Source organism: Nicotiana tabacum, chromosome 19 (assembly GCF_000715075.1).
Source record: "Nicotiana tabacum cultivar K326 chromosome 19, ASM71507v2, whole genome shotgun sequence".
Lineage (NCBI taxonomy): Eukaryota > Viridiplantae > Streptophyta > Magnoliopsida > Solanales > Solanaceae > Nicotiana > Nicotiana tabacum.
The window spans coordinates 47,814,217-47,886,305 of record NC_134098.1 but is presented as its reverse complement, the minus strand read 5'-3'; the positions used below and the strand labels follow the sequence as shown (position 1 = coordinate 47,886,305).

General features: G+C 39.2%; 2 protein-coding genes across 4 annotated transcripts; both read left to right on the top strand.

The window, feature by feature from the left end:
- Nucleotides 1–35,724: 35,724 nt before the first annotated feature.
- On the top strand, nt 35,725–69,882 carry LOC107773950 (transcription factor PIF1-like). 3 transcript variants are annotated; one of them, XR_012702670.1, is made up of 10 exons: nt 35,725–36,299; nt 36,400–37,282; nt 40,254–40,352; nt 40,452–40,517; nt 40,611–40,676; nt 42,889–43,275; nt 43,677–43,755; nt 44,051–44,169; nt 44,262–44,435; nt 69,462–69,882. XR_012702670.1 is itself a non-coding variant. In XM_075237716.1 (9 exons), exons 7-9 carry the CDS (start codon nt 42,889–42,891, stop codon nt 44,053–44,055), a joined length of 471 nt encoding a protein of 156 aa, XP_075093817.1. In that variant the 5' UTR covers nt 35,725–36,299; nt 36,400–37,282; nt 40,254–40,352; nt 40,452–40,517; nt 40,611–40,676; nt 42,133–42,221; the 3' UTR covers nt 44,056–44,431. The 3 variants fall into 3 exon arrangements, 2 of the variants coding, with proteins under 2 accessions (XP_075093817.1, XP_075093814.1); XM_075237716.1 differs by lacking the exon at nt 69,462–69,882 and adding an exon at nt 42,133–42,221 and having other exon boundaries at nt 44,051–44,431; XM_075237713.1 differs by lacking the exon at nt 69,462–69,882 and having other exon boundaries at nt 44,051–44,431.
- LOC107773949 (uncharacterized) lies at nt 36,211–40,379 on the top strand. Its single transcript, XM_075239060.1, has 5 exons — nt 36,211–36,299; nt 36,400–36,836; nt 36,981–37,282; nt 39,690–39,845; nt 40,254–40,379. The coding sequence occupies exons 1-5, from the start codon at nt 36,211–36,213 to the stop codon at nt 40,377–40,379; spliced, it is 1,110 nt and encodes a 369-aa protein (XP_075095161.1).
- Nucleotides 69,883–72,089: the final 2,207 nt, after the last annotated feature.

Here is a 72,089-nt window from a genome sequence, read left to right as displayed (position 1 = left end):
GCTAGATAAGCCAAACAACCCTTCTCGGCAATATGTCAAGCCTTCATAAAAGAGATAACCCAACTAGATGCACAGACAGACAAACCCTTCCACTCTAATCTAGGCAACTCTAGTATCGCCAAGGTAACAGTCTTGGCATGGCAATCAAGAATGGCATTATATAAAGATAACCAGTCTCAAAGTCGGTCATATCGATCAATAGAAGATCCGCTCTAGTCTTATAAGCATAGAAGGTAACAATGTAGGACCGATAGATCCGATCCACAATAATACAATCATCCACTGGCGTGGACACATATACAGGAGTACCCAGGGACTCACGAGGAACACCTAGGAAATGAGCAAATAGAGATGAAACATATAAATATGTAGACCCTGGATCAAATAGTACTGAAGCATCCCTACCGCAGACAGAAATAATACTTGTGATCACAGCATCTGAGGCCACTACATCTGGTCTGGCCGAAAAAGCATAGAACCTAGCTGGAGCGCCACCTGATTGGCCTCCATATGTTTGACCTATACCTCTAGGATGGCCCTACCCACTTTCCCTCCGCTCTGGCGGCCGGACGGCTGGTATGGCAGCTGGTACTGTAATCATAGGCTGCTAACTCTGCTACACTGCATTACCCTAAAGCTTGGGGCAGAACCTCCTCACATAGCCAAGATCTCCGCACTCGAAACAACCTCTCGGTACGGCGGACTGCTGACTTAAAGTCTTACCATGATGGCCTGAAAGCCCAGTGGAGGAACCCTGAATAGCTGGTGGGTGGTAGGAGCTCTCTGGAATGGCGCTGAAATAAGGTTGCATTAGAGCACCCCGAGGAGGCGGCGTCGCTGGATATGTGGGCCTGCTAGACTGACCCCTCACAAACTGACCCCTGCCCCCAGCCGCGGCACTATTGAACTCTCCAGGATATCGAAACCGATTATCCCTCGTCTCCTGCTCTCGACTCCGCTGACGGACACCCTCAATCCTCCGAGCTATCTCTATAACTAGCTCGTAAGAAGTCCCCATCTCAACCTCTCGGGCCATAGTGGCCTGGATACTAGAGTGATAATCGGCAACAAACCTCTACACTCTCTCTACATCAGTAGGAAGTATCATAAGTGAATGGCGAGACAACTCAGGGAATATCACCTCATAGTCGTTCACCGACATCTGCCCCTGCCGGAGCTGCTCGAACTAAAATCGCAACTCTTCCCTCTGAGAGGGTGGAATATAGCTATCCAAAAATAGGCGTGTGAAATGGTCCCAAGTCATGGATGGAGAACCTACTGTTCTGCCGAGAAGATATGACTGACACCATCTACGGGCCCGTCCTTCCAGCTAAAAGGTGGTAAAATCCACCTCGTGGGACTCGAATATCCTCATGTTGTGCAGATTGTCCCGGCACCGATCAATAAAGTTCTGGGGGCCTCATGTCGCTCACCTCCAAAGACATGAGGATCTAGCCTAGTCCATCTGTCTAATAGCTTCTGCGAATCGCCGGTCGCAGCTAGTCTGAGCTCAAGTATAGCTGCTGTAACTAGCTGAGCTCTGCCTACGGGTAGTGGGGCAACGCCCACGTCGATCCTTTGGAAATCCAAATCAAGGAAAGACAGTAGGGATCTGTGCTCCCCCTCCCGCCAGAGATGTGGCTGGGTACGCTGGAAATAAACCGGCCCGAGTCATAGAATCCATGAACCACAGCATACAGCCCATGATCTCCTAGAATCCTGGTGCAGACGTGAAATCCACTAGGGTTAGCTCTGCTGCAGGCACCTTGTCCTGCTTCTCAATAATAGGGTCCTCTACTGGATCCACTGGTGGCACAATTGGAACAACTCTAGGACATCCTCCTCCTCTACCACGAGCTGGAGCCCTCCCCCATCCTCTACCTCGGCCTCTAGAAATAGGGGGAGCAACTCCTCCATGATCGGGTACATCTGTCGTGCGCGTCCTCACCATCTGGGAGAGAATAAGAGAAAGATACTTAGCACAACATCAACTGCACGATAGGAGATGAATAAAGAATAGTTTCCTAACACCCTATAGCCTATCGAAGATAAGTACGGACGTCTCTGCACCTATCCGCAAGACTCTATTAGGCATGCTCATAACTTGTGAGACCTACGTGAACCTAATATTTTGATACCATATTGTCACGACCCACTTTATCCTATAGGTCATGATGGTGCCCAAGAAGTTAAATAAATAAGCCAAAATGGCCTAAGTCCCGTATTCAATGGACCCTTCTGCCTCTAGCAATTTTCGCTTTTGCGGACGATCGACCGCTATTGCAGATCCGAATATGCGAAAAAAGTATCGCAGATACAGCACTCCCCTAGTTAGCATACTTCCGCATCTACGGACAATGGCCTGCTTCTGCGAGCCCGCGTCTGCAGCGCACGTATCGCACCTGCGACATTGCCCGCTCCTGCGCTTGCCTTCTTTGCACCTGCGCTTTCGCAGGTGTGGTCCTTGCTATACTCCTAAGATCCCTGGGCAGCCCATGCCAAGCCGCTTCTATGGTCGTTGGCTTGCTTCTGCGAGCTCGCTCCTGTGGCTAGCTCCTTGCAAGTGCGATTGCACCAGAAGCTCTGTTGCTTCGACCATTTTCTCCAAGTCCAAACGACTTACGCGCATCTTCTTAATAGCATCTGGGGCCGCCGAGGCCTCGTCCAAACATACCAACAAGTTTGAAATAATAAAACGGATCTGCTCGACTTCACGAAACATGAAAAACAATACCAGAACTAAGAATCACACTCCAAACCACGTCAAATCAACTTATGAACTTCAAGTTCTTCCAACTTGGTCCGAATGCGCCGAATCATACTTAAACTACTCGGAATGATACCAAATTTTGTGTGCAAGTCTTAAATTATCATACAGAACTATTTCCGGGCTCGGAATCCCAAAGGATCTCGATAACACCAAAGCCTACTCCAAACCAAATTTAAAGAACTTTAAAATTTTCAATAAGCCAACTTTCAACTTTAGGCGCCGAAACGCTCCCGAATCATCAAAAACCAGATCCGAACACATGCCAAGTCCAAAATCATCATACGAACCTATTGGGACCGTCAAATCCTGTTTTTGAGGTTTATTACTAGGAATGTTGACCCAAGTAAAACTTACCACTTTAAAGCCAATTTTAAGGTACTAAGTGTTCCGATTTCAACCCGAACCCTTCCAAACTAACCATTCCCGCAAGTAATGAAACAGTGAAAGCACATACGGGGTATCTTATTTAGGGAAACGGGGATCTAAAAAGTAAAATGACCGGTCGGGTCGTTACAACAACCCTAATATCTGGACAAATAAAAGGTGCTTTACCAAGTAACACCGAGAAAAATCCAAAGGAACACCTCAAAGCCATTCTGCGGTCAGGTAAAACTCTTGATGATCCATATACAGATAGACAAGGAAAGCCACAAGAAGTCGAACAGGTAAATGAAGGTGAGAATAAAATAAATCTTGAGCTTCCAAAAGAACAAAAAGATAAAGAAAAAAGGTACAAGAAAATAAATTGATGACAAATCCACAAACTCTAGCCCTCACTTTTCCCCAAAAGTTGAAAAGAGAAAAACTTGACAAACAGTTCTCAAAGTTTCTAAAAATTTTAAAACAGCTTTACATTAACATACCTTTTACAGATGCTTTGAAGCAAATGTCGGCATATGCTAAATTTCTTAAAGAGATTTTGTCAAGTAAAAGAAAATTGAAAGATGTTTTGGTGGTGAAGCATATAGAAAAATATAGTGCTATACTTCAAAATAAGCTTCCACAGAAACTTGGTGATCCAGGCAGTATTACAATTCCTTGTACTTTGGGAGGTGCTCATTTTGAAAAAGCATTATATGATTGAGGTGCTTCAATTAATCTAATGCCTTTTTAATTTTCAGAAAATTAGAACTTGGTGAAATGAAGAACACTGGTGTGTCTCTGCAATTGGCTGTTCAAAGTACTAAAAACCCGAAAGAAAAACTTAAAAATGTCCTCGTTAGAGTTGATAAATTTATATTTCCGATAGATTTTATAATACTTGGAATGGATGAAAACACTGGGATACCATTGATTTTAGGCAGACCATTTCTTGCAACAGGAAGAGCAATAATTGATGTCCATCAAGGACAATTAATTTTGCGAGTTGATGAGGAAAGAGTGACTTTTGATATGCATAAAATAATAAAATATCCTGAGGATGAGTCATCGTCATCTTGTTTACAAATTGATTTGTTGAATGACCTTGCAGATGAATATAAAGATGATCAGTTGATTACTAATTAATTGGAAAGATGTTTGGCAAAGTTAGGTACCACAAGTGATGATGACACCACAATCAGAAAAGAAGCTGAAATATTGGACAAGGATTCAGAAAATGAGAAGGTCTCCTCAGAAGAAGTTCAACAAAAACTTGAACTCAAAAATCTTCCTTATTATTTGAAATATATGTTTCTTGAACCAGAATTATTTTCAGTAATTATTCCATCTTCTTTGACTGCAGAATAGGAAATAAAACTAATTGGAGTTTTAAGAGAACATCAAAAAGGCTTAGGGTGGACTATAGCTGACATCAAATGAATCAGTCCAGCTATTTGCACGCATAGGATCCTTATGGAAGATAATTACAATCCAATAGCCAAACCCCAAAGGAGACTGAACTCAGTAATGCAAAAAGTCGTCAAGAAAGAAGTTTTGAAATTTCTAGCGGCAGGTATCATTTATCTGATATCTGACAGTCCTTGGATAAGTCCAGTTCAGGTAGTACGAAAGAAAGGAGGTATGACAGTAATAAAAAATAAAGATAACCAACTCGTGCCTACCAGAACAGTCACAGGGTGGATAGCCTGTATTGATTATAGACCACTTAATGAGGCTACAAGAAAAGATCATTTTTCTTTACCTTATATTGACCAAATGCTTGAAAGAGTTGCATTTCATGATTTTTACTATTTTTTGACAGATATTCTGGGTATAATCAAATACCAATTGCTCCTGAGGATCAGGAGAAAATCACATTCACATGCCCCCAAGGTACGTATGCTTACAGAAGAATACCATTTGGACTATGTAACGCTCCTGCTATATTTCAGTATTGCATGTTGGTAATTTTCTCAGATATGACTGAAAGGTTTCTTGAGATCTTCATAGATGATTTCACACTTTTTGGTAAGACATTTGAAGATTGTCTCAATCATTTAACTTTGGTGCTTAAAAGATATGAAGAGAAAAATCTAGTTCTTAATTGGAAAAAATATCACTTTATGGTAACAGAGGAAATTGTTTTAGGACATAAAATCACTGCTAAAGGAATAGGAGTTGATAAGGTTAAAATTGATCTTATAGCAGGATTACCTCCTCCTGCCACTATTAAGAAGTTTCTTAGGGATTGCAGGTTTTTATAGAAGATTCTTAAAAAAAAATTCAAAGATTTCAAAACCTTTGACTAACCTATTGATGAAAGATGTGAAGTTTGAATTTTCAGATGATTGCAGAAAGGCATTTGAGATTCTCAAGAAACGGTTGACTAATGCTCCAATAGTTGTTTCTCCTGATGGGAGCCAACCATTTGAAATAATATGCGATGTAAGTGATATAGCAACTGGAGCAATATTGGGACAAAAGAGAGACAAGATTTTCAGTCCTATTTATTATGCCAGTAGAACCCTCAATGAAGCTCAAAAGAATTATGCCACAATGGAGAAGAAGCTATTGGCAGTAGTATTTGCATTTGAAAATTATCGTTCCTATTTGATAGGAACAAAGGTTACAGTATTTACTGATTATGCTGCTTTAAAATACCTCTTAGCAAATAAAGGCAGTAGACCTAGATTGCTAAGAAAGATACTTCTTTTGCTAGAATTTGATCTTGAAATAAAATATAGGAAAGGTTCAGAAAATCAGGTAGCAGACAATTTGTCACATTTGAAAAATCTTCCAACTGAGACAACAAATATCAAAGAGGAATTTTCTGATGAGCATGTCTACACAATCACAACAGTTACAAATCAAACACCTTGGTTTGCTGACATTGCCAACTACTTAGTTGGAGGATGGATCCCAAATGATTTATCTTACGAACAAAGAAAAAATTTCAAAAAAAAATAAGATATTATTTTTGGGAAGATCCTTACTTGTTTAAATTTTGTGCAAATGGTATGATCAGGAGATGTGTACCAGAAATAAAGATGAATAATATCCTAAGCCACTATCATGATGGAGCTGTAAGAGGACACTATGGAGGAAGACGAACAACCGCAAAAGTACTTGAAGCTGGGTTTTTTTGGCCCACTTTATTCAGAGATACAAGAAATTATGTCGCCACTTGCGACAAATGCCAGAGAAGCGGTAACATTTCAAAAAAGGATGAAATGCCTCTTAACTCTCTCCTTGTGTGTGAAATATTTGACGTTTGGGGCATTGATTTTATGGGTCCTTTTCCTCCTTCAAACGGTTGTGAATATATTTTAGTTGTTGTTGACTATGTCTCAAAATGGGTAGAAGCAATGGCCACTAGAAAAAAATAATGCTCATGTTATTTGTGCTTTTCTCAAGAAATATATATTTTCTAGATTTGGAACTCCACGAGTTATCATAAGCGATCAGGGAACTCATTTTGTAAATAAACAATTTGCTAGTTTGTTGTTAAAATATGGAGTAACTCATAAAACAGGAAGTCTATATCATGCTCAAACAAGCTGGCAAGTAGAAGTTTCCAACAGAGAATTAAAAATAATTTTAGAAAAAACTGTTGGTTCTTCTCGAAAATATTGGTCTTTAAAATTGGATGATGCTTTATAGGCATACATAACTGCTTTCAAAATTCCCATAGGCACATCTCCTTATAGACTAGTTTTTGAAAAAGCTTGTCATTTACCCGTGAAACTTGAACATAAAGCATATTGGGCTATAAAGTTGTTAAATCTAAATTTGCCATATGCATGTAAAAATCGTCTGTTGCAGCTTGATGAATTGGAGAAGTTCAGACTTGAAGCATATGAAAATGCTCAATTGTACAAAAAAAAGACAAAAAAATGGCATGATAACTTCATTCGCCATAAGGAGTTTATAGTTGGAGACCAAGTTCTTTTGTACAATAGTCGGTTGAGATTATTCCCGGGAAAGTTCAAGTCACGTTGGTCAGGACCATACACTATAACAGAAGTGACCCCCTATGGTGCCATTGAAATACAACATATAGATGGGGTAGACAAATTCAAAGTGAACGGTCATCGTTTGAAGCCTTATGTCAGCAGAATCTTTGACAAACAAGCTTCAACAATCCTTTTTGCTTAAACATTTTTTTATAAGTAAGTCGAGCTGACGACGTTAAACTCAAAACTATTTGCTTCAGCTCTCTTTAATATTTAAGTAATTATTAGTACTAACATATAATATTTATTTATATGCTAAAATTACTTTTAAAACGTTTAAAAAAATATTTTTTTCATGTTTAAACTATATATTTAAACGAATAGGTATATAGTATGTATTAATAAATTTTGTCATGAAAAAAAAACATATTTCCATGGTACGACAAATAAAACTTTCTCTTGTCATGACAGAGAAGAAGATTCTTAACCACAATCTTGCCTTTGTTATAACAGAAAAATCCCGTGACACGAGGGAAAAGGAAATGAGGCCAGAACCGAAAAAAATTCAAGGAAGCTCCTTTTTCTACTTTTACTTTTAATTTGTTTATCATGAGAACATGACATTAATTAAGCTTGGGGTAGAGGAATATATTCGTTATATATGTGTTTCTTTTAAGTTTTTTCTGTTAAAAAAAGGTTAAAAAAAGTATGTGTTACAACTGAAAAATATGTTTTTAGTAAACTTTAAAAAAAAATGGAAAAAATAAAATTTGAGTTACCTTATTAATAATGTAACTTATTTGACTTGAAAAGCACGAGACTTAGAAAAAGACGAACTCGATTAAGTACCATTCATGAGTTTTATGATTACTTTTCTAAGCTCATACTTATTGATGATTGAAATCATAGATTTCGTTCGTCCCAAGTGTATCATGCGGTTAGCTTATATTGTCTAGTTCTCCAGTTTATTTGAAAATCTAGAACTTGTCTTGAATATGGTTCGAGAAAAAATTCTAGGTAGATTTTAGAGTTGAGAAATGAAAGTAGGCCTTCTTTGTTGATCCATAGCCTAAATTGACCTACCTTAATGATTTTTATCCCTAGTTAGCCTAGTTGAGCTTACATAAATTATCACTTATTTTGTTGGTCGTCAAGATTTAACCCTTAGTCTGTTTGTTGTTATGACTTGTTCTTTGTTCACACAATTCCCATTTGGGCACTTTAAGAGTTGATCTAAATATAAAAACCTAGGCGTGAGGTGCAATTATGAAAATAATTGGTGAAAGAATAATTGTTTGAGTTTGTCAATCTTTTGAGATGTTGTCATGAGAACTGAAAAAGATAGTTGCTTCTTAAATTCTAAACTAAAAAAAGAAGAAGAGAGGATAGAAACAAAGAAATGTTGTCATCTCCATTAAAACAATAAGAAAAATTGTGAAAGGAATGAAACAAAATAGAGATTATTGTTTAAATGAGAGCAAATGCAATTGTGCTTAAGCGATAAAATAAAGTGTAGTGTCCATAAGGAATTTGAGTCACTATTATCCATATGTATCATACCTATCCCTAAGCCTACATTACAACCTTGCAAAAGTCCTACATGATCTCAACTCAAAGACTCCTACATTAGTGGAGAACCACATGATAGTCAAGCTTATGGCAATTTCCAGTAGCTTGAGGTATTTCTTTATTGAGAGTGAGCGAATTTTTCTATCTATGCCCTTTTTTGTTCTACATCTATATATTATGTGATATATGGACATCTCTTTTCATTTGGTGAGACACACTAGGGATTAGAAAATATTATGATTTCAGTTCTCAATAGATAAATGTGAGTACGGTTAAAAGTTATTTGAACAAGTGGATAAGTCTTAGTTAATTCTTCTCTGTCGAAAGTTTTAATAATTTTGCTTAAAGTGTTTAGCTTTATGTTTTCGTTTTTTTTTGTTCGAAGACGAATAAATATTTTAAGTGGGAGAATTTGATAAAATAAAAATATCATGCATAAAATAAGTAATTATTTAATTCCTAATACTAATAGTTTTAATTTTCTTTGCAGGAATACTATATTTTAATAACAAATTCTGTCGCGGTCCAAAATCCAACTAGTCGTGATGGCACCTAACCCAACCCGCTAGATAAGCCAATTACCAACTATCCAAATCCAATGAAATTAATAAGGCAATTAAATAAAAGAAAATATATAAAACTAATACATTTCTCCAAGAACTGGTAGTACAAATCATGAGCTTCTAAGAATAGAGTATACAAAGCTGGTATGAAGTAAATATATCATCTATTCGAAAAGTACATAAACAGAGTTTTATGAATCTAAGGCTACCATGAACAAGTGGCAACAATAACCGGAACGCAGGTATATCTTCAGATCCATCTCCCAACGAACACAGCAACATCAGCAGCCAACATCTGCACGCAAGGTGCAAAAATGTAGTATGAGTACAACCGACCCTATGTACTCAATAAGTAACAAACCTAACTTTAGGTTGAAAGTAATGACGAGCTTGTACCAAGGTCGGGTCTAAAACAATAGCCAACAACAGTCCATAACAACGTAAAGCAAATAATACAAGAAGTAACTCAGAGATAAAAATGCTCAGCAAAATCATGATTTCTGAAAATAGTTCTGCCTTTCACGTACATCAGTGAAAACCCAAATCATTTACCGAAGTTGCCAAAAATATGAGTAAGTTTGAAAACAGTAATTTTTTCCAAAATCCTTTCAATGATAATTAAGATGTCTCATTTTCTTTCCGGATAATCAGTGTAAAACAAATGCATCACTATGCCCATCTGTCAATATGTGTGAGAAATCATGAATGATGTGATACCGTACATCATGAGGAAAATACATCTCTATGCCTTTAAGTCATATGTGCATGTCAATGCAATGTATCTCAGAGATGAACTCATGTGCTCACATTCTCAGAGTACTCAATCTCACTTTCTCACACGTTCCACTCATCATGCCCAATCACTTGGTACTGTATATGGCCAATCCGACCCAGGAAAGATCCATCCCGGAATATACACATCAACTGATCATCAGTCACTCAGTACCAAGTAGGGCCAATCCATCCCATGGAGAAGATCCATCTCCAGGTATATAATACTTCGGACAAGATCCATGTCCAGGGAAGATCTATGTCCAGAGAAGATCTATCCCTCAACAATATCAACCGCACTCACTGGGGGTGTGTAGACTCCGGAGGGGTTCCTTCAACCCAAGCGCTATAAACCGCACAGATAACTCACGTGATGCACGGACAACTCCATGAAATAGTAAAGCCTATAAGACCTGTTGCAGGCGGGCAACCCCGATCCACATAATAATAATAATAATAATAATAATAATAATAATAATAATAATAATAATAATAATAATAATAATAATAATAATAATAATAATAATAATAATAATAATAATAATAATAATAATAATATATAAAGCCAACATGGCCTGCTGCGGCATGCAGCCCGATCCCAAAAATATCCTCACAGTCAGGCCCTCGGCCTCCCTCAGTCATCAATCTCTCCAGTCTCTCTCTCATGGGCTCACAATGTCATGAAAATAGCCCAAAAATGATGACATGATGTATCAATAAATAACAACAGAGACTGAGATATGATATGCAATAAAATGAATATGACTCAGTAAAAATTTTCAATTTTAAAAAAATAATTCACAGCAATATGACCTCTGTGGGTCGCAATTATACTGGCACATAGCCTCAACATGATTTTTAATATGATTCTCAGCTAAATTTCTTCAACATATAAAACTACATAGAAAATGCCAAGATTATTTGACTACAAAATTCTACGAAAATAATTACGTCACAATTTCTATGGTGCACGCCCACATGCCCGTCACCTAGCATGTGCGTCACCTTCAAACAATTCACATAATACGTATATTTAGGGTCCGTACCCTCAGCTCCAAGATTAGAAGAATTACTTACCTCGAACAAGACGAATCCAATGCCGAGCAAGCTAAACAATGCTCCCGAAATCCCATTCTGCGCGTATCAACTCCTGAACAGCTCGAATCTAGCTACAATAAATTTGATTTAGTTCACACAATTTATAGAAATTAATTCCATATCAAAATACTAATACTTTCCCACAAAATCCGAAATTACACTCCAAAAATCGCTCGTGGGGCTCACGTCTCAGAATCCGACGAAACTCACAAAATCCGACAACCCATCCAATTATAAGTTCAACCATACTAATTTCACTCAATTCCGACTCTAAATCAATATTTAAAACTCAAAAATTCATATTGTGAACTTTAGGCCAACACCCCCAATTTCCTCTTTAAATTCATCAACCAATTGCAAAAAATGAAGATAGATACATGGAATATAATCACAAGGGAGTTAAGAACATTTACCCCAAGTTGTGTGAAACATTCCTCTCCACAATCGCCCAAACCGAGCTCCAAAATTCGAAAATGGTAAAAAACAATCATGAACCCTCGAACTTAAAGGGTTCTGCCCAGCACTTTCGCAGATTCGAACAAGAGGTCGTACCTGCGACCCTCACTTCTGCGAAAACAACTCGCTTATGCGAGAATAGCTTGGCTAGCCCAGATCGCTTCTGTGATGCCTAGGACCATACCTGCGGTTGCGCTTTTGCGCAACAGGCACCGCACCTGCGAAGACCCTCGCTTATGTGTGTGTATTGTCTCTTCTGCGACCATCGCACCTGCGAGCCCTTTTTCGCAGGTGCGATCACACCAGAACCAGCAAATCTTCAAAAATTCTTCAACTTCGAACCTTGGTCCGTTAACCACCTGAAATCAACCCGAGGTCCCCGGGGCCTCAACCAAACATACCAACAAGTCTTATATCCCAATATGAACTTAGTTGAACTCTCAAATCACCTCAAACAACTTCAAAAATACGAATTACACACGGATTCAAGCCTAATGAACTTCGAAATTTCCAAATTCTACAAACAACGCCGAAACCTATCAAATCACGTCCGATTGACCTCAAATTTTGCACACAAGTCATAAATGACATAACGAAGCTATTCCAATTTCCAGAATCGGTTTTTGACCCCGATATCAAAAAGTCAATCCCCCGGTCAAACTTCCCAAAAATTCAACTTTCGTCATTTCAAGCCTAATTCCACTACGGACCTCCAAATAATTTTTCGGACACGCTCCTAAGTCCAAAATACCATACGGAGCTACTGAAATCATCAAAATTCGAATCTGAGGTCGTTTATACATAGATCAACATCCGGTCGACTTTTCCAACTTAAGCTTTCCATTTAAGAGTCTAAGTATATCATTTCACTCTAAATTCTCTCCGGACCCGAACTAACTAACCCGATAAGTCATACAACAACTATAAAGCACAAAAGGAGCAGTAAATGGGGGAACATGGCTGTAATACTCAAAATGACTGGCCAGGTCGTTACATTCTACCCCACTTAACATACGTTCGTCCTCGAATATACCAAGAGTTGTTTCCAAGCCATCAAATCACTATTCCATCTTACTACGCGCGTACCCGGGGGTGATCTCACGTCACCCTATTCTGTGTAAATTGTATAGGCCTGGCAACACAACATAATTGAAAGTCATTAATTTAACCTTAGCCCAAAACCCATGAATTCAATTTTTTCACATTCAGAATTTTCTTATAAGACCCGAATCTCATAGTTACACACTGTATAAGTCCGAACAAGCAGCATCGAGCTATAACTATAACCACGAATATAATCTCCTAACATATTACATAACTCGCATGCTCGTAGCACCATTCCTGATTACAGTAACTACTCCAAAACCAACCAAGTACTAGTATTAAACCCCATATCGAACAAAACCTTATCCCAAAACCTTCGTACACTGCCGATAATGAAAGAAACAGGCAGAAATCTCATGACCTCTTATCATATCAACAAGTCATGGAGCTCCTTCGCCCCAACCAGAACCATAACCACTTCCTAAGCCAACTTTCCATATTATTCTCCCGAATATACCGTAATCGAACCTGATAGTACCCATTCTAGGTCCAATGACCTCATATTATTAAACATAACTATCCCACAGACACGCCACACCAATATAACTCAGAGCCACAAATCGTGCCATTCGTGCACCAATATAGCAACATTCCAAATGTACTCAATCATGGAAAATGACTCAAATGAGAGAACTGCCCTGCAAGATTAACAAGTACCGCCACAAAGAAATGCTGAAAATCCATCACACGATTCTAACACAAGGTTCATACCTTAACATAACTCCGTTGCAACGCGTGACCCCATACTAACGCTGGTCCATATTATATACCTCGAGCCACCCTGCTCAAAATCAATAACCACAGAGAGGCAAATGACACAATGCCACACAAAACCTGAAAGAACATAGCCAATACGCAATCGATCATGCAATACCCAAATACTCATCTCGCTCGAATTCTGCCATGAGGCCCCCAATAAAACCGCACCATGTGTGCATATAACCAATGAATCACAACTCCTCATAGCATAGAAGAGTAACTCACAGATCATTTGAGAACATGAATAAGTTCAACATCAACCGAATGGCACATCCCTCAACAATAGCAGTATGGAGCCAACCATTCCGACTCGGTGTAGAATACACATCCTAATTGGGCCTACCAATGGACCCCCAAATCAACTCTGGTCACTCACAAATAGATAAATAACCCTCCAAAAATCCACAACGACTAAATCATAATACATACTATCATCTGGTTAGCTTCGGCCATGACTTCACAGTCCACAACCATGAAACAATCTGCTCCTAAAAACTCACAGTCTCCAAATCCATAGAACACACGAATCACCATTTCTGATCCCATCTCCACCACCCGAATGTCTAACACATCTCTCATACACGATCATCCCACGAGGAATACTTCTCCCATTCTTTCGTGCCACATAGCAACAACTTAAAATCAGCAGTCGATCAACCAGGAGAGTGTCGCAATACCTATGAAATATCCATTACCATATTGATCCAACCTACTACCAAGTTGTCCTATTTCTCTGAGTCCCTTCCGAATTTGTCTTCAAATTGATACTTCTCCTCGCTAAAACACCACGATCTTTAACCACAACTCACCTCACGAACCCTAGCATAGAACCACAACGCCCTAAGGCCAATAAGTCGTTGAATTCCCTCTTAAGTACCCCCAAAAGCACCACAATCGAGGCATCCACTCTGAAAGACCTTATGTAAATTTAAAAGTGTCCCCATTTCCTTTTTTATACTGAAATATAGAATCCATAGTCATACAGAATTACCGCAAGTCCCGACACCATCCAATGTAAATAACTGATTCTAGCGATATATGAATCCGAAAATTTTTCAATTGCCACTTATACGTTTTTGAATCCATTAGCACCTTCTCGAGTGTCACCCACTTTGTTCAAATATAAATTGCACAGCCCAAATGGGCTGAAAGACACGTGCCTTATTAGCACGGTACCACTCAAAGAAGTAACCCTGCCTTAATACCACCGATCAAATTCATACTCTGTGCGCGCTACATCCTTCAGAAATAACAGCTCACTCATCCCATGATTTTCCTATACTACCTAAAGTGTCATAACTAGTATCCAGAAATTTCTTTACTCGAGTTATTCTCAAACTCCACCTCTGCAAGTCATCACTGATTCCTAAGTATACCTTAGACCAAAACAAAAATTTGCGACATAACTATGAAATTGAATTGTCAATAGCAGGCTCACCCACTTAGCTCAAAGCCATAAATTAAAATACTTGATAATTCGCAGTACCCATACTCTATTACTGCCATAACATCGCGGTCAGTTCAACGAAAATTCTTCTCAAGCTCATACCACGCCAACCATAAAAATATCGCAATCGTTCGCTAAGCTCGCATTCATTCTCTTAACACTCAATCCAACTTTCTCAACCAGATTCAAATTCAAGTCTCAACACATACGCCCCACTGGTAGAAAAGAAACTCTCTCTATTTGCGTTATAAGGAATACACCTACATAGATTACTCCACAGGGGTTAACCCACCTGTTTAGCCTCAAATTGGTATATTGTTATACCCTTTCGCAGCCACAATTACTATGCAATCACTTAATCTTTTTGAGTCCAAAATTATTAACAAGACATGAGACTTTAATCTGTCCCACAATTTAACAGCGTGAAAGATCCTTCAAAACATTCATACTCGAGATTGTACGTCACATCAAAACGAAAATCAAGCACCCAATGGCCCTTCCTTTACATTTCAAGGAAACACGTATCGTCCCTATAACGACCCAACCAGTCGTTTGACTATTAGAGCACCGTTCCCCTAAATAAAACTTCCCATATATGTTTTTAATGATTTATGAATTGCGGGGATGGTTGGTTCGGGATTTAGAAGTGTTCGAGTTGAAATCGAAACACTTGGTTCCTTAAGTTAACTTTAAATGGACAAGTTTGACTTCGGTCAATATTTTGCGAAAACGACCCCGGAATCGGGATTTGACGGTTCCAATAGGTTCGTATGATGATTTTGGACTTGGGCATATGTCCGAATCGGGTTTTGGATAAACCGGGAGCGTTTTGACGCTTAATAGTAAAAATCAACTATTTGAAGGTTTAAAATTCTTTAAATTTGATTTGGGGTAGGATTTTGAGTAATTGAAGTCCGTTTGGAATTCTGAGTTTGGGAATAGTTCCGTATAGTGATGTAAGACTTGCACGCAAATTTTAGTGTCATTCCGAGAAGTTTAAGTATGTCTCAGCGCATTGGAAGTAAATTAAAGAACTTGAAAATTTTAAGTTTGAATAAATTTGGTTTGGGGTATGATTCTTAGATTTGATGTTGCTTTATACGTTTCGTGAGTTCGAGCGAGTCCGTTTTATGATTTCAAACCTGTTGGTATGTTCGGGCGGGGCCCCGGAGGCCCCGAGTGTTAACCGGACGAGGCTCGGATCAATTTTGGAATTTTGAAGAAGAACTGAAGCCTTTTGTTTCTGGTACGTTCGCACCTACGCCTAGACAGCCGCAGGTGCGACCCTCGCAAATGCGAGCTTCAATCGCAGAAGCGCAAGGGGGGAAAGAAGGCTTGCCATCGCAGGTGCGGAACATTGGGTGCACCTGCGAACGCGCAGGTGCGAGAATTTTTGCGTAGATGCGACCTTGGCCCAGGCGAGTGGAACTCGCACCTGCGAGGAATTTCTACAGGTGCGAAAGCCGCATGTGCGGTAGCCCTCCGCAGGTGCGAAAAAGCTGTTCGGGCAGAATGTTAAAAAGGGGCGAGGCTGAGCCATTTTTGTCCCTGTTTCCTCCATTTTTGGGCGATTTTAGAGCTGTTCGAGAGAGGACTTCAACTAGCAACATGAAAGTAAGTTAATTCTACACCCCTTGAGTTAAATACATAGATTATAGGTAGATTATAACTAGTAAATCTTAGAAATCAAAGACTTAGATGAAAAACCTAGATTTTTATAAAAGTGAGATTTTAACCACGAAAATAGTTATGGAATTGGGTAGAAGTTATATATTTAAGTTCTTGAGATTATGGGTAACGTTTTTATCCGAAAATTTCCAGAATCCGAGCACGTGGGCCCAGGGTGAATTTTAGGAATTTTACTATTTTGGTTAGGGTAATTTATTCAATTGCCTAAATTAGAATTTTTGAACATGTATTAATTATTTTGTATAATATTTGAATAACTTCGGATTTTTCGGCACCGAATTGTGCATTTAACGCAACGTGGTATTTTGAAAGTGGACTTTGAGATGAGCTAAGTCTCTTGTCTAATCTTGTGAGGGAAAAATTACCCCATAGGGATTAAATTGAATAATTGTTGCTAATTGCGGGGGCTACGTATGCACGAGGTGACGAGAGTCCGTGCGTAGCTACTATTAATGCTAAAGTCTGGGTAGTTTAGGACTCAAAGCATGAATTACTTGTGTAAATTATATTCTTTGTTAAATTAATATTAAATGATATATATGAATATATTGTGAATTGTTAGATAAAGATATTAAAGGATGGAAATCTCATATGCTTGATTTTCTGTTTAAATTAATTAATTGTTAACAAAAATTGTTCTTCCTCCCGAATTTATCTTATAATAAATATACTCTCTTTCCGGAGGTACATACGAAAATATCCTCCTTTCTTGTGGAGCGGGCCGAACGCCTCGGCAGGATAGATGCATCTATGGATCATGCCGCACGTCCCTCGGCAGTGTACACGACACTCTGGATCGGGTCGTACGTCCTCGGCAGAAATCGTGCTTAATAATAATAATTACACGATACCTTAATAGTTTATTTCAGCTTGTGAAGCTAATTGATAAATTGGAAATCTTTGGAATTTAATGAATTATTATTCCTGCTTGTTAAGGAATTATTGTTATTCCTGTAAATGAGCTATTTGATAAATTGGAAATCTTTGAAATTTAATGAATTATTATTCCTGCTTGTTAAGGAATTATTGTTATTCTTGTAAATGAGACTAATTGATAAATTGGAAATTTATTTAAAATTGAAGGAATTTAATTAATATATTGAGAATTACTGCATTTGAAGAAATTTAATTATTTCTACTGGTTAATAAAATTACTGTTAACTCTGAGAATCACGTTGATATGAATATTTCTATTTCATGATTATTTAATATTATTGACCCATAGTGAGTGTCAAAGTCGGCTATCTCGTCTCTACCTCTTCGAGATTTGGCTTGATACTTACTAGGTACACGTTATTTTCGTACTCATACTGCACTTGCTGCACCTTTTATTGTGCAGGTACATATATGTCTAGTGGCCTTGTGGGCGCAGAGGTGTGATTAATAATTGTGAGGACGTATGTGAGCTACATTCTGTATTACAATCCGCAGCCAACAGAGTCTCCTTCAGGGTTATTATATTTTTCTTGTCTAATTTGTATTCTAGACAGATACTGTATTTTATTTTTAATTCCCTAGTAAATGCTCATGCACTTGTGACACCGGGTTTTGGGAATGGTTGTGAATTATTTAGAAATTTAGTTGCTAAAAATATTTATCATTTACTCTATGAGTTTTATCTTTACTATTTCATTGAAGAAATTTTTATTTCAAAAATACTAAAATGGGTAATTAAGTTAATTGATTATGGTTGGCTTGCCTTACAGTGGTGTCCGGCGCCATCACGACCTTTTTGGATTTTGGGTCGTGACAACATGGTATCAGAACACTAGGTTCACTTAGGTCTCACGAGTCATGAGCGAGTCTAGTAGAGTCTTGCAGATCAGTACAGAGTCGCCTGTGCTTATCTTCGAGAGGCTACAGGGCTGTTAGGAATACTTCCCTTCTTGATTCCTCATCGTGCGATTCGATTTCTTTGAGGCTTATGCCTACATTTCCTTCATATTCAATCTTATGCGATGTGAAGCGCTTGTTATAAATTGGGGATCGAGGAAATTTTTAATGGTACTATAGATGTAGTGCGGGATGGTTCTCCCTGTGTAATTAATTGGGCTATTGTCGTCGCCTTGCGGAAGGCCGCTCTATCGTTTTAGTTCAGTATCAATACTACCTAAGGTTTTGAAATTTGGCATTGATTGTTACGACGATTCATGCGTTGTTATCGCACAGTGTTTATGTAATGGTAGAATGCTTGTCTATGTGTCAAGGCAATAAATGACTTGAAAGAAGGTTTTCTCAGTACATGATTCAGAGGTTCTATGTTTTAATTCCAGCGAAGAAAAGGCAATCGGACTATGAATGTCCAGGTTTGGGGTTGATGGAGTAACGAAGCTTGATATTTTCGAGTGTGGTAGAATTCTCAATTTTGATGTGGTGTCATCGCCTTGTAAAATGCGTTAAGGTTCGCCGGTGTTATGGTTTTCTTCAACTGGCCTTCACAATGGGGTGTTAGGAATTTGTATAGGGGAAGCAGTCGTTAGAGATCGCGGTGTGCAGTGATTCAGGATCGAAGCAGCGTTTCTAGTATTGATGTCTCGAGAAGGATGATCATCAGAAAGGTTTAAAGCTGGTAACGAGCTATTGGTTCAAGTGCTACAGAGACGGATTTTTAGTAAGGCAACAACTGGGCAGCAAAGGATGAAGAAAGACATGTGGAAGGTGTCTTGTGGTGGTTAAGTTCCTAGAAGGCCAAGTGTAAGAAAACAGAAGTCGAGTAGTTGCTTAAAGGAGAGGGTTTGACCAAAGTGGGAGAGTGAAAAAGTAGCATATGGGTTACGTGGTAGGATAACTACCCGGCTTGAGGAAAGTTTGAAGTGAAGTGGGATTCATGGTGGATAGTGACTAGGTCTACGGGCTTAATTTGGAATATTGGCTGCTATATTGAGGAAGATTTGGTGTGACATGAGAGAGTTGCTTGATATGAAGAAGGATACAACATGACTTTGGATTGGAATGTATTGCCGCACCTTTAGTTGATGTCCACGAGGAGTGAACGGACTGATGCAGCTGTTGAATGAGCTTGGATTCAGGATGATCTACTTATTTCGTAATATTTGCACCCAGTGCAGCGGTGTTGGAATATGTCGGCATGTAATTTCCATGGGTGGGTTATCTCCTGTGAGTAGGTTAGCGGTTGCGTGGTATTGACGAAGTTTCTGCGAAGATTTCTACTGGCTACCCGATAAGAGATTTAATATGTAAATGTGGCTAGTGGTTCAGAGTATTTATTAAAGGTTAATTGAAGGATTTCGAGAAAATTTGGCGAGTTGCGTGTGCAAGATCATATGAACAATGAAGAAAGAATGTCGGTGGATTACAAAATATTTTGTAATTGTAGCTTCAAGCTAAGTGGGAGAGCCCCACCATCTATGATTGGATTGCGTAGTGTCAACTTGTACGGTTTCTGGTTATCGGTGTATTGGTGGATCATTGCAACTAAGGAAAGAAAACATCAGTGGTAATTCGAGCAAAGTATTTGGGGAATGTGTGCAATATTTGACCTTATCGATTCATGTTCAGGCTTTGGGAAGACTCAGAGTTTATGCTTCGTGTAGATGTAATGCACAGGGAAAGTGAGACAGTCGGGTGTTTCCTTGAGAAAGTGTCCATGTGCTAGCAGGGCCTTGGAGTTGATCATGTTTGGGAACAAGTCAGAGCAAGTGACTCTCAATAACGGTCTTAGTGGGTTCAAAAATTTGAAGTGTGGTGCCTAAGGATCACGAGTCCATAGTATGGTTGAGTATCGAGCTTTTGCAGCAGATTATGAAACGGGGCTTGGAGTACTCTGCGTTATCTTCAGGTTGTGGTGTAGCATTTGAGAAATAGAAAAAACAACTTCGGATTCATAAAAGAAGTATTAGAATGGGTGTACCGGTTGAAGATGTAAAAAGTGCGCACAAGAAGGGATATGAGATAATTAGTGGGTTTTGAAACAACGTGGTCTCATGAAATAAGGTCACTCGGGATGAGTGCGGATTTGAGTTCGTGATGTAATGAATGGAAATATTATTATTTCTAAGGCAAGTTGAGAATAAATTGAGAAAAGACGGGTCGGCTAACAATGGTTGAATCAGCATGATGGTGGCAATGATCAGTTCCTTCAGCGCATTGAATTATGCGTGTGATTTATGGCGGTACGTGCGAGGCTTGACGGCCGCCGTAATTGATTTTATTTGGAGGAATTCAAGTATTATGACATGTTATGTGTAGAGGGATCCCAGAAGAGTTATGGTGGTTTAGACTACTACTTGAGGCCGGTATTTTCTGTGGATATGGGAATTCGGTCAGGTGTTGCAATGGTTCTCTTGAAATAAGTTAAGTAGAAAGTTTTTATATGATGAAGTGTTTACCCTATTAGTGGTTCGGGAGTTATGATGGAATTCTTGTACTCCGGCGCATTTGCGTGATTAAGTGCACTAAGTAGCATGGAATTCGAAAGTTAAGGATTCAAGATTTCGGTTCGGTGTTCACAAGGATGTCATGAGCTCGGATGAGCAAGAAAAGGATTTAGATGTTTAAAGTAATATGGTATTGTTTTTGGCATCATCTAAGGTCAGTGTCAGGTGTAAGAGACCTTGTGTATTGATTTGTGGATTCTTGATATGCTTTACAGCATTAGTGTAACCGGTAGCATGGATGTGCAGACTTGTTACCTGGTGCAGAAGGTCGTGGGAGCATGTCTCACGGAAAGATTATGTAAGAGTGACATGTAGTCACTTGATTGAGTGAAGATTGAAACCAAGTATGAAGATTGTGGTAATATCGATGATTCGAGAATTTATGCCTGGAGGGCGCTCGGTTCATTTGGTTGTCGACTGTGGAAGTATTGTTCTGGTTATGATGGCTATTTTTGTATGTTATGGGAAAAGGGTTATTACGAATACTTGAAAGGTTATTAGCCTAGTATAATGCGATCAGAATCGGCTTGAGGTCTTTGGATGGATTTGAATATGAATATGGGCTCTATATCAGGCCGGATGTGTTCATTTCAGCATAGCCGCTCCCTATGGAGGAGTATTCAGACGTTGGATGTCGTTTCATCGTCGGTTATTTCATGTAATACTATATTGTGCCGTGTGAGTTGCGAAACGACTTGATAAATTTCTTATGTGCTGAGGTTCCGCATAGCGATGGTGTTATGTGAGCAGGATGGCTCTCGAAATTCAGATCATATATCGCACCTTAGTTGTGCTTGAGTTTTGTAGCGTATGGCGTTGTCGGTCCTTCCAAGGATGGTATTATGCACTTAGCATGCTTGTGTCCGATGTTTGGATATTTTGGTAAGTAATGAGCATTCTAGCTCGGTAAGTATTTTCTTATAGATTCTTTTTGTGCGGATCGGGTTGCACGCCGCAACAGTGTGATGTTGAGTACAGTTTTCTATATTCTATTTTGTGTGTTTTGTGTCCCATTTTCTGAGGAAGGTTCATGACACTTTTTCAGTTGTTTAATTAGTCACGCGGGTAGAGTAATCCTTCCCATAGTCTGTTTTCCTTATGTATCGCAATCGAGTCCGTAGCTTATTAGCTCATTGTGGCGTCATATGAGACTTTTTGTCATGTCTGAGGTGGCTTATTGCCTCAGCAGCTTATACTAAGTGAGATGAGGTTATTGGATCCGGGATCAGTACGATCAGATTATATGAAGTATAATAAAGAGCAAATACCATTATTTGGTCCATAAGGAGGCAATGGTTCTTGTCAGAAAGAGAAACTCAATAATTTATTGACTCAGCAGTCGGTTATGAATTTCTACACATTTCTTCCATCGTGGAAGTAGTTCAAGAGTTGGAACAGGAATTATAGGTATCATGAGGTGTGTTGTGAACATCAGATTCGTGAAATTTCGGCTATTGTTATCGGAGGATGATATTATGATCATGTGAATGGTGCGGTGCATGGTCTAAATTCAACCAAGGTATGCAACCCTGTATTGGTGCATCGTGTAGTGATTGATACGGTGTTCGTAAGTTGGAAACAGACATGGTGGAGAATTCTGAATGTTAGAATTGGGCTCTAAGGCTTAATCGCCTAAATAAAGGGGAGAATCTTCAGATTGGCTCGAGCTAATGTGCTCAATTGGGTGTGGTAGCACGGGTAGGTGCCCGAAGTGTTAAACTGTGATTTTGGACAACTCCGGAACAGTCCTTAGCACGTTCGAGGACGAACATATATTTAAGTGAGAGAGAATGTAACGACTCAACCGGTCGTTTTGACTGTTAGAACCCCGTTCCCCTAAATAAAACTTTCCGTATATGTTTTTAATGATTTATGACTTGCGGAGATGGTTGGTTCGGGATTTGAAAGTGTTCGGGTTGAAATCGGAACACTTGGTTCCTTAAGTTAGCTTTAAATGGACAAGTTTGACTTCGGTCAACATTTTGCGAAAACGACCCCGGAATCGGGATTTGACGGTTCCAATAGGTTCGTATGATGATTTTGGACTTGGGCGTATGTCCGAATCGAGTTTTGGATAACCCGGGAGCGTTTTGCCGCTTAATAGTAAAAATTAACTATTTGAAGGTTTAAAATTCTTTAAATTTGGTTTGGGGTAGAATTTTGAGTAGTTGAAATCCGTTTGGAATTCCGAGTTAGGGAATAGTTCCGTATAGTGATTTAAGACTTGCACGCAAATTTTCGTGTCATTCCGAGAAGTTTAAGTATGTCTCGGCGCATTGGAAGTAAATTAAAAAACTTAAAAATTTTAAGTTTGAATCAATTTGGTTTGGGGTATGGTTCTTAGATTTGATGTTGTTTTACACGTTCCGTGAGTTCGATCGAGTTCGTTTTATGATTTCAAACTTGTTGGTATGTTCGGGCGGGCCCCTGGGGGCCCCAAGTGTTAACCGGATGAGGCTCGGATCAATTTTGGAATTTTGAAGAAGAACTGAAGCCTTCTGTTTCTGGTACGTTTGCACCTGCGCTTGGACAGCCGCAGGTGCGACCCTCGCAGATGCGAGCTTCAATCGCAGAAGCGGAAGGGGGGAAAGAAGGCCTACCATCGCAGGTGTGGAACATTAGGCGCACCTGCGAACGCGCAGGTGCGAGAATTTTTGCGCAGATGCGACCTTGGCCCAGGCGAGTGGAACTCGCACCTGCGAGGAATTTACGCAAGTGCGAAAGCCGCATGTGCGGTAGCCCTCCGCAGGTGCGAAAAAGCTGTTCGGGCAGAATGTTAAAAAGGGGCGAGGCTGAGCCATTTTTTTCCGTGTTTTCTCCATTTTTGGGCGATTTTGGAGCTGTTCGAGAGAGGATTTAAACTAGCAACATGAAGGTAAGTTAAATCTACACCCCTTGAGTTAAATACATAGATTATAAGTAAATTATAACTAGTAAATCTTATAAATCAAGGATTTAGATGAAAAACCTAGATTTTTATAAAAGTGAGATTTTAACCATGAAAATAGCTATGGAATTGGGTAGAAATTATATATTTAAATTTTTGAGATTATGGGTAACGTTTTCATCCGAAATCTTTGCAGAATCCGAGCATGTGGGCCCAGGGTGAATTTTAGGAATTTTACTGTTTTAGTTAGGGTAATTTATTCAATTGCCTAAATTAGAATTTTTGAACATGTATTAATTATTTTGTATAATATTTGAATAGCTTCGGATATTTCGGCACCGAATTGTGCATTTAACGCGACATGGTATTCGGAAAGTAGACTTTGAGACGAGCTAAGTCTCTTGTCTAATCTTGTGAGGGGGGAATTACCCTATAGGGATTAAATTGAATAATTGTTGCTAATTGCGGGGGCAACATACGCACGAGGTGACGAGAGTCCGTGCATAGCAACTATTAATACTAAAGTCCGGGTAGTTTAGGACTCAAAGTATGAATTACTTGTGTAAATTGTATTCTTTGTTTAATTAATATTAAATAATATATATGAATATATTGTGAATTGTTAGATAAAGATATTAAAGGATGGAAATTTCATATGCTTGACTTTCTGTTTAAATTAATTAATTGTTAACAGAAATTGTTCTTCCTCCCGAATTTATCTTATAATAAATATACTCTCTTTCCGGAGGTACATAAGAAAATGTCCTCCTTTCTTGAAAATTGGAAATTGGAAATCTTTGAAATTTAATAAATTATTATTCCTGCTTGTTAAGGAATTATTGTTATTCCTGTAAATGAGACTAATTGATAAATTGGAAATTTATTTGAAATTGAAGGAATGTAATTAATATATTGAGAATTACTGCATTTGAAGGAATTTAATTATTTCTACTGGTCAATAAAATTACTGTTAACTCTAAGAATCACGTTGATATGAATATTTCTATTTCATGATTATTTAATATTATTGACCCATAGTGAGTGTCAAAGTCGGCCATCTCGCCTCAACCTCTTCGAGATTAGGCTTGATACTTACTGCACGTTATTTTCGTACTCATACTGCACTTGTTGCATATTTTATTGTGCAGGTACATATATGTCTAGTGGCCTGGTGGGCGCAGAGGTGTGGTTAATAATTGTGGGGACATATGTGAGCTGCATTCTGTATTACGATACGCAGCCAATAGAGTCTCCTTCAGGGTTATTATATTTTTCCTGTCTAATTTGTATTCTAGACAGATGTTGTATTTTATTTTTAATTCCCTAGTAAATGCTCATGCACTTGTGGCACCAGGTTTTGGGAATGGTTGTGAATTGTTTAGAAATTTAGCTGCTAAAAATATTTATCATTTACTCTATGAGTTTTATCTTTACTATTTCATTGAAGAAATTTTTATTTCAAAAATACTAAAATGGGTAATTAAGTTAATTGATTATGGTTGGCTTGCCTGACAGTGGTATCCGGCCCCATCACGGCCTTTTTGGATTTTGGGTCGTGACAGTCGCATTCAAATCATCTTGACACATCCCACAGTTACATTATACTCATTACAAAGCCATTCCACCGCTCATCGAGCCACAAATTCCACTTGTAGGGATATTACCGGAGATAGGAGTCCAAATGTACAAGTTACAACTGAAGCTACCGAGCTTAAGTTGCGGTCTAACCCTGGCCTCAAGTCCTCCAGACTGGCCCATTACCAAAACACATAATACTTATCTCAAACCTCGTTCATGGGATCACAAGTCGGCGATGCATAGCTGATACCGAGCGCTCATGCATGCATACGAATGCGTGGAAGGAATTCAAAGAGTTATGTTTCAAGCTGAATCAATATTGCACGATAAATAAAGAAAGATGAAAATTATCCTAAATGCCCTGTAGCCTCTCGAAGATAAGTATGGACATCATCATACCGATCCGCAAGAGTCTACTAGACACTTGCTCATGACTTGTAGAACCTATGAACCTAGTTTTGATACAATCCTGTCACGACCCAAAGTTCAACTAGTCGTGATGAAACCTAACCCAACCCACTAGGTAAGCCAATTACTAACTATCCAAATCCAATGAAATTAATAAGGCAATTAATTAAAAGAAAATACATAAAACTAACACATTTCTCCAAGAACTGGTAGTACAAATCATGAGCTTCTAAGAATGGAGTATACAAAGCTCGTATGAAGTAAATACATCATTTGTTCGAAAAGTACATAAACAGAGTTTTATGAATCTAAGGCTATCATGAACAAGTGGCAGCAACAACTGGAACGCAGGTACATCTTTAGATCTAGCTCCCAACGAACACAGTAACATCAGCAGCCAACATCTGCACGCAAGGTGCAGAAGTGTAGTATGAGTATAACCGACCCCATGTACTCAATAAGTAACAAACCTAACTTTATATTGAAAGTAGTGACGAGCTTGTACCAATGTCGGGTCCACACCAATAGCCAACAACAGTCCATAATAACGTAAAGCAAATAATACAAGAAGTAACTCAGAGATAAAAATGCTCAGCAAAATCATGATTTCTGAAAATAGTTATGCCTTTCAAGTACATCAGTGAAAATCCAAATCGCTTACCGAAGTTGCCAAAAATATGAGTAAGTTTAAAAACAATAATTTTTCCCAAAATCCTTTCAATGATTATTAAGATGTCTCATTTTCTTTCTGGATAACCAGTGTAAAAAAAATGCATCACTATGCTCATCTGTCAACATGTGTGAGAAATCATGAATGATGTGATACCGTACAATATGAAGAAAATATATCTCTATGCATGTATGTCATATGTGCATGTCAATGCAATGTATCTCAGAGATGAATTCATGTACTCACACTCTCAGAGTGCTCAATCTCACTTTCTCACACATTTCACTCATCATGCCCAATCACTCGGTACTGTATATGGCCAATTCGACCCAGGAAAGATCCATCCCGGAATATACACATCAACTGATCATCAGTCACTCAGTACCGAGTAGGGCCAATCCAGCCCGTGGAGAAGATCCATCTCCAGGTATAAAATACGTCGGACAAGATCCATGTCCAGGGAAGATTCATCCCTCAATAATATCAACCATGCTCACTGGGGGTGTGCAGACTCCGGAGGGGCTCCTTCAGCCCAAGCGCTATAAATCGCACGGACAACTCACGTGTTGCACGGATAACTCACGTGCTATATAAAGCCTATAAGTCCTGCTACAGGCGGGCAGCCCCGATCCACATAATAATAATAATATATATTTCCTTCGTTCCAATTTATGTGAACCTGTTTGACTGGGCACGGAGTTAAAGAAAAAATAAAGACTTTTGAAATTTATGGTCCTAAACAATTCAAAAAGGGGTCCAGATTATTTGTGTGGTTATAAAAGCTTCTCATTAAGTAAAATTATAAGTTTAAGCAAAATTATTTCCAAATTTAGAAAAGGGTCATTCTTTTTGGAACGGACCCAAAAGGAAATAAGTTCACATAAACTGGAACGGAGGTAGTATATATAAAGCCAACATGGCCTGCTGCGGCGTGCAACCCGATCCCAAAAATATCCTTACAGTCAGGCCCTCGGCCTCCCTCAGTCATCAATCTCTCCAGTCTCTCTCTCATGGGTTCACAATGTCATGAAAATATCCCGAAAATGATGATATGATGTATCAATAAATAACAACAGAGACTGAGATATGATATGCAATGAAATGAATATGACCGAGTATAAATTTTCAATTTAAAATAAATAATATACAACAATATGACCTCTGTGGGTCCCAATAATACTAGCACATAGCCTCAACATGATTTTTAATATGATTCTCAGCTAAATTTCTTCAACATATAAAACTACATAGAAAATGCCGAGATTATTTGACTACAAAATTCTACGGAAACAATTACGTCACAATTTCTATGGTGCACGTCCACACGCCACTCACCTAGCATGTGCGTCACCTTCAAACAATTCACATAATACGTATATTCAGGGTCCACACCCTCAGCTCCAAGATTAGAAGAGTTACTTACCTCGAACAAGACGAATCCAATGCCTAGCAAGCTAAACAATTCTCCCGAAATCCCATTCTGAGCGTATCAACTCCTGAACGGCTCGAATCTAGCCACAATAAATTTGATTCAGTCCACACAATTTATAGGAATTAATTCCATATCAAAATACTAATACTTTCCCACAAAATCCAAAATTACGCTTTGCCCATGGGGCCCACGTCTCGGAATCCGACGAAACTCACAAAATCCGACAACCCATCCAATTACAAGTTCAACCATACTAATTTCACTCAATTCCGACTCCAAATCGATATTCAGAACTCAAAAATTCATATTATGAACTTTAGGCCAACACCCCCAATTTCCTCTTTAAATTCATCAACCAATTGCTAAAAATGAAGATAGATTCATGGAATATAATCACAAAGGAGTTGAGAACACTTACCTCAAGTTGTGTGAAAATTTCCTCTCCAAAATCGTCCAAATCGAGCTCCAAAATTCGAAAATGATAAAAAATCATGAACCCTCGAACTTAAAGGGTTCTGCCCAGCACTTTCGCAGATGCGGACAAGAGGTCGCACCTGCGACCCTCGCTTCTGCGGAAACAACTCGCTTCTGCGAGAATAGCTTGGCCAGCCCAGATCGCTTGTGCGATGCCTAGGACCGTACCTGCGGTTGCGCTTTTGCGCAACAGGCACCGCACCTGCGAAGACCCTCGCTTATGTGTGTGTATTGTCGCTTCTGCGACCATCGCACCTGCGAGCCCTTTTCCGCAGGTGTGATCACACCAGAACCAGCAAATCTTCAAAAATTCTTCAACTTTGAACCTTGGTCCGTTAACCACCTGAAATCAACCCGAGGTCCCCTGGGCCTCAACCAAACATACCAACAAGTCTTATATCCCAATACGAACTTAGTTGAACTCTCAAATCACCTCAAACAACTTCAAAAATACAAATTACACACGGATTCAAGCCTAATGAACGTCGAAATTTCCAAATTCTACAAACGACGCCGAAACCTATCAAATCACGTCCGATTGACCTCAAATTTTGCACACAAGTCATAAATGACATAACGAAGCTAATCCAATTTCTAGAATCGGTTTTCGACCCCGATATCAAAAAGTCAACCGCCGGTCAAACTTCCCAAAAATTTAACTTTCGTCATTTCAAGCCTAATTTCACTACTGACCTCCAAATAATTTTCCGGACACGCTCCTAAGTCCAAAATTACCATACGGAGCTACTGAAATCATCAAAATTCGAATTCGAGGTCGTTTACACATAGATCAACATCCGGTCGAATTTTCTAACTTAAGCTTTCCATTTAAGAGACTAAGTGTCTCATTTCACTATAAATTCTCTCCGGACCCGAACTAACTAATCCGATAAGTCATACAACAACTATAAAGCACAAACAGAGCAGTAAATAAGGGAACGGGACTGTAATACTCAAAACGACCGGCCGGGTTTAGATTTCATGAGCCACATTTACATGCTATGCCAAGGAGAATTCAACTATAAATAGAGAGGAACGAGCTTCACATTGACAAAATATTCTTGGAGAGCTTCTTCTTTTTCTTGCTTCTTTCAGTACTTTCTTTTCTTCTTTTAGGTATTACAGTATCTTCATTTCTAGTTCCGAATAAAGTATAATATTAGAAATTACTCTAGTTCATGTTTTTAATTAAATAGGGATAATTATTCTCTTGAATATTTCTTTCTATTTTCTTATTTAATGGGCAAGAATATTTCCGTTGTCACTACTAACTGCATTATGGAGTAACTTTTCTTGTGTTGGGAGAATGACAAATCTTAATATTTTTATATAATAGCAGATATTATTCCTCAATTTCACATGCTTGAGCTGAAGCTTTTTATTTAAATTTTATTTGCTTTATAGTTAGATGTTATATAATTTGTTAATATCTATCTATTTCGTACTACATATTAACTTTTTACTAATTCTATAATCGAAAGAGGCGAAAGAAGTAATATAGTTACTTTTGGTTTGATAGATGTTAACTTTTATTTAGTGACATCTAGCTCTTATATGTTAAAATTGATTTTACACTTATTTGTAAATGAAATAGGCGAATATTGTAGTAATCAGTTATAACAAGTAGGGTAACCGAAAGGGACTTACTTAAAAGAGCATGTTTTAGTTCAAGTATATATTTCTGGTTCTTTAATATTACCATTTTAAATTAATTTGTATAACCGAGAGGAGTGCAATTGATTATTCAACTATAGTAATAATATACAAATGTAATCGTGAGAGGCATTTATACATTTCTGAGAAATAGAAATTGAAGGATAAATGTATCTACTGTATAATAAAAATATTAAGTGAAGTAAGAATCCCAACACCTTTTTATTATATTTGTGAAAAATAAAATATTTTAATTACTCTATTCATGCATTTTTAGTTAGTTAATTCACAACTCAACTCTTTCTGATTTTCTCAAATAGTAATTAAACAAGAAACGTCTGTATAATAGATAAACCAATCTATGTGGGTTCGATATCTTTCTATACTATTATTTGACAGAGTACGAGTTAGAATTTTACATACACCAGACACTCGTCAAGAAGACGGTTGCGCAAGCAATTGAGCCTTTTCAGCCTCTAAAGCGGCCACCCGATCATGGAGGAGGGAGTTGTCTTTCTCCAGCTCTCCGATCCTCTCCTCCGGTCTATCCTCTTTTACCTTCGCCGTAGATATATCAATCTTCCGCTCGGCCTGGGGAATCCTATTCGCCAACTCTAACATCTCCGATTTTCTCCGAGCCTCCAAACGGGAAGACTCCGCCTTCTCAAGCTCTCACTTCTTCTCGGCAACTTCGCCATGAAGGACCTCCATTTGTAGCCAGCATTCTTCTAATTGCACGCATAACTCAACCACTAGTACCCAAAGGTCACCGCACTGGGCCTCTACGACCCTAGTGACCTCAAGCTCCTCCTCCCTACTCCTCAACGCCCCCTAGAGGACGTTGCACTTCTCGATGACTCTTACCAGCTTGTCGTCCTTCTCCTTCAGCTCATCACGAAGGGCCTGCAGAACTCCCGGTACTTGCCATGATACTCGAAATATTTATTTTTCAGCCTTGCAAATATTTCCCTACGCTTCTCCTCTCTTCGAGCACTTTCAATCTCCAAAATCACAGTCTGCAAAAACCAAAAAAAAAATGAGTAAGGCAAACATGAAAACATCCCTGCCAACAAAGGCAAAAAAGAAAAGGACAAAACACTAAGCACTCACCCGGAGAGCGAGACCGGCTATGCTCCTCGATAAGGTGACATCGTCCAGTTTTTTTAGGGTCTTACCCTCAATTTCAGAGCAAAGAGGGTTGAGGGCAGGGACCACGTTTTCCGTGTTCTTCAGCAAGTCGCGATCCATAGGGATCACAATGATTCTTGTAGACCCTCTAACCTCATCTCAAGCTGGGTAAAACCCTCCTCCAGCGTTTCAGGTCAGTCACATCAATGTCAGACCCCGACTTGTTGCCTTCATCGGCAGCATCTTTACCCCTCTCGTCAGTCGGCAAAGAAGCATCAACAGTCAGTTGGGATGTCGATGCATCCTCTCGCCTCAAAGTATCGAAGGCATCATCAGCAGATCTCTCCACCTCGGCTACCACCGAAGGCATACCCACTTCGGCTGCCTCCAACCTCGGGGACCCAGACTCCGGCTTGATGTCGTCCCTGATAACTATGGTCGTCGTCTCGCACAAGGAAACATCATCGGCCATTGAATCAACAGCCCGGGTGACCCCGCCGCCAACATCTACAGACCTCCTCTTGCGGGGCATTAAGTCCCCCTCGCTCGGAACATGCTCGTCGTCTTCATCTATGAGACGACGTATGGGAGAGGCTGAGATCTCCGCGGTCTTCGCGGTCTCTACGGCCGCAGAAGGAACGGGACCAGACACTACAATAGAAGGGAGCGAGGTGCGAATAGAACTAGCCGTCGTCGTAGGTGGGGCGGAATCCGAAGGCACGGATGCTTTTTTTTTTTTCGGAACGAACGGGCAGGAGCTCTCGACCTCCTCGAAGGCCCCCTGGCAGATCCTAGGAAAAACACAGGAAAAAGGTAAAGTCAGCAAAGTAAACGGAAAAGAAAGGAGCCAAGACTCCAATAAAATGAGTAACTTACCAGTCGAGGGGGGAGCCGACCCAAACCTTTTGAAAAGACCCGGCCACTCACAAATATCTATGATGTGGGTGGGGGTGGGGGTGAGCCGACTGACCCAACCAGAAATATCCTCGGCCAAAGGAGGAGGCGAGGTCTTGGCTGCATAAGAAAAGAACAAGAGGTCAGAATCCACGACTAAGCAAAATAAACCAAGTACCTATATGCAAGGGAGTTAGGCGCTTACGAGTGCAATTCCAAGCTTCAGGGAAGTCGTCGACGTTGGCCACCACGTCCTCTATTCTAACGAAGAAAACATTGAGCCAGAACTGGCGGTTAGCCTTGTCGTCCATCTTCACCACATGCACTTGCCTCCTCGGTGGCGAAGGTTCAGCATCGTCCCCTTATAAAAGCTGGGGGCGAATAGGTGCATCAAGTATCGAAGTGTGATCTCAACCCCGGCTAACTCCATAAACTTGGTAAGCATCCTTATGAGCTTGTAGACATACGACACGAGTTGAGTCAGGCAAACGCCATAGAAGCGACAAAATTCCTCCGCCAGCGGAAGGAGAGGAAGAGCGTAGCCATCGTGAAAGGGGTAGGCATAGAATACGCAATACCCAGGATGGTGGTCCTGCACCGCATCCCACCCGGGAGGGATCAACTCGACGTGATCGGGAAGGTCGTATTTAGCCTGAAGCTCTAATAAATCAGCCTCCTATATCGCTGACTTAAAGGTTCCGGGTTCGGCTTCAGGCAATTTTAAGAAATCAGACCTGGCGTCGGTATTACGAGGAACTATCTCTTTTACCATCGGGAAGCTTCCGTCCTCAACAGCAGTGGGAACGCTCTCCGCATGAGGAGGAAAATCTATCGCTAGAGGGACTTGGTCAGTTCCCTCCCTGAAGTCAGAAGGTACATTAGACATGTTTTCAACAAAAGAGAGGAAGGTATCAAACAACATAGGATTAAAAACAATAAGAATCGCTGGAACCAAGGGAAAATATGCACAACAACGGAAAAGGAAGAAGAAGATATTGGGTTTCGCTGCAGGAAGTCTGTAAAGTTTGGAATTACACCCTCACGTCTCTATTTATAGGAATTTAGGCGTCTGAACTGAGAAATTGGCTCATCATTACCTGGCAGCGGAATCGAAGCGGCAGGACCATTCAGGAGTCCCACGCAAAACGAAGCGATGCATCGGGAATACGCATCATGATGACGCATGAGGTCATGACGTCACCTTGATTCATGGACAGCACAACTTTATAATGTGCGGCTCATGAAGGGCCACGTTGCCAGCTCGCCTCAATCATCACGACCCGATCAACTCGTCCAATCGTTTCGACCGCAATGAACAGAATCCGCTCATCAAGTCTGCCCGAGACCGGCCTCAATAAGCGGAGGGACTAACTATATGGGTGAAATCCACCCTAGAATATTTAAGATAAGATAACACTAAAGAAAGACTTCTCGAGTCGTCGTTAGTCGAGGTGGACCAGGAAGCAGCAAGACTCATAACCGAAGAGTCGACGAAAATAATAGTTGGGGTCGAGCACCGTTGATGAAGCTGTAACGGCTAGTTTTCAAAATAGGATATTAAAGAGAATATTCTAGTAGATATTCTCTACACTTGTACTATTAGGGATTACTATGAATATGTCTCATATAAAGAGAAAAGGAGACAATGATATGAGGCATGTGATATTCATTTGTAATAAGACACTTTGACAAAAACAATTCTCTTTCTCTCTCACTAAGATACAAACACTGCATTTTCACTAAGATTATTGTCTGTATTATTTCATATTTTTTCATCAGATCCGAGAATAACTCAAGCATTCAAGGATTTGTCTGTCACCCATCATTGTTAGGAAGAACAACCATCTAGTTCATCATTTATTGGGTGAATCATTCATCCTATTTACTTAAATATCATTTATTGTTATTCAATGCCATTAAATGCTACATTGTTGTTAAATTATTTCAACCACGGGCGGATCCAGCTTTAGGGTTGTGGGTTCCCGTGAACCCAGTAGCTTTTGCTCAAATCCTGTATTTGTATTAAGAAATTCATTAAAAATATATAAAAAATCTGATTGGGAACCCAGTTATTATTATTATTATTATTATTATTATATATATATATATATATATATATATATATATATATATATATATATATATATATATATATATATATATATATATAAAACTCGAGATCGTTGTAGGAACCCATAAACTTCAAATCATGGATCCGCCTCTGACTAAAAGTGATTGCATACTGCTATCACTATTCGACCAAATCTATCTGGCTTTATTCCACCCTTGGAAGCTACATCTAGAAATATTATTGTTAACTAAGTTTAACACATAATCACATCAATTTAATTATTTGAACCAAGAGTTATATTTTTTGTCAAACAAGAATAACATACCACTTCTTGAGTTATGCCACAAGAACATAGTAAATCATTTTGAAAAGTCAGCTTCAGAGGACAGAAATATATATTCAATTCTTAGAACACTATTCGAGTGCATATAATCTTCGATATACTTGGACCTAGCTTCAGTGACATATCCTAAGAATTATGCTATAGCACGAAAGCAAGGAGTAGCTTACATTCTCAACCACGTTCCTCATTTTGATTTCACACGACTTTGACAAATTCAACTTTATCCAAATCTTAAAAAAAGAAGAGAAAAAAAGTGGTACTTTACGTTTTGAGATAATGAAAGGACCCAATTACTTAGTATCAAATTTTAATGATTAGTAGTTGAACCATGCGAAAATAATATATGTAGATATCAACAAACGAATTAGAGATCAAAATAATTATTTTAAGAGACAGACAGGCACCGTTAGATGTCATTTTCAGCTTAAAGCCATAATTAAACAAATAAATCTGGACTGCTCACGCCCGAATCAGCTTATAATATTTGGAACATCCACAATAGATAATGCTATTATACAGAGCAATCACTACTTTTTAACTTTTGTGGACTAATTAAAGGTATTTTTTAAGCAATAAGCAACGGTAAGAGTATCTTAGACATGTACTTAGCAGATTATTTTATGGAGCATTACATAACACTTCGACTGTACAACATAAATTATCACATTCCTTTTGGTTATTATAGATGCACTTTTGTTCTAATCATTAAAGTATGTACACATTAAATAATACATTTTACTTGGAAAACCAAAATTATCCAAATATGAAGTCATATATTATGTCTTTATCGGGTTTATCTTATTAACCAATAATGTTAGAGATATTACCGTACAAATTCTAATCTAGGGTGGGGCTCACCAAACAAACGAACGACTCTTCATCCAAGCAAAGCATTCGCTCTGTCACTAAGCAGTTTTAAATATGCTTACATAATCAAGTTAGAAAAACTACTAAACTTTAAACGAGCTGATTCAAAAACCAACATGAAAATTTGAGTCGGTTTTCAATCCAAATACGTATATTGCAAAGTTTCCATATTATTTTCACATTTGTAAGTGTTTTTCCTTTATTTGGGCGAAAATGTAAAAGATCCAAGTTGTGGAGAAAAGAGTACTAGAGTAGTTGATGATAAGCTGCTTGATTGAAACAGGTGGGGAATTGTGTTTATATGACAGTGAAAGAACTGCGTCCGATGCAATAGTGTCAAAAAACAATTTCGTCTTTTTCCTTCCTATTTTTATTCGAAGATTAAAGGCGAGAGAGGAAAGAGAGAGAAGCACCTTATCTATCTTGCAGAAAGGACATTAACAATAAAGGCAAATACCAAGAAACAAAAAGAAAAAAAAAAAAAAAAGGAAAGGAAAGAACAGAAAGAGGAAAGTACTCACACTCACGCCCAAAATCGCCCACCTTCTCGCTCTCCGCTCCTCTCAATCAATCCTCTGTGTCTCTCCATTTTCAACCCCAACAAATCAGAAAAATTGCTACAGAGTACAGTACCATATTAAAGAGTACCAAAAAGGTTGCCTTTTTCATTCTATTTTGAGCTAACTCTGTCTTCTATAGATGGAGGTTGAAGAAGCTTTTTGAATCATTGGGATTTGGTAGATTTATGAGCGGTGTTAATACACTCGAGTGTTATGGTGAGTTTAGGACTGGTTATTGCCGACTGTGTAGTCGATTTCGAAATTTGATCAATTTTCTTTTTCGGGGAAATTTAAGCTGAGCTGCATAAGATGAATCATTCAGTTCCTGATTTTGATATGGATGGTGACTACACTATTCCTACTTCTTCTGGTCTTACCAGACCTAAAAAGTCTGCAATGTAAGCTTTACGCACTTTTTAATGTTTTTTGATTTAAATGAAAGGTTTTCTGATTTATGATTGAAGTGAAGAGTTTTTGCCTTTTATAATGGTTTCACAGGGTGGAAGACGATATCATGGAACTATTGTGGCATAATGGACAAGTGGTTATGCAGAGCCAAAATCAAAGATCTCTGAAGATATCTCACATTAGCAACGGCGGTGGTAGCGATGATGCGCTTATTCCCTCCGAACAAGCTGTCAGTAGAGAGATCCGACATGTAGAGGAAACAACTACACCACAACAGCTGTTTATGCAAGAGGACGAGATGGCCTCATGGCTTCACTACCCACTCGATGACTCCTCCTCCTTCGAACGTGATCTTTACGCCGATCTCCTTTATTCCACACCGAGCGCAACCGTTACAACCGCTGCGCCGCCGCGAGAAATCCGTACGCCCACGGTGGAGATCCGTCCACCTCCGCCGCAACCATCCCCTGCAGCGCCGATTGCAGTGGCTTCTCGACCGCCTATACCTCCTCCTGCTAGACGTCCCGGCACTGAAAGCTGACATCGGTTCCAGAACTTCGGACACTTCTCGCGATTGCCTAGTCGAACAAGGTCAGAACTTGGTCCGTCAAATTCGAGCAAGTCACCTAGAGAATCAACGGTCGTGGAATCAAACGAAACTCCAATTTCAGGGCCTGAATCTAGGGTTTCATACGTAGCGGATAATGTAGTACCGGTTCCCGGCGGAAATGTAGGATGTGGAGCTGTAAATGTCAACGGAACTGCGACTGCGTCAGCGGCAATTAGGGAACCGGCGGCGACATGTGAGCTTTCGGTGACGTCATCTCCCGGCTCAGGAAACAGTATAAACACCAGCGCTGAACCACCGCCACCGCCGTCGCAAACGGCGGCGTTGGCGACACCGACTGCTGCGGCATCGAATGATCGGAAACGTAAAGGAAGAGAAACGAACGATGGGGATGGTCAGAATGAGGTGAGCAGTTAATTTGTTGTTTTCTTCCTTTGTAATTCCCAATTACTCGCACCTGTACCTGTCTATATCGGGTGCTGTCGTTTTTCGTGGCTCGCAAGAATATCTAACTTACGGTGCATTTTAGCCTTAGGATGGATTTTCTCATTGGCCACGTCATCTGCTTATGCTTGACAGGCTCCGAGCCCATTATTTGTGGCTATGGTTCATTTGGGTGTCATAGTCCATGACACGTGTCTAATCACTAAACCAAAAAAATGTTTTATAGCATCTACCATCTAGGTTGGTGTTTGCCGTCAATATTTCGTTGAAAGTGAAAAAAGGTACTTGTTCTTCAAAAAAATCTTTGAATATTTTAAGTACTTCTAAAATGCTAGTTCCTCGTACCAACTTATGTGGTGCGATTTAATTGGGCATCCAATTTAAAAAAGAAATACAGTAATTATTTTAAAATTTGTGATATAAATCAAGTTTTAAATATTTATAATTTTAAATATGAAAAATGATACTCCATCCGTTTCAATTTATGTGAACTTATTTCATTTTTGGTTCATTCCAAAAAAGAATGACTCCTTTATACATTTGAAAATAATTTAGTTTAAACATTCAATTCTACGCTTTTATAATCACACAAATACTCTAGGTCCCATTTTGACTTGTTTAGGATTACAAATTCCAAAAAAAATTATTTTTTTAAACTTTGTGTTCAATCAAACACGTTCACATAAATTGGAACAAAGGGAGTATTCATTTTAAACATAGCAAAAAAAAGAAAAATGCATCCTAGAATTGGGTATTACTCCCTCCGTTTTAATTTATGTAAACATATTTCTTTTTTAGTCTGTGCCAAAAAGAATGACTTCTTTCCTTATTTAAAAATAATTTACTTTTATGCAATGATTTATAGCCACACAATACACTACAAGTTCAAAAGTCTTCTCTCTTTTCTTAAATTTCGTGCTCAGTCAAATGGATTCACATAAATTGAAACGGAAGGAGTATTTGTTTGCTAAATAGGTGACAGTGCACCTCCAGATTTTTTTTTCATTTTAAGCGTAAAGTCACGGGACTGTTTGGACTGTTGTTCCACTTTGTCCCATTGTCTGTGTTAATCATGGAACAGGGAGGCTTCAGAGGGGGCTGTACCTGAATGTGAATGTTTCCTTGAAATCAGCCTAACCCTATGGTGTGCTGACCGTTTGGTGACCCAGCAGTCGCAATAATTAAAATCCCAGTTTCACGAGTACCAAGATACTAGTACGTAAATAAAAGGAATCTTTAATAACCTTCTTAAACTATTTTACGTCTTCTTTTCCACACCTTCACCTTGGGGTCTAATGGCTAATTATAAGATAAGGTTTAATTTAATACAGCAGCGCTGCAAATAGTTAAGTAGTATCATCTAATGAATAAAGTTTGTTTGACAAGTAAGGTAAAATTAGTCCTCCCACAAGGGACTTGGAATAGTTGGGGGCAAATAGTTGGGGGCAGCTTGGAAAAGAATTACTCCATACTCTAATGACTAAGCAAAGGAAAGTTGTGAACTAGTTGCCTCGGAATTCCTTGTCTGCTGGAATAATATAGCACGGTTAGCTGTATACTTCCTCGGTTTCAATTTTGAGTGATGTAGTTTGATTGGGTATAAAATTTAAAAAAGAAAGGAAGACATGAAACTTGTGGTTTTAACATGTCATACGTATTTATTTAGCTATAGGACTTTTAAAATTTATGATTTTAAACATACCATAATACTATTTGTTTGGATATAATGAAAAGTTTAATTATTTTTAAATTTAAAAATATATTATTCTTTTTTAACTTATTGATAAGAAAATAATTATCATTCTATTTGGAGCGGAGGGAGCACTTAATTTCTGCATGTTTCACATTACAAATAACAGCGGTGGTAGTTTGGTCGAATGAGGCAACTTTGAGCTGACAGAGTAGAACTTCCTTTGCAACCGAATTGATCCGACTTCTGCCCAAAGTAATAGAAATTCATTTATTTTTCAGCTCTCTTTGAACTTTGTTAGCTCTCTTTGAACTTTGAAATGTCTGAAAGGGCCTCAGCAGGATTGCATAACTGTTTTAACAAGATACCTCATCAGTTCCATAATCAGTACATCTGGTGAAGCTCACTTCAGAGCTCCTTTTCCTGATTCTAGATTGTATAGAGTGTACTAAGTTGTACCAGGCGAACCTGTAAAGAACTATTTTTTTTCCCTTTGACAGAGTAACAAATTTGTTCCAAGAAGACTCGTAGCATTTTTCTGGATGTATTAATAACATTGATTTCTCACTTTATCCTCTCTTTATTGCTTCGGTGTATTACTTAGCAGCTTTAGTGACACTTGATTAGATTCTAGAGAATGATACAATGAGTAATTGGTAAAATTGATTATTTTCCCAGAAAAAACAAATGAAGTTGATTAAAGAGAAAAAGTGTGATTTATTGAAGTTAAAACACTTTCTGAGGTTAGCGACTACTGGGAGCAAAGGAGAACTCATGAATGCCAAGAAAATGCATGGTGTTTTGGAATATAACTGTAATAACTACAAGGAGGAGGTAGAAAGAACTTTTCAAAAAAAGTTGTGGGGGTCGAGGTACACTGGCAATAGCTGGCCCACTTTTACCTTCTCTCTTCCCGGGAGAGCATATGTGATCTTATTTTTTGAGAGATCACGGTAAACATTTCTGTGATTGTTAACTCAGACATTTGTGATGCCTTGTCTTGCGGGAGAAAGACAAGAAATACTGAAAGTTGAGAACAAATTCTTCCTTTTGAGAACAAATTCTTCCTTTCTGTTGAGTTTACCCCATCATATATAACTGCAAACCTCTGAAGCAGACCAGATGTTCCGATCACTCTTATTTTTGAACATTTGAGTCTGCTTCAAGTATTTTCTTTGATAGATTTATGATGACCCGATTTTGCTGTTAATGCTTCATTAACTTATATCTCAACTGCACTAGGAGGCTGAATTTGAGTCTGGTGATACAAAGAAGCATGCTCGTGGTTCAACATCTACAAAGCGATCTCGTGCTGCAGAGGTCCATAATCTTTCGGAAAGGGTAAGTATTGTGGAATTGTTTATTTGAGGGTGTTGATAATTCAACTGCTTTTTCTTGTTTGACTATTTAATCAACACGCCAATGCACCAATCACCACAGAGACGTCGAGACAGAATAAATGAGAAGATGAGGGCTCTGCAGGAACTGATACCACGCTGTAACAAGGTTTGACCTTTTCTTTGAATTGTCTAGAATGTCTTGAACAGATAGTTTACTGTCCTCTTAATATATTTAAGTTAATCTTTTGTTGAATTTCAGACAGACAAAGCTTCAATGCTGGATGAGGCAATTGAGTATTTGAAATCACTGCAATTGCAAGTGCAGGTATATTTGTTAACATTCTTCTCCGTGTATTGCCTCTTGACACCTCCCAACCCTTTTTTGTTCGATTTCTTAATAGTAAAGGAATTTGACAGTCCTTGCTGAAGAGGGAATAATTTGTTATAGTCCTAAAAGAAAATTGACGCTTAACCACCAGGAAATTGGATGATTTTACACCTCAAGAACCTCATTCTCTTATTACTTGCATCTTAAATGTGAATAATAGAAAGTCAAGATGTTACTAGTAATATCTAAAGCTTATTTACTGTAAATATTAGTGCATTTTTGGTTGCAAGTCGCTAGTCGTTGCTTTATGGTTTATGTATGGTCAAATACTTTTTTTCTCCATTATGCTAAGTTATAATTATGTTGTCAGCATTGTGTATTCAAACTATAGCCTTTCTTTTATAGCACACTTTTTCTTGTTTATCGTATTACTAGGAAGTAGTAATTGTAACTAGATTATTGAGAGTCAATCAGAATATCCTTATTTCGCAGCGCAACGCATTCACAAGTACAGTACATGTGACAAAGTCAAATGGAGCAATCGTACGAGATCTAAGAAATATAGAATCTGAATTACCAGCATTTGTAATTCATGTAGCAGTACATGGACACTTTTTATCAGTAGCAGTATGTGGATAACTCTAATTCAGTTTTTGGATATTGCCTAAATTTTAAGAACTTGCATGCTAGTCAAGTACTACAGCCTTAGTCTGTTTCCTACTTGTACTGTCCTAAATGAAAAATCAAAACTCGTCTTCTCTTTTCTTCAGCACCAGATTTTTGTAAAAGTGAAACCTATTACCCATGCCTTCCTTATGCATCAAATTACATTACATTTTTCATATACTTTATGTATTTATGTGCATATATGTGCACATACACGAACCACCGGTGCGCACGTGTGTTCCCTTATGTTATTCTAAGTATGAAATTATTTGTTTCTGTGTGGTATAACTTATTTAAATGTAGTTGCGAGCGCTGCTTGTGGTTTGATTACGGACTTGTATGGCTATAACTCCGATTCTGTATTTTCATTTTATGCTGTTGATTCCAAAATTGTAATGTACACAGTACACGGTATATTAATGTTCACTATATATCCGCTTACTATTTAGTTTCCAACAATTTATTGCTAAGAGATTGCACTTGCTATGGTTGGAGGAGGAAAATAGAATTTTAATCCACGAAGATGTGGCCTTTTTATATTAAACTCTCATGCTTTATGTGCTAATGTTTTCAGTGTCTAGATTAATTAAGTTAATTCTATGACTCATGTTATTATCCTGGTCTTCTTTTTCTTCTTCGTCGTTTTCTATCTATAAGATTGACAAAAGTCGATTGTTGACCTACTGAGGGAAGGGCTAACTGAATTGGGGCTCATGCTTTATTTGCTAAACTTTTCAGTATCTAGATTAATTAAGTTAATTCTACGACCCATGTTGTTATTATCCAGGTCTTCTTCATCATCTTCTATCTGTAAGATTGGCAAAATCTGGAAGTTGACTTACTAAGGGCAGGGCTAACCAAACTGGGCCACTCTAGGTCATTCACTGCTTTTCCTCAAAAACTGTTTGATAGAATCCTGTTGGGCTCCATTCTGGTGTTAATTCTTCCGCACTTCCATTAATTGCTCAGAAAGAGCGGTTCACCTTGTAAAAGTTTTTTTTTCCTTTGTGGAAATTAATTTGCTCGTTAATCAAATCCTACTCTGTGTGGAGCTGACTGGTTAATTTAGTTGTAGCACACTCTTGATTTAAATTCCATGAAAGGTGCTGAAATGTTATTACTGAATTTTAGTTGGACTTGAATGGAAAGCTTAACACCGTTGCTGGAACAAGAAACCTATGTCATTCAGCTTAGTATATTTTAATACATAGAAAAAATAGATCAATGCACAATATCTTCCAGCGTTACATCGTGAACACTAAAAGTTCTCCCCTCATATTCTCACTGCCTTCTCCTGTTCTAGAAGTGGCATTCATTGCTAAAAATAAGGTTCATCCTTCTCCTTATTGACCTGCATCTTCAGCTCGCAGTTGGTCTGAGCTGATTTACAATGTTCAGCGTCAAGGAAATAATTTCTAAACCTATCTCTGGTTGTGTAATATGCATGCTGAAGCTAGCTGGTGATACAGTCCTGCTTGTTTATCTTAAAAAAGAATTTGTAGTCGAATCAAAACATAGTTTGATCATATCTGCTTGTCTGCAGATGATGTCCATGGGATGCGGCATGGTCCCGATGATGTATCCTGGAATGCAGCAGTACATGCCAGCTATGGGAATGGGCATGGGTATGGGAATGGGTATGGAGATTGGCATGAACAGGCCAATGGTGCCGTATCCACCTCTATTGCCGGGTGCAGCGATGCAGAATGCAGCTGCAGCAGCACGAATGGGTCCTAGATTTCCTATGCCGCCGTTTCATTTGCCACCAGTTCCAGTACCAGATCCTTCCAGGATGCAAGCCTCAAGTCAGCAAGATCCAATGCTACATCCACTTGTAGCACATAATCCCAACCAGCCAAGACTTCCGAATTTTAATGATCCATATCAACAGTTTTTTGGTCTCCACCAGGCACAAGTGCAATTACCACAGGCAAGTCCTTCCTCTTCTACTTGGTTCGTAGTTCATTTATTATCATGCCGACTATGTTCATGTAGAAACCAGTCGACCACCATCGAAAAGTCTAGTTGTTGCATATGGTGATGACAATGTCCATTGTAGAAACCACCAGCTACAAATCCACTCATTGCATCTTGCAATGAGGAATTACTTTCACCATGGTCATAGGTCAATTGCTCTTAGAATATTTTATTGCTAGATTGAACTTCTATAATCTTGCCAAAACGAGTTTTATTAAGTGAATACCTATCGGATGGATGCAGCTTGGAGCCATCCACCAGAGCCTGTTAATTCATGTTTTCCTTTTGATATGCTCCTTATGTTTTCCCTAATGATCTCACCTGTCATGTCTAACGCTTAGCTTTTAAATGCAGAATCAGGCAGTAGAACAGCAGGGTAACAATAAACCCGGCAGCAGGAAAGAAGTTGGAAATCCAGGGAGTCCTCAATCTGGTAAGCTATCATTCAAATTCTATAGCTCTTATATATACCACAGTGGGGTGGTTCATATGCAACAAACTAAGGAGATGAAACTAGAAAAAAATTGCTCGACACTGTCATAGTGCCAAAAAATGCATTCTACACGATTGTTGATGGGTTTATCTTCTGATATATGGGTTTAGCAACAAGTAAGGATAGAACTCAATTGTTCTTTGGCATTGAGAATAATATATTGGTTCAAGTGGATATTCCTGCAGTATTTCAATGGCCTACATACTGACTTTATTCACTACTTATTTATTTGCAGGTTGATTACCTTGGGGCCAGAACGTAAGAGCTTCTCACAAACTAAATTTTGTAGTGTAAGAGGAACATCCACTGCAGTCTGCACCGGCTGGCTGATACAAAATATAGCACCACTAACTTGTAATTATTACTACAGAACTCATTTTGCTTTATATATTGTGGCCCATGAAATCTCATTCCCATTTTAGCATTTGGATATAATTTGTGGCCAGCGTTTAACATCACAAGTGATCCGGCATAAGGAAGATGTTCAGCCGGTGAAGGGGCTTTAAGCATTTCCAGGCTTCACCCCAAATTTTATGTGCGTGCTGCCCCTTTTAACTGCTGCAGACATTGATAAAGATAAACATATTTATGATAATCTCACTCTGGTACACAAAAATGAGGTACGCATCAGCTGCATTGCTTGATATATTCTCTCTCTACTTTTCTGTGACATAACAACTACTACCTTGCAAAAATAAGGTAAGACGAACCACACTCGTTAAGCACAAATCATTTCCGCTAGATACTTCGGATCATCATTTTAAGTTAGGGTGCAAATCAATAGACGCTATCCCATTAATTCACTTCGACAACTCCATTTTATTGCCCGCGTGCATGAGGTATTCTGGGGTAATTTTGTTTATCCGAAAAACGGATAGAGTTGAATTTGTACGTAGTTCTAAGGTTACGTGGTATAGCTTAATACAAATCGTAAGGATAAATAGAAATATCAAATACAGATTGCAAAGAATGCAAAATAAACGAGGTTGGAAAGAAGATGACTTTTGGGACTAAGCAAGATGAATCAATTTATGAAGCTTAAAAGAATAATTCTTCAATATATGAGTATATGCTGCTTGAGTTACAATGTAAGCCAAACAAAAGGCTCCCCTTTACAGAAATGTAGTCATCCTCTTTATAGTGGAGGATCCTACTTTTAGATATAATTAAAAATACATAGTGGGAGACCCATGACAAATCACCTTTTCCATAATTCCTATCAGGATTCTCTCCTCTAGTGGGATTACAATGACTCTTGTCTGTGAGCTCGATATTGACTCGAGTTTTCGGTCTTGACTCGAGCTCTCGATCTTGACTCGAGCTCGATTCTGACTCGGATCCCTGTATTGATTCGGGGTCAGTGTTGGTCGGTCTCTGAATCATAAGCTCGATAACTTTACTTTGCATCATAGTTCGACTTGGATTCGAGCTTGATAATAACATCGAGCTCGACATTGATCGGTCCTTCGGGCTCGAAGCTTGGTGACCTGACTTTGGACCTCAACCTGAAACTATGAAGATGCTTCTCCGATCCAATGTATTACCATTTAAACCAATTCGTACGAAGGACTAACCGATTTTTACCGTACACAGATAGTCCCCCCGTTTCTCGAGAAGGATGTAGCAGGAAACGACATGATTTTACAACGGTTCGATCAGATTATAAGCTGACGTTCACATTGGGCTCGATCATGACGCACGTGATAGCTGTCCTGTCGGTTTAGTTTTTCAAGGCATTTAATGCATGTCAGACGCTGGTCGGCCACCGCTGATATTGAACCGCCATTGCTTTAATCTATAAATAGCCCTTCTTTTTACTATTTATCACTTTTACATCTTCAATCTTCCAAATTTTTCAAGTTCTTTTTCGTACCCTCTGAGTTTATTCGCAAATCTGTGATTCCCCTCTGCAAAAGTCCTTCTTCAAAACTACCAAATCTTTGTCACTTTCTTCTATTCTCGACCTTTAAATTTGAAAATGGCGAAAACATCACAAACCATTCCTCAGAAAGAGAAAGCTTCATCTTCACAGTCTGCCGCCGACGAAACACCGGTAGAGCCACGGCCCGAGGAGTGCGTTCCTGGGGCGTGTGTTCTTACCTCTGATTTTAAGGTCGATAAAGGCTCATCGGTTCCCGGTCGATGTGAGCCAGTATCAAGGTACATGTGTTCGATAACCGAGAGGCACCTCAAACAGCTAAAGAAAGATTGCAATTGGGAGAACAAAGAAATAATAATCCCTTCTTATGACGAAGATATCACCACTTACGTGAAAGGGTTTTTAAGTGTGTATACTTACCCTTTCACGTTAGGTCCCCTCGACTCTGTTATTATTGACTCCTGCCGTCAATACCAAATAACCCTAGGCCAAGTCCATCCTTCTTTTTGGCGGATCATTATTTTGATCCGATACTTTGTGAACAAAATCGAGGGGATGTCGTTCACCCTCGACCATCTCATCCGATTGTACCATCCTCGCCTTTTTCGAGGAGGGTTAATAAAACTTCAGCGTCGGGCTACCAAAGCTATGTTCTCGAGCATAGACGAGGACAGGGATCGAGGCTGGATGGGCAGGTTCGTTCGAGTAAGGACTTCGGACCTGATTCCGACTGAAAAGATACCTTTTCCTGAGGAGTGAAATATGAAGCGTAAGTGTAATTCTGCTATAATTTCTTTCTATTTTGCCCTTTCATTTCTTTTCTCACCGATATTCCCCTTTTGTGATGTAGCGATTCCCTGGATGCCCGACGCAGTTCCCGATCTCAAGAACTGGGTACGAGCTCTGGCTTCAACCTCCACATACGCCGAGCGCTCATGGCGTGATTTGTCAAAGGGCCGATGGGAGGCCAAAAATCATGGTAAGCCCCTTTCTCGTATTTTTTGGTAGTTCGAACGAGATGCTTTCCATATACTTCAATAAATTTTTCCGTATGTAGGTGTGATGTAGGTGTGGGCAAGGATGCAGTTTTGAGGCCCTCGTCCGTCGAGAAAGAGGCTTCGGCGTTTGTTCCAAAGCCGGTGAAGGATAATAAGAGGAAAAGGGCCTCCGTTCCCAAAGATCCAAAACCGAAGAAGAGGACGGCTCGTAATCCGAAGAAGAATACCATTCCCTTGACCATAGAATCAGTTCTGCGTCTAAGGGATAAAGACGAATAAGAAAAAGAAGAAAACGACGGGTCCGCGCTGGCGGTCCGAATGAAGAAAAGCATCGATGCCCCAAAGGCGGCTGGATCGACGGTGATTCATAAGGCTCCGCCTCGAACCGATGAGATATAGGAGGAAGGTTCACGCAAAGTCCCCGAGTCATTAGAAATCGAGGATGCTTCCTACCGAAGTCAACAAATAGTGGGTACATCGGAAGGGGCTGATCCTGAAGCTCTCCGAACTGAGGAGAACGCCCCAAGCGAGTCGCCTAGGGCAATAGTAATCGGAGATTCGCCCACTCTTCCTGCTTTTTCTGAAGGGGCTATTCGGGAAGCCCAAGCTTTGGGGGGCCTCGAGATGAGCCTGTCTCATGAAGAGGAAGACCATTTCCGTGATCTGTTTACCGGGGTCGAGGATGCTGCTGGCCCTAATGATGTTTCGGGCCTTCTCTGTGAAGTGCAGCTAGCTCTGGATCGGGTAAGCTCTTAACTCCCATTGTTGATATTACTTTCATGTTTTGCTATTCTTTCCTAACTTCTTTTCTTCCTTCTTCGCAGGCCGTGGCGGTTCATCGAGAAGCAGGTTCTCGGTCTCGAGCTGAGCTGTATTGGTTCGAGACCGATCTTCAACGGGTCACGGAGGAGAGGAACTCCCTTAAACTCCTCTTAGGGCAAAGGGGAGAGGAAATCAAAGACCTCTGAGTTGAGCTGGCCAAGGCTCACAAAGATCAGACCGATCTGTCTGAGCAGGTAATGATACTTTTAAAAGCCTATGGGCTCGATACCGGAACGATGGCTAATTCTTCGGTCTCACAGCTGCAGCAGAAAATTGAGATGATCGGGAAACTTCGTGAGGGGGTTGATGTGATAAAAGCGGAGTCCTTTGAGTGGAAAGAAGGTATGGAAGGCTTTGCTGCAGAGAAAGAGGCTGCTCGAGCCCAATTGTCATCAGCCGAAAACCAGCATCAAAGTATAAAGGAGAAAATCTCGGTTCAAGTAAGAAGAATAGAGGAGCTCGAGGCTCGGTTGGCCTTTAAACTTGTTAAGGCCGAATCTGACGCCGAAAAGGCAAAGGCCGATGCGGATGCATTTGTGGCCGTTTATTGGGCCGATGCTGAAGCTGCTCAGGTACAAGCAAGAGAGGTAGTCGAGACCACCAACACTCGAGCACATTGGGTTGTTGAGCTTTCTAAGTGCCGATCTCGGAGGGAGACCCTCGAGGAGATCCACGCTCGAGGTTTCGACCTTACTGAAGAGATAAAAAGGGATAAGGAGCTCGAAGCCGATGCTGAAGCCTTGGTTTCCGATGATGACAATGATGATGATGACGACGATGGGAGCAAGAACGGGTCCGAGAGCGGAGAGGAGCCCGATGGAGAAGAGCCCGCCCCCGAGGATAACCAAGAAACTTAGTCCCTTAGTTTCTATTTCGGATGTTGCATACAATTATGTAAACAATCCCGTAAATATATACAAATATCTTTTTCTTCTCCCGTCTTGCCTCTTGTTTTATTTTCTGTCTTGTGAAGGTTTCGTTTTATTCATGCCTTATGAATATTTTCATAAGGCTTTAGGCAATTTGATTGAATTCGGATTTCGTAGCCTTTATATTCGAGTGAGCGTTTTCGAACTCGAAGTAATGTAGAAAGTAGGTTTGGTGATTTCGAACTCAAAGTATTGTAGCCCGTAGGCTTAGTAGTCGAGTGAGTGATTTCGAACTCGAAGTAATGCAGCCCGTAGGTTTAATAGTCGAGTGAGTCATTTCGAACTCAAAGTAATGTAGCCCGTAGGCTTAATAGTCGAGTGAGTGATTTCGAACTCGAAGTAATGTAGCCCGTAGGCTTAATAGTCGAGTGAGTGATTTCGAACTCGAAGTAATGTAGCCCGTAGGCTTAATAGTCGAGTGAGTGATTTCGAACTCGAAGTAATGTAGCCCGTAGGCTTAATAGCCGAGTGAGTGATTTCGAACTCGGAGTAATGTAGCCCGTAGGCTTAATAGCCGAGTGAGTGATTTCGAACTCGAAGTAATGTAGCCCGTATGCTTAATAGCCGAGTGAGTGATTTCGAACTGGAAGTAATGTAGCCCGCATGCTTAATAGTCGAGTGAGTGATTTCGAACTCAAAGTAATGTAGCCCGTAGGCTTAATAGTCGAGTGAGTGGTTGCTCGAACTCGAAGTAAGATGGCCCTTAGGCTTAATAGTCGAGTGAGTGATTTCTCGAACTCGAACTCAAAGTATTGTAGCCCGTAGGCTTTATGGTCGAGTGAGTGTTTGCTCAAACTCGAGATGATGTAGCCCGTAGGCTTAATAGTCGAGTGAGTGATTTCGAACTCGAAGTAATATAGCCCGTAGGCTTAATGGTCGAGTGAGTGATTGCTCGAACTCGAAGTAAGATGGCCCTTAGGCTTAATAGTTGAGTGAGTGTTGCTCGAACTCGTCGATTTACCTTAAGCCTGTTTGCATAATAAATCTCGAAATAGGGGAATCTTTCTTGGATATAAGATATCGGTAAAGAAGAAATCTTTCTTTGCAAGTCATTATACATGTGTCCATATTTTGTGTCAGGGCTCGGGCCAACTACATAAGCATGGTTCGTTTTGACCATTTAGCTCTTACAATTTTTCCTATCGGAACCCTGTTATTATGAAGTAACTTTCTTGCATCGAACTTGATATATTTGAGGGGCTAATGCCCCCTAGTATTCGAGGTTGATTGTAAAGAGGCCTCGGATACTGTCGAATTATTTCTAAGTTAGCACGATCAATGGTTGCCTCATTAAAAACCTTGCCGAGAAACCCATTTGGGATAAAACCGGTCTAAGGAAAAAAAAGAGTGTAACGCGTGCTTTCAGACCTAAGGCTTTGTATTGAAGGATCCATCCTAGCTCCTGATCGGACTCCAGCAGGGGTTAGTTTCGAAATGTAAACGAATATGGGAGGGTCGTACCTTAGCAGTAGTATCGTTTTAGGTGCGACACATTCCAATTGCTTGATAGGTATTTGCCGTTTATAATACCGAGATTGTATGATCCTTTTCCGACGTTTTCGAGAACCTGATACGGTCCTTCCCAGTTCGGTCCTAGTTTTCCTTCGTTTGGATTTTGGGTACTGAGGGTGACTTTCCTTAGCACTAAGTCCCCGAGTTTAAAATGGCGAAGCTTGGTTCTTCGATTATAGTATCTTTCGATTCGATTCGATGCTTTTGGGCGGCCAATTGGACAAGAGCGGCTTCTCATTTTTCATCCAATAATTCGAGGTTAGTGTTCATAGCCTCGTTATTTGACTCTTCTGTTGTATATCGAAATCTGGCACTGGGTTCCCCGACTTCGACTGGAATCAAGGCTTCGGAGCCATATACTAAGGAGAACGGGGTTGCCCCCGTACTAGATTTTGATGTTGTTCGATATGCCCAAAGAACTTCGGGTAGGATTTCTCTCCACTTTCCCTTAGCATCGTTCAGCCTCTTCTTTAGGTTTTGAATGATAGATTTGTTCGTTGATTCGGCATGTCCGTTCCCACTAGGGTGATACAGTGTTGATAATATCCTTTTTATTTTGTGGCCTTCGAGGAATTTCGTCACTTTGCTGCCGACAAACTGTTTCCCATTGTCATACACTATTTCGGCGGGTATCCCGAATCGACATACGATATGATCCTAGATAAAGTCTATAACCTCTTTCTCTCTTACTTTCACGAACGCATGTGCTTCAACCCATTTAGAGAAATAGTCAGTCATAAAAAAAAATGAACTTAGCTTTACCTGGGGCCGATGGCAGAGGGCCGACGATATCCATTCCCCATTTCATGAATGGCCATGGGGATAGGACTGAGATCATTGGTGCAAACCTTTGACATTTGTCACATTTTCGAACAAACTCCTTTGCATCTTTGTCCATATCGATCCAATAATACCCTGCCCTGATTATTTTTCGAACTAATGAATCAGCACCGGAGTGATTTTCACAAGTGCCCTCGTGCACCTCACGTAGGACGTAATCGGTGTCTCTTGGCCCTAAGCATACTGCCAATGGTCCATCGAATGTCATTCGGTATAACGTTCCATCTGCAGTTAATGTGAATCGAGCAGCTTTGGTTCGTAGGGCCCTCGAATATTTAGGGTCCGATGGGAGCTTTCCATTCTTTAAGTATTCAATATACTTATTCCTCCAATCCCAGGTTAAGCTTGTAGAATTCGTCTCGACATGACCTTCTTCGATCACGGATCTCGAGAGTTGAACGACAGTCCCCGAGCTTATCTCGCCTTCCTCGACCGATGATCACAAATTTGCAAGCGCATTGGCCTCACTGTTTTGCTCTCGTGGAACATGCTGTTAAGTCCATTCTTTGAAATGGTGCAAAGTGACCTACAGTTTGTCCAAATACCTTTGCATTCTATCTTCTCGAACTTTAAAGGTTTTGTTTACTTGATTTACCACCAGCAAAGAGTCACACTTGGCTTCAATGACTTCTGCTCCCAAGCTTTTAGCTAGCTCGAGACCTGCAATCATGGCCTCATACTCGGCCTCGTTGTTAGTCAACCTAGTAGTTTTGATAGATTGCCTAATAGTGTTACCCGTGGGTGGCTTTAAAACGATGCCTAGCCCGGACCCCTTCACGTTCGAAACCCCGTCCGTAAAAAGGGTCCATACCCTCGATGACGTACTCGATTTTAATAAGAGTTCTTTTTCAACTTCGGGTACGAGGGTCGGCGTGAAATAGGCCACGAAGTCCGCTAAAATTTGAGACTTAATGGCCGTACGGGGTTGATATTAGATATCTTACCTACTGAGTTCGATGGCCTATTTGGCCAATCGGCCTGATAGTTCGGGCTTGTGCAAAATATTACGGAGTGGGTAAGTGGCCAATATGCATATGGGGTGACATTGAAAGTACGGTCTTAACTTTCTAGAGGCGTTTATCAGTGCAAGTGCCAATTTTTCTTAGTGTGGATATCTACTTTCTACTTCTCCTAAGGTTCGACTTACATAATAGACGGAAAATTGCGTACCTTACTCTTCTCAAACTAGGACACCATTTACCGCGATTTTCAATACTGCCAAGTACAATCAAAGTTTTTCGTTTGTTTTTGGAGTATGAAGCAGTGGTGGGCTTGATAGATATCGTTTTAATTCCTCTAATGCCTATTGGTATTCCGAGGTCCAAGCGAAATCCTTCTTCTTTTTGAGTAGAGAGAAAAATTTGTGACTTTGATCTGACGACCTTGAAATGAATCGGCCTAAGGCTGCAATCCATCTCGTTAGCCCCTGCACGGCTTTTTACGCTGTCAGCGATGGCAATATCTTCGATGGCCTTAATTTTATCGGGGTTAATCTCGATCCCCCGATTTGACACCATGAAGCCGGGAAACTTGCCCGAACCGACCCCGAAAGCACATTTCTCGAGGTTGAGCTTCATGTTGTATTTCCTTAAAAATCTCGAATGTTTCATGCAAATGGGTCAAATGGTCCTCCGTGTGCAGGGACTTAACTAGCATGTCATCAATATAAACTTCCATTGATTTACCTATTTGTTCCTCGAACATTTTATTTACTAGGCGTTGGTAAGTAACTCCTGCATTTTTTAGCCCTAAGGGCATCACATTATAACAATATGTTCCATACTTGGTGACAAATGAAGTCTTTTCCTGGTCTTCCGGGTTCATTTGGATTTGATTATACCCGGAATAGGCATCGAGAAAGGTAAGGATCTCGTGGCCGGCCGTGGCATCGATCATGCGATCGACGTTAAGCAGTGGAAAAGAATCTTTGGGGCATGCCCTGTTTAAATCCTTGTAATCTACACACATTCTAAGTTTGTTCCCTTTTTTAGGGACTACAACTACATTGGCTAACCATTCGGGATATTTCACCTCCCTGAATGGACCCTATTTTGAGAAGTTTAGTTACCTCGTCCTTTATGAATGTGTGCTTTACCTCGGATTGGGGCCTTCTCTTTTGCTTTATCGGTTGGAACCTAGGGTCCAGGCTTAGCCGATGCGTCGTTATATCCGGTAGGATCCCTATTTTATCTAAATTGGACCAAGCAAAATAATCCATGTTATCGATAAGAAATTGAATAAGCTTGTTCCTGAGTTTGGGGGTTAATCTCGTTCCCAGGTATACCTTTCATTCGGGCAAATGCTCGATTAGTATGACTTGCTCCAACTCTTCAATCGTTAATTGGGTAGCGTCGGAATCATCGGGAAGCACGAAGGATCCAGGGATCCTTTGATCATCATCTTCATCGATCTTCTGATTTTCTGGTTGGGTTAAAACTGATGTCTGTGATTTCTATTTGGCATCTTGTTCCCCTTTTGAGCCCAGTCCCTTTATTGGCGAAGGCGAGGATATCGGATTCGCTTCCTCGACGGCAAACATTTCTCTTGCGGCCGATTGTTCTCCGTACACTGTTTTGACTCCCCTTGATGTTGGGAATTTAAGAACCTAGTGTAGGGTCGAAGGTACAACTCTCATGTTGAGGATCCATGGCCTTCCAAAAAGGGCGTTGTACCTCATGTCGCCTTCGATTACGTGGAACTTCGTTTCCTGGATGGTCCCAGCCACGTTTATTGGCAGAATTATCTCGCCTTTGGTGGTTTCACATGCCATATTGAATCCGTTTAGAACCAGGATTGCGGGTACGACCTGGTCTGGTAGACCGAGCTGTTCTACGACGTTCAATCTAATGATGTTGGCCGAGCTACCTGGATCAATTAACACACGCTTAACTTTAGTTTTATTCATAAGTACGAATATTACCAGTGCATCGTTATGAGGTTGTATGACTCCTGCTGCATCTTCATCATTGAAGGACAAAGTTCCTATGGGTGCGTAATCCTGAGTTCGAGATCACTTTTCTCTCAGAATCGATGTCTTAGTGTGTTTAAGCACCGGCCCTTGAGGGGTATCGACGCCGCCGATGATTATGTGAATGACGTGTTGTGGTTCTTCTTGTTCGTTTTGCTTGCCAAAATCCCTATTTTTGAAATGGTTCTTCGCCCTGTCGCTTAAAAATTCTCGAAGGTGCCCTTTATTGAATAACCAAGCTACCTCATCTCTTAGTTGCATGCAATCTTCCGTTCTGTGGCCATGGGTGCCATGATATTCACACATTTGATTGGGATTCCTCTGGGCAGGATCGGTCTGCATGGGCCGAGGCCATTTAGTGTCTTTGATGCATCCGATAGCCGACACGATGGCGGATGCATCAATGCTGAAGTTATACTCCGATAACTGAGGCGCTTCCTTAGATCAGGTAGGCCTGTCAAACCCACTTCTGTTCATCATCCCCCGAGACCCTTGACCTCGATCACTTCTTTTGTTTAACGGGGTTACGTCTCGATTCATTGATTCTGTGGTTTTCGTTATACGGTCGGTATTGATCCCTGATCGGACCTTGTTCTCGATTGATATCCCTTCGAGCAGTGGGTTCAGACCCCAACTGATCATCTTCGACCCTAATTTTTGATTGGTACCAATTGTGCACGTCGACCCAAGTGATAGCCGGGTACTCGATCAGGTTATGCTTCAACCGCCGTGAAGCCGTCGAACTTTGTTCGTTCAAACCTTGAGTGAAAGCCTGAACGGCCCAATCGTCTGTGACTGGGGGGGGAGGGGGGGTAGATCCATTCGCTCCATTTGAAAACGAGACACGAATTCCCTTAGCATCTCGTTATCCTTTTGTCTTACATTAAACGGGTCCGACTTCCTAGTCTCGACTTTTATGGCCCCGATATGTGCTTTTACGAAGGAATCCGCAAGCATAGCAAAAGAATCGATAGAATTAGATGGCAAATTATGATACCATATCATTGCTCCCTTTGACAGGGTTTCACCGAATTTCTTCAATAATACGGATTCGATCTCATCATCCTCTAGATTGTTCCCTTTGATGGCACATGTGTATGAGGTGACATGTTCGTTGGGGTCGGTAGTTCCGTTATATTTAGGAATCTTGGTCATGCGGAACTTCTTTGGGATCAGTTTAGGAGCCGTGCTTGGGGGGAAAGGATTTTGTATGAATTTTTTAGAATCTAAGCCCTTCAATATTGGTGGTGCCCTCGGGATCTGATCAACCCTGGAATTGTATGTCTCCACCTTTTTTGTCGTTTGCTTCGATCCTCCTTTCTCCGGATTCTATTCGTTTGGTCAGTTCTTCGAACATCTTAGCAATTTCGGGATTAGTCCCCGACTCCTGCTCATTTGATTTCACTATAGCTGGTTCCGTTGTATGGGCGATTTCTCGGGGTTGACTGGGCTCCGGTCTACTCGGTATCTGGGTTTGACTCTGCAACTGAGCTATTGCTACCTGTTGAGCTTGCAATATTTCGAAAATCATACGCAAGCTGACGCCGTTTTCCTCGACGTTATGGGTATCTCGAGCTGCAGATCGAGTGCCACCATGAATGCTATTTTCAGGTTCAGAATGTAGGTTCGCCTCAATGGCCACATGCGAATTGATGTCTATCAGCACTTCGATTCGAGATCCAACAGCGTTGACAAGTGGTCTCTCGGTACTGGGTGTCAAGTTGTTGTTCTCATCTTGAAGACCAGCTTCATTTTCGATAGGTAAGGCCATTTGATTGATAGTTAGTCGTTGCTAATCCGAAATCCAAGATACTTTCAGAAACAAGCGCAAAATGGTGTGTTTTTGCATATTCGTATCAAATAACCAATGTTATCCTTAGCCCCACGGTGGGTGCCAAACTGTTTACCCGAAAAACGGATAGAGTTGAATTTGTACGTAGTTCTAAGGTTACGTGGTATAGCTTAATACAAATCGTAAGGATAAATAGAAATATCAAATACAGATTGCAAAGAATGCAAAATAAACGAGGTTGGAAAGAATATGACTTTTGGGACTAAGCAAGATGAATCAATTTATGAAGCTTAAAAAAATAATTCTTCAATATAGGAGTATATGATGCTTGAGTTATAATGTAAGACCAAAAAAAGAACTGTCCTTTACAAAAATGTAGCCATCCTCTTTATAGTGGAGGATCCTACTTTTAGATATAATTAAAAATATATAGTGGGAGACCCATGACAAATTAGCTTTTTTGTAATTCCTGCCAGGATTCTCTCCTCTAATGGGATTGCAACGGCTCTTGTCTGTGAGCTCGATATTGACTCGAGTTTTCGGTCTTGACTCGAGCTCTCGATTTTGACTTGAACTCGATTCTGACTTGGATCCCTATATTGATTCGGGGTCAGTGTTGGTCGGTCTCTGAATCATAAGCTCGATAACTTTACTTTGCATCATAGTTCGATTTGGATTCGAGCTTGATAATAACATCAAGCTCGACATTGATCGGTCCTTCAGGCTCGAAGCTTGGTGACCTGACTTCGAACCTCAACCTGAAACTATGAAGACGCTTCTCCGATCCGATGTATTACCATTTAAACCAGTTCGTACGAAGGACTAACCGGTTTTTACCGTACACAAATATTTGCCGAGTAAATTTTATTTTGCTTTTTGGACTCGTTCTTCCAACTTATTTGATTAGTTCTTAGTTCGGGGGTTGTATGGAATTGAGGTGTTGTAGTAGCAAGTGTTGGTTGGGAGGCGGGCGAATCCATAGTTCTCCTTCTATGGTCTTTTTGTTTCTTTTTCCCTCTTCTGGCTAGGGTGGGCGTTTTATGGGCCTAGAAAAATTTGAAAGGACTAGAAGCTGGGGCGTTTTCGCTATCATTGAAGTTATAAATGTTTGCAAAGCGTACCCACTCATATCTAAAGTAGTTCAATCTCTTCAATGTAACTTCAAAAGACAAATCTGAAGTTCTTCTACCTTTCAACTGCAATTTCAAGAATTCAAATCTTAAGTAGTTCAATCTTTTCAATGCAACTTCAGAAATCAAATCTGGAGTTCTTTATCTTTCAAATGCAACTTTAGAAATTCGAATCTTAAGTAGTTCAATCTCTTCAATGCACCTTCAAATTTCGAATCTTAAGTTTTGAAGCATATACTTGTTCTTCGAATTTCAGTAATCTAGCACACGATTCAACGCACAAATCTACTCTAAATGAGCTCAAATGTGAAACATAACTTTCAAATATCATAAAGAATAAACTCCACTAATCAAATTGTCAAAGCAAAAATAAATTTAACAAATCTATTTTGCAACTAAGAAGAAAAAGAAGAAACCCTAAACAAAATAAAAGAAAATAGTAACGAAGAAGAGGAGAAAAATGTATCTATATAAAGTTACTTAAAAATTAAATATCAGTTAAACTTTTTTTAAAAGACCGTACAAATTCTATGAGTAGCACAAAAGTGGGCATGAAAGTACCTAGTAGCTATAACACAAAATAAGCCAAAACAATTAGAGAGTAAGTACGGAAATGGCCATATTATGGTCACCTTTACAGCACTTTACCCTTCTATGCATTTAACCATTTTTTGCTATCGGTACCAATAAAGTACAATTTTCAGAATACCTAGGGGAAAAAATCAATGGGTTTGTTGGAACTAGTTGAATACACATGGACAAAATAATATATATATGAAGAAGATTAGAGGTGATTTGAACCGGTTTGTAATCAAAATTTACAGTTGAAATTGAGTTAAATAAAAAAAATTGGGACACATTTATATCACACATAGATATACATGGGACACACATAGATATATAGGGAGTCACACAGCTTACCTTCTTCTTTGTTCATTGTCTAAATCGAATTTTCATTTTAAACTACCTCAAATCTCTACGAAATCGTTCTAAAAATGAGATTCAATCTTCTTAAAATGAGCCAATATATTCCAAGAACACCCAATCTAAATAAGGAATCCCGAATTGTCATACTCAAACTTAAACGAGCTTCAATGTCTTTTAATGGAATTTTAGCTCATCGATCTTCTTCACTTTCCAAGCAATCAAACAGTATTCTAGGGGTGTATATAGGTCGTGTTGGTTCGGATTTTCTAATTACCAAACCAATAAAAGTCGGGTTTTTAAATCTCGATTTTTCTCGGATTTTCGGGTTGTTTCGGGGTTTTTTATCATAAAGTCTTCATAGCACAAAACATAGGATTTGTGCTCCAAATATTTCTATAATCCTAGTAAGACAGAACTATATAAGGTATTTTTTAATAAAATAACATAAATATGAGATGATTCATGGCATTGTACTAAAATATTCAACAATAAAGATGAGAAAATCGCATAAAATAAATATTATTAATTAGGCATAATGAAAATAAAAATAATTTAAAATTACTAATAAGTTGCTAAAATAAGTACGACTAATAAGTACTACTATTTACATGACTAAACACTAAAAGAAAAATAAGTTATCCATTTTATCTAAACCATGAAAAAACTAAAAAATAGATATCCAACACTATTTTCATTCATAGTACAATTGAATTGAATGTCTTTTATTATCATTCGTATTGATTTAATTTTGGTTTAGGATTTATTTAAGTTACTAATATTTATGGACTATAAAACTTATTGGAGCATCCAAAAATTATAAGTCCAAACTTGAAATAATACGTTAAAAGATAAAATTATGAAAAAGCTTAAGAAATATTTATATACTACGCTACAATAAATATTTTCATGTATTAAATATATTTAAAATTTCTATATATATAATATTGGGTTGAGTTGGCTTCGATTTGACTTTTTTTAGTTAAAACCAAACCAAACCAAACCAAATATCGTCGGATTTTTTTTCCAACACCAAACCATAGTCGATTTTTTTTTTTCGATTTGACTCGGATTATCGGGTTGGTGCGGTTTGTCGGTTTTATTTGTACACCCCACTGTATTCTATGCACGGAATTTACTCCAAAATATGTAACCCATCGATTCCAACTAGCTAAGAGAAGAAAAAAGTAGTTAATGCTTGACCTTTGTTACGGGGAAATGTTTTGTGATTTTGTAGAGTTAATTTGTTAAATTTCCTAGGGATGAAGTCAGATCTTTTATTCAGAAGAATAGTTCAAAGAGATTTTAACTAGAACTTGATTATTCATAGTTTTCCTCCCTTATTTGCTAAGTAATCTTGCCCTAAGACTATTTCAAAATACAGAGGAATTTGACGAAGAGGAGGGATTTGAAGCTTGAAGACGGCTGAGCAGAGAAGCATGGACAAGTAGAGAACGAAGCATAGAAGAAAATAAGCCCACTTTATAACAAAAATTGGTTTATGGCTAAGATTGGTAGCATTTTTTTAAGTGAGGCTAATATTGGTAGTGATGTTTTAACTTCAATACCACACAAGAGAGGGTGATTTGTGTGGTGTCCAATTTTTCGTGTGTACAGATTATAGAAGGACCTGGTTCTTCTATGTGTTCCTTATCCTACTGTTGCGGAATAATAAATGCAGAAATTAAAGAACACAAGTATTTTACGTGGAAAACACCTGGCTCAAAAGGTGAAAAAACCACGACCTACTTCCCAGTAGGATTTTTCCAAACTCTCCACTAAATTACTGAGCCAAAAACTGTATTTACAAAACACTTTTGTAAACCTAGGATTAACTCTAATCCCGTTGTGGCAACCAGCCTCTAACTGCTGTGACAACTTCAAGCTAACTCTAACTTGAATACTCTAAGTACCTATTACAATTGCCTCTAGATAAAGTTGAAAGGTACAATATGAAAATGCCTACTACAATTGAACTAGAATAAAAGACAGACACTTGGAACTGGTTCTTCTATCTGGTTCATGTAGCTTCAGGTTCGCACACTTGAATCACACACGAACTGCTTGCAAAATACCTTGCTATTTTGCTCTCAATTCACGTTTAACTTCTGTTTTTGTGCGTCACCTGTAGAATGAGAACATCCTGCGATTTATAGAGTTAGTAGAGTAGAAAATAGCTAGAGTTCTAATGCTACTCTTCCTTGGTAGAAGAGTTCTAGTTAATCTCAACTCCTAACTCCTTCCTTATCTTGGATAATGTTCTCGTTGAGTAAGGAGTCATTCTCCTTATTAATTATGCAACCCTTTTCGATCAGGAGATATTAATTAGATGAGTCCTTATCCTTATCAATTATGCAACCATTTTCGATCAGGAGATATTAATTAGACCAAGTTAATCTTATCTCCTTCACGTGCATCCCACATGTTCGAATTTGCCCGTGTCTATGCACACAAGGGATGGACCTGGTTTATGCCTGAGCTTCCTTTGTCAATCTTCAAAACTAACCTTCACTTGGGCCAACAAATTCCCCCTTTTGATGATGACAAACTCTGTATTTTTCATAAGCTTAGGCCATGTTTCAACTTAACCCAACATCAACACAATGTTAGAATAATTTTCACTTATCATCAAGGACCATGTTCATTAGGTTATAAACATCACTGTTCAAAGTGTAAAGCACAACATTTTTCCCTCTTTTGGCATCATCGAAAAGTTGCATAAAAAATATGAGATAACTGGATTTTAAAACTTACTTATGGCCACTGGGGCTACTTTAAATGCAATCATGGATTAATAATCATAGATCAAGCTAAGAATTTTAACCATCAAAGAAATATAAACAAACAGTTAGAACAAAAGATAGTGAATTTCATTGATGATTGATAAGATTCTACCACGAAGCATAAGAAGAAATAAAAATACTGGAAACATGAGCAAAAGAACCAAAAAATCCCGAACTGGGTCACTGGTTAATATACACTAGGCTAGGAGACTTAAGGATGGGAAGAACTAGGTGCTTGGTTTTTGGTTTGGAGGAGTTTTAGCATATCCTGAAGAATACCATCATTCTTCTCCTTTTCTCTTGCCAGCTCAGTTCTGAGAGCATCTCTCTCAGTCTCCACCTCTGCCAACCTCTTCTTCAGCCTCTCAATCTCAGTATCCTTAGCCTCACTTTCTTGCACCAAGGCTCGCACCTTGCTATTCATTGGTACCTTCTTAGATGAACCAGGTTCTTTAAGAGTGACATGGACTTCATAGTCACAAGCAGGCAGCGCATTTGCCCCAAAATGATCCTTGCTTGTACCAACCTCCCTTTATTCTTTGGATTATAACTTTCAGTCACTCTCCTCAGTAGGTCTGCGAGGGTTTCCTGTTCAGATGAAACAAGTTCATCTATATTTTTTTCAAGTTGAACCAGCCCTTCAGCGGCTTTGCCAGACCCACTTCCCCCTATTTTCTTTACGCTCTCCTCTACTCCAGTAGATTTTTCTCCCCAAACAACCATTGCACCTGTGTCTTTGGTTAAACTCACAGGAGTGGGTGAAGAATCAACCACTCTTTTACCATTTTCCCTCACAGCACTTCGAACACCCTTGCTCTCTTTTTCTTTTTTATTTTTACCACCAATTTCTCCAGACTCTGTAGTTTCAACACCTGCTTTAGACCCTACTAGTACAAACCTATTCTCTAAATTTGTTCTCTTCCCGCAACAACCTTGCGAGCAAGCATCTTTACTCTTTTCTTAGAGGTTGGGGTGGTGGAAGGGATGATAGTGGGTGTGGAAGTCTAATCAAACTGAATTTTCAGTTTTGAAAAGACTTTGGAGTGTATCCATAGAATCTAGGTACTTCAATTCGGTTGGGATTCTTTTGAATAGAACTGGTTCACTTGTAACGGATAAGTCCAAAACGAGTTTGGAATTAAGTAGGACTCTGCTCATGATCCAAATATTATTATTTCAAATTATGCAGAGTGTAGAAAACATACCGTGTTATCTTGATGAACCAGGCTCTTCACTGAGAATACTCTTGTGTAAGTCTAAATTTGCCAAAATAGAGAAAATATCATTAGAGATTAATGAGTCATTTTAACACATGGCACAAGAGTATACTATTGAAAGTATGAGACTGAGCAAAAATTAATCTAATTATGTACACAATTTTCAGATTTTCTAACCAATTTGTTTTTCGTTGTGTACTCTGAACTGGTCCTTTTAGGTGATCTTAATCATCCCTAATTCTAACATGTTCCTTTCAAAGTGATCTCTACTTAGGGCTTTTGTGAAGATGTCAGCTATTTGCTTGTCAGTAGCACAAAATTTCACAGTGATCAACCCCTTTTTATAGTTATCTCTCAAAAAGTGATGCCTAACATCTATGTGCTTAATTCTCTTGTGATAAACCAGGTTCTTGGTCATACTAATTGCACTAGTGTTATCACAAAAAATATGGATACAACCAACATCTATTCCAAAGTCCATTAATTGTTGTTTGATCCACAACAATTAAGCACAACATGAAGCAGCAGCAATATACTCAGCTTCAGCAGTAGATAAGGCTATTGAATTTTGCTTTTGGTGGCCCAAGACACAAGACATGAGCCAAGAAAGTGTGCCATACCTGAGGTGCTCTTTCTATCCACAAGAAAACCTACATAATCAGCATCATCATATCCCACAAGATTGAAAATACTACCTTTTGGATACCAAAGACAAAGATCAGTGGTGCCTTTTAGATATCTCAAAATTTTCTTGACAACCGTCAAATGAGACTCCTTCGGATTTGCCTGAAATCTTGCACAAAGGCCTACACTGAAAACAATGTCAGGTCGACTAGCAATGAGATACAATAATGAGCCAATCATTCCCCTATACAACTTCTGATCAACAGATGAACCAGGTTCATCTATATCCAACTTTGTAGCTGTTGCAATAGGAGTGTCAATTTCTTTAGAATCTTTTATTTTAAACCTTTTAAGCAACTCTTTTACATACTTCTGCTGATGGATCATAGTTCCATTTGAATTTTGTTTAATTTGTAAGCCTAAAAAGAAATTAAGCTCACCCATCATGCTCATTTCAAATTCACTCCCCATTAGTTTAGCAAAATCTTTACTTAACTTATCAGTAGTTGCTCCAAAGATTATATCATCAACATATATCTGAACTACCAAGAGATCTTTACCTTTTTCTTTCAAGAACAAAGTATTGTCAATTTTACCTCTCTTGTAGTCATGCTCAAGCAAAAACTTTGATAATCTTTCATACCATGCTCTTGGCGCCTGCTTGAGCCCATAAAGTGCTTTGTCAAGTTTGTACACATGATCAGGACTCTCCTTGCTTTCAAACCCCGGAGGTTGTTTGACAAACACTTCTTCCTTTAGATAGCCATTGAGGAAGGCACTCTTGACATCCATCTGGTGGATGGTGAATTCCATGTAAGCAGCAAAGGCTATAAGGAGTCTTATTTCTTCCAACCTTGCAACTGGATCAAAGGTTTCATCGTAGTCTATGCCCTCCTCTTGGCTATATCCTTGAACCACCAATCTTGCTTTGTTCCTTGTAACTGTTCCATCTTCATCAAGTTTGTTTCTGAAGACCCATTTTGTGCCAATTACTGATCTGTCCAAGGGTCTTGGTACCAGATGCCAAACTTGACTCCTTTCAAATTGGTTGAGTTCATCTTATATTGCATTTACCCAGTCTGCATCCTGCAAAGCCTCAGCAATATTTTTAGGTTCAATAAGAGATAAGAAAGCATCAAAAGCACAAAGATTCTTTAATGAAAATCTGGTTTTGATTCCAGAGGTTGGATCGGTGATTATATTCTCAATGGGATGAGAACTTTGATACTTGTAAGGTTTCACAACCAACTGGTTTCCCCTTGATGTTCCTTCAGTGTTTTGTTGTTGTGGAACAAGTTCATGGACAGGTTCCATTGAGGTTTGGGGATCATTTCCTCTTAGTTTTGTTCCCCCTGTCACGTTGCTCTGGGTGGAAGAACCTGTTCCATCACCTGTTCCTTCTTCCAGTACTGCTTCTGTCTGGGTGGTGGTTTCATTTAAGTTTCTTACCAGCCCAATTGGTTCATCATATTCCTATCTCTCAGAAAGAATGTTAGTTTCATCAAAAACTACATGAACACTTTCTTCAACACACATAGTTATTTTGTTATAGACTTTATAAGCTTTGCTATGTGAAGAATATCCCAAGAATACTCCCTCATCACTTCTGGGATCAAACTTGCCTAGGGAGTCTTTACCATTGTTGTGCACAAAGCACTTGCATCTAAATGCCCTAAGATGGGATATATTTGGTTTTCTCCCTTTAAGTAACTCGTAGGGAGTCTTCTCTACAAGAGGTCTAGTCATGCACCTATTTATGATGTAGCATGTAGTATTTACAGCTTCTGCCCAGAAGCTATGGGGCAGTTTACTAGAAAGAAGCATAGTCCTAGCCATATCTTCAAGTGTCCTATTCTTTCTTTCAACTACTCCATTTTGTTGTGGAGTCCTAGGAGCAGAAAATTTATGATCTATGCCATGCTCATCACAAAATTCAGCAAATTTAGCATTTTCAAATTCAATGCCATGATTAGACCTAATTGATTCAAGTTGATTACCTAGTTGTTTCTGAGTTTTTCTAACAAAAGAAGTGAACATGTCAAATGCTTCATCTTTAGATGTTAAAAACAATGTCCAAGTAAACCTAGAGTAATCATCAACAAGCACCATTACATATCTTTTACCACCTCTGCTTAATGTTCTCATTGGACCACAGAGATCCATATGGACCAGTTCCATCATCCTGGTGGTGCTTACCACTTTCTTGCATTGAAAAGAGGATCTTACCTGCTTTCCCGTTGCACAAGCCTCACAAATTTTGTCTTCCTTGAACTTGATGTTAGGCAGCCCTATCACCAGGTCCTTGGAGACTAATTTGTTGAGTTGACTTAGACTTGCATGTCCAAGTCTCTTGTGCCAATGGAGGGGATCATTGTCCAATACACTTAAGCAAGTGAGTTCATTTTCTGACAGTGTGGACAGATCTACAATATATATATTGTTCACTCTTTTTACCTGCAAAATAATCTTGTCAGTGATAAGATTAATCACAAAGCATTTATTAGAGGTGAATGCCACTAAGTTACCTCTATCACACAGTTGTGATACACTAATTAGACTGTATTTTAGGCCGTCTATCAAATAGACATTCTCAATCGAGTGAGAGTCAGTCTTACCTACCTTACCAACCCTAATGATCTCATATTTTTTCCCATTTCCAAAGGAGACATTACCTCCTTTGAGGTCCTCAAGTGAAAGGAACTGGTTCTTGCTTCCTGTCATGTGCTTTGAGTAGCCACTATCCATATACCATATTTGGCTACTCCCCTTCACTTGGACCTACAAAAGAAAATCAGGGGTTAGTATTAGGAACCCAAACTAGTTTGGGTCCCTTTCTATAGGCAAAAGGATGAATCAAATTCTCTTTAGCCCAACCTGGCAGACTATTTTTCCCTTGAACAAACTTTTTATTCTTTTGACTACAGTTTGTGCAAATTTTGTTCTCAGGAAGTGTGAGATACTTGCTTTTGGGATCCCATTTAGGTGGCAAATTCCCAAAGCCAATTCCTCTTCTATTGCTACTGTGGTGTTCCTATAGCAATGACAATGCATCGGAGGACCTGTTCCATTTACAAGTTCTGTCTAGTTCATGCTTGACCTTGCCTAGATCCTCTGTCAAAATTCTTACCTGCTCATCCTTCTTATACAACTCATCTTTTAGTTTACCTACATTTTCTTCTAGAGTGAGTTGTGTGCAATCAGTTGTCTTCTTACTTGTTCCTAATTTCAGTTTTAGGTTTTCAGATCTAAGTTCTAGGATATTTGATTCAAATGCATGAACCTGGTTCTTTAATGCAGTATTTTCACTTATAGTCTCACTAACCCTAAGTTTCAGGTTCTTACACTTTGCTTTCAAAATCACACATTCCTTAGACAACTATTTCTTTTCATTGTTTATATCCTCAGATTCATCATTGAAATCTAAAAGTAACTCAGATAGCCTTTCTTTAGACAAAAATTTAATCTTGTATTTTAGATGGATTATACTTACTTCAGATTCCTCATCGGATTCTCCAATTGCCATAAGTGCTTGTTCATCTTCATCTTGATCATATGAGTCCTCATCTGAGCTTTCTCCCTAAGCAGCACCCATAGTCTTTGTTGATCCTTTGTTCTTCTTAGGATGAACATGTTCCTTCTTTTTGTTTCTTCGTTCAGCTCTTTCCTTCTTCAATTCAATTTCCTATTAAGGGCAGTTTTTGATGTAGTGATCAGTCTTCCCACACTTGTAGCAGCCCTCATTGGTTTGTTTTTCAGGAACCCTTGGTTTGCTGTAGCCTCCACTTCTTGAAGAACCCTTTCCTCTCATTAGGTACTTCTTGAAGTCCTTTGTGATCATAGCCATTTCATCATCTTCTAGATCAGAACCTTCAGTGATTCTGAGTGCCAGGCTCCTTTCCTTCTTGGGTACATCCATCTTCATGGTTTGCCTTCTAAGTTCATAAGCAGTGAGATTTTCAATTAGCTCATCCAACCTAAGAGTGGCAATGTTCTTTGATTCCTGAATAGCAGTGATTTTGCTCTCCCATGAGACTGTCAGAACCCTTGTCAAAATCTTCTCAACTTTGTCTTCTTCAAGAATAACCCTTCCAAGAGACTTAAGTTCATTTGTTAGTATGGTGAACCTTATATCTCTTGGATGGTTTCCCCTTCCTTCATGGTGAAATTCTCATATTGAGAATATAGTAGTGTTCCTCTGGACCTCTTCACTTGAGGTGTTCCTTCATGGGCCACTTGCAAAGTGTCCCAAATTTCCTTAGCAGTAGTACAACTTTGAATTCTGCTGTACTCGTTTGGACCGAGTCCACAAACAAGCCATTTTTTGGCTTTAGCATTCTTCTCCCATTTTCTCAAGTCGTCAGTAGTGCAGTCAACTCTTATTTTTGGCACCTCTTCTCCTTCGGTATTTATCTTCATGGTAGCCAGTGGACCATCTGTGACAATGTTCCATAGCTCATAGTCTTCTCCTATGATGTGATCTCTCATCCTGTTTTTTCACCAGGAGTAATACTGGCCGTTGAAGAGTGGTGGCCTAGCAGTGGATTGCCCTTCCTAGTTTCCAGGTGGTGCACTCATCTTGATCTTCTACTAAGGTGTTAGCCTCTTCAAGGATAACATGCTCTGATACCAATTGATGTTTTAACTTCAATACCACACAAGAGAGGGGAGGGGTGATTTGTGTGGTGTCCAATTTTTTGCGTGCACAGATTATAGAAGGACTTGGTTCTTCTATGTGTTCCTTATCCTACTGTTGCGGAATAATAAATACAGAAATTAAAGAATACAAGTATTTTATGTGGAAAACACCTGGCTCAAAAGGTGAAAAACCACGACCTACTTCCCAGTAGGATTTTCCCAAACTCTCCACTAAATCACTGAGCCAAAAACTGTATTTACAAAACACTTTTGTAAACTTAGGATTAACTCTAATCCCATTGTGGCAACCAGCCTCTAACTGCTGCGACAACTTCAAGTTAACTCTAACTTGAATACTCTGAGTACCTATTACAATTGCCTCTAGATAAAGCTGAAAGGTACAATATGAAAATACCTACTACAATTGAACTAGAATAAAAGACAGACACTTGGAGCTGGTTCTTCTATCTGGTTCATGTAGCTTCAGGTTCGCACACTTGAATCACACACGAACTGCTTGCAAAATGCCTTGCTATTTTGCTCTCAATTCACGTTTAACTTCTATTTTTGTGCGTCACTTGTAGAATGAGAACATTCTGCGATTTATAGAGTTAGTAGAGTAGAAAATAACTAGAGTTCTAATGCTACTCTTCCTTGGTGGAAGAGTTCTAGTTAATCTCAACTCCTAACTCCTTCCTTATCTTGGATAATATTCTCGTTGAGTAAGGAGTCCTTCTCCTTATTAATTATGCAACCCTTTTCGATCAGGAGATATTAATTAGACGATTCCTTCTCCTTATCAATTATGCAACCTTTTTCGATCAGGAGATATTAATTAGACCAAGTTAATCTTATCTCCTTCACGTGCATCCCACATGTTCGAATCTGCCCGTATTTATGCACACAAGGGATGAACCTGGTTCATGTCTAAGCTTCCTTTGTCAATCTTCAAAACTAACCTTCACTTGGGCCAACAGGTAGTTTTTTGCTATCGCTTGCCGAACCACGTAGTTTTAGAAACAGACCACAAACTCAACAGTGATAATCGTCATATCTAAATACTTAATAGCTACCTTTACGTCATGGTAGTAAAATATAATCTTCCTATGAAATTATGGATAAAATTATCGACCACTTGAACGCAAATAAGAAAAAGTATAATTTATACAACTTGTTTTCCATATTGAAAAAAATGTGGTGGAAAAGGATTCCTCGTTAAGCACTAAATATTATAAAGAAGCGAAACTACACTTTTGTGCTGAGTAATTCGTTCTTTGTCTATTTACGTCTGGCGAAGTTCCTGACAACATGACATGACAATAGAAAATTTGAAGCAGCATATTCTTTCAACATCTTGACTGACAATGGAATGGAAGTCACTAACTTCATTTGGAGAAGCTGCAAGAATGTTATGGGAAAAAAGTAACACAAAAACAAATATTGGATAGGCGTTATTTAACATGATTATGACGAAGCTCAATTGATGGTACAAGATCTGAAAGTGTGAAGAGGCTACTGCTTCAACTTCAACTGCTGCTTATTGGAAGAAGTGCGACAAAATAAGCACCTTCTGACTAGATATATTGCCTACTTTAAATATAACTATTGGTAGATCCTTTTTAGTCACCACAAACTAAACGTAAGGAATGAGGTAGCCAAGTTCGCAATCCTATGTGTAATTTATGTGAGTTTCAAACTTACTTAAAAAAACATCCTGATAAAATGAGTCATGAATTATTATATCTTTGTGCATGAAAAGTGGAATTAATTTAGACTAACATTGACTTAAAATAGAAGCTAAAAAAGCTATAAAGAAATGCGTGGAAGAACTAAAGTTAAAAACTAAATATAAAGAAATAACTATAGAATAGTGAAAAATAATTGTATTAAATTGAAGTTGATTGATTTGTATGTGACAATTGCTTTATGTCTATATGAATAAAACATGACTTATATATACACTAGGTGGAGATTAGCGATGGTAGACAATCCACTATCTAATTATGTTAGAAATTCTATCCTTAAAGATATATCGTAATCCATCAAAGTGGCGTAATGTGTAGCATATTGACGCTTATTGCACGTTAGCTGATCATGTTCTAGACCGTGATCGACCGATCGTACTTGCTTCCAAACTTCAAGGAAAAGCAATTACGCTAACGGAGTCCTTGATTGGTAGAAGATATAGTCAAATATAGTAATTTTTGACTTGTGAAATTATAATTAGGGATTTTTATAGACGTGTACAATCCAAAGAATAGTTTTCACAAGTGGTAGCTTAATTCTTTTTTATTTGTTGTAGTCCAAAACCCATGTGATCTGACAAAAAGGCTTAATAGCCGCATCTGACAGCATCACATGACATCACCCTTCCCCCAATTATTTTCTTTTTGTTCCCCATCCAACGCCTCTTCTCCTTCTACCATTGTTATGCTTAAATATAAACAATTGTTCATCTTTTACAAGCTTAATATACAATTAAACATACGTAAACATGTTTTATATGCATATTATGCTATATATTCACCTTTGAGATGATATTTTATATTTATCGTTATTATATATTGTATGGGATAAAATTGATCGATAACAGGTGGTCAAATGGTGAAGTGACATGTGGAACCGAAGGTAGGCAAAGAACGAGTCAGGAAACGACCAATGCCGAGTGCAAAATGTGTGACCACTACCGGATAAGTTCCGAAGAGAACGTGGTTAGCGATAGAAATTCAAGGATTTGCCATCGGAAAAGCATTCAATGAAGGAATATTCGCTAACAATTAAGGAGCGACCGTTACAAAGAATATTTGCATTCAAGATATGCCGTTATATACTCATCAATGACCCCTTTTATTCCCATTTAAGAGGGGCTTGATCTTAAGATCTTGTTTCCTGAGGTGGTGCTATAAATAGTGGGATCAACAACCAATGTAAGGAGAGGAGAAGAAAACATTCTATACCAAAAAAAAGCTATATTTTTCTATTTTGCTATGAAATAAACAGCTTTCTTTCGCTTTGTCGTTATTTCCATTTTTGCTCTCGGAGACGCTGGGTTCGGAGCCAGGCTTGTTATCTTCTTCAATTTCAATCGTGAAATCTTGATTTTAATCTTATCTCTTTATCATTTTTGGATCAAATCAATTCGCTTGTTTATAAACCACGTGACAAATTTAACTGTACCGTTTTGCGAGTAAACAGTTTGGCACTCACCGTGGGCATAGATAGCTGCGCAATTGATTTGATTAATTCGTTTATTACTAACTTGTTTTGATTCTTTCCTTAGTAAAACCAAATATGGCAGCTAATGATGTCAACATCATGATGACTCAATCAGTGAGACTCGCAATGAAGGGGATAAGATGAACCCGGTTCGATATGGTCGATACCCTTGGCATGTGCGGGAGTCAACCCCTGATGATGCAGAGGAGAAACACGTTGTAGAAACGATCAAACTCCTAAGGGAGCAGCAAAAAGCAATCAATCACCTCTCAAGGCAGGATCGGGTGATGACGAAGTTAAAAGAAGCATTGTAAGGTCCCTCCAATAACACAAACAGAGGGGACCCAGTTCCTCCCAATGTTCCTTGAAATCAAATGGCTCAGAGGGTCGATAACAATATCCCAAGGGTGAAGTCGGTTTCGACGGAGCCGGAGGGTAGAGGATCTGGGAATAACAACAGGAATGATCCCTTCAAAATTGAGCTCATGAGGTTTATAAGAGAAATGAACGAACGAATAGATCAAAATGTGAAGGAGTTTCACGCTCGGATAGATAAGATTCCGGGCGCACCACCAGTACTAAAAGGCCCAGATTCGGCAAAATACACGTAATTACCATTTAACCCGAGGGCAGCACCAGAGTTAATTCTGAAGAGGTTCAAGACCGGACATACCAAAATATGATGTGACTTCGGATCTATAGGAGCACATCACAACCTACACCACGGATGTGAAAGGGAACGATTTGGCTCAACGTGAGATCGAGTCGATCTTGTTAAAGAAGTTCGGTGAAACCCTCACGAAAGGAGCCATGATATGGTATTCTCTCTTACCCGAGCATTCAAGACTCTTTTGAGATTCTTGTAGACTCGTTCATTAAGGCCCATGCTAGATCAAGGAAGGTTCAGGCCAGAAATGCAGACATATTCAGGATTGCGCAAGGTGAATCCGAACTGCTGTGGGAATTTGTGATCCGGTTCCAGAAAGAAAGGATGCTTCTACCGGCGGTTCCAGATGAGTAGGCAGCGGAGGCATTCACAAAGGGTCTAAATCCATTAAGTTCTGATGCCTCCCAAAAGCTGGAGGAGAGCTTGCTCGAGTTTCAGACAACCACATGGGCAGATGTCCATAACCGGTATGATTCAAAAATAAGGATAGAAGACGATCAGCTTGGGTCTTCGGTATCGACTGATCCACGCCCAATCCACACTCAACAATGAGTGAAAACGGTCATTGGAAGAATAATACCCAACAATGAGTCGGGGTCGATTTTCTCAGGGAGTTAAATATGGGTGCTAGGGTGTACACTTGATGAGCGTAGATGAAATAGCTCAATTACACTTCCAAACAAGGGGTTCTGTAATTTAATTCTACGATTGACACTAGAAATGATTAACTAGAGAAAAGAGACTAGAAAATGAGCAATTATTTTTGTTGTTTTTCAAATGGGTAAAAGGCCTAGGGATGTAACCTTCACCTAGGTGTTAGCCTAATGGGTTAATTATATTAACGCTTGTTTTACTGATCGGAGTGTATTATAGGTCTCAACTTTAAATTACTCACTCAATACCTCTCGGCCATAGAGTGATTTTTACCCAAATTGACTTTCTCAAGCCCAATTGAGTATCAAGTCAAATAGTTGAGATAAGCTCAAGACGGATTTTCCCTATATCTAGTTCAAACCCTTTAATTAGGCTGGCCAAAACCTTAACTATCCCAATTTCTTGTTAGCCAAGTTTTCCTAGACTAGGTCCCTCTTTCTCAAGTAAGAACCAAGACAAAAAAGCATGAATCAATGTTTGCAACCATTAATTCTAGAAATAATGCATGAACAAGGCTAAATAATAAACACTCAATCATAAACAAGCATTAGATTAATTACCCATAAGGTTTATACATTAGGGTTGGGTCACAACCTTAGAAAATATCTAGCTACTCATAATAGAAATGGAAGAAAATAAAGAAGAAATACTAATTAAAGCCATAATATAAAATTAAAATAATAA

Bases quoted from the DNA above. Each gene is read 5' to 3' on its own strand.
- LOC107773949 (XM_075239060.1), top strand. From the start codon at position 36,211: ATGAATCATTCAGTTCCTGATTTTGATATGGATGGTGACTACACTATT. The intron at 36,837-36,980 runs GCACTGAAAGCT...CTCCAATTTCAG, and splicing joins TCCTCCTGCTAGACGTCCCG to GGCCTGAATCTAGGGTTTCA. The intron at 39,846-40,253 runs GTAGAAAGAACT...CAACTGCACTAG, and splicing joins GTAATAACTACAAGGAGGAG to GAGGCTGAATTTGAGTCTGG.
- LOC107773950 (XM_075237713.1), top strand. From the start codon at position 40,479: ATGAGGGCTCTGCAGGAACTGATACCACGCTGTAACAAG. The intron at 40,518-40,610 runs GTTTGACCTTTT...GTTGAATTTCAG, and splicing joins TGATACCACGCTGTAACAAG to ACAGACAAAGCTTCAATGCT. The intron at 40,677-42,888 runs GTATATTTGTTA...GCTTGTCTGCAG, and splicing joins CACTGCAATTGCAAGTGCAG to ATGATGTCCATGGGATGCGG.